Source organism: Telopea speciosissima, chromosome 1 (genome assembly GCF_018873765.1).
Source record: "Telopea speciosissima isolate NSW1024214 ecotype Mountain lineage chromosome 1, Tspe_v1, whole genome shotgun sequence".
Classification (NCBI taxonomy): domain Eukaryota; kingdom Viridiplantae; phylum Streptophyta; class Magnoliopsida; order Proteales; family Proteaceae; genus Telopea; species Telopea speciosissima.
Window position 1 is genome coordinate 62,501,815 of NC_057916.1, and position 72,089 is coordinate 62,573,903.

Sequence of the window (72,089 nt, forward strand, 5' to 3'; positions counted from 1 at the left end):
CCGTGGAATGTAACAAGAATCAGGTCCCCCAAGTGCTGATCGACAATGGGTCCGCTCTCAATGTAATGCCTCTCAAAGCTGCAAGATGCATGGGTTTACCTCTTGATAAAATGAGGCCATCCAGTCAAACCATCAGGGCATGTGATAATTCTAGGAGAGAAGTGATCGGGATTCTCACCACCGATGTCAAAATCGGGCCAGCCTACTTCACTATAGATTTCCAAGTCATTGACATTCAAGCATCTTTCAATATGTTACTTGGGAGGCCATGGTTGCATTCAACTAGAGCTTTAGCATCAAGTCTCCACCAGAAGCTGAAGTTCTTACACGACCAGAAAGTGATCACTATCTTCGGGGACCCAGAAATAGTGCATACTTTGGCTAACATAGAGGTGGGAAGTTTGCCTTTACACGAGGTGCAATTGGAGGATTTAAAATTGGCCACATCTGCATTACTTCTGCGAACGAAGAAGAGTTAATTTTAGGAAAATTCCCAATGATATGGAGCAAGGCCTCTGTGAAGATCATGAAGAAGATGAAATACTTTCCAGGGCTAGGGTTGGGAAAGAATCAACAAGGAATACCGGCATTCTCGAAAATACAAGCCAACACCAACCGTTATGGATTAGGATTCAATCCAAGGGATCTGAAGAAGAATGCCTCAGGACAGAGAAATAGTGCAGCAGGTAATACCCCATACTTCAAGACTCTGAACGGGTACTTTGTAAAGGAAGGAGAAAACTTTTCCTATTATGGAAATCAAGAACCATGGTTTGATCAAGAGCATGGCAAATGTCTACCAGGGTTTGAAATATTCTTCAAATAAAGTAGACTGGGTGACTATGGAACTGAAACAAGCAAGTAAGGAAAGAATTAAGGGAGATCAGGAGATTGACAAGCTATTCGAAGTAGCAGTAATCATCAAGGAAGAAGAAGAAGGCCCCGCACCACATCTCCTCATACAGCCTCTTCAGGGATCCATAGCAAATTAGGCAAGAATGATGGAAAATTTCCATGTCAATGAGTCTGAAGTTGTAGCCAGCTCTAGCTTAATCCTGTCTGAGTCTGTATCCGAGTTTGGAAATGTTTGGTCTGTTGAGTCTGTCTGTACTCTCCCTCTTATCATGAATAAAATTGCTGATTCCGAGTATGATTCTTCTTCTTCTCCTCATTCTTCTGATGACGACAATATTCTCGAACATCATGACTGGTTAGAACAATTAGAGCAAAGAAGAGCTCAATCCATCCGAGAGGACACCAATCTCATAAATATAGGGACTAACCAATGCCCTCGGATGATTAAGATTGGTTCTTCTCTCAACAATGACGAAATATCCTGAATGATCTCTCTTCTTAAGGAATTTGAGGAAGTCTTCGCTTGGTCGTATAAGGACATGCCTGGCATTGACCCAAAGATTGTGCAGCATGGGTTACCGATAGATCCGGACGCTCGCCCAGTTAAGCAGAAGTCGAGGAGGATACGGTCGGAATGGAGTGAGAAGATTAGGGAAGAGGTCATCAAGCAGTGGAATGCGGGATTTCTCCAAGTGACCCAATACCCTCAGTGGTTATCCAACATTGTCCCAGTTCCCAAGAAGGACGGGAAAGTCAAAATGTGTGTTGATTTTCGTGACCTAAACAAGGTCAGCCCTAAGGATTTTCCAGTGCCTCATGTAGACATCCTAGTTGACAATATTGTAGGACATGCCTTACTATATTTCATGGACGGTTTCTCAGGGTATAATCAAATCAGCATGTGTCCAAAGGACAGGGAGAAAACTATCTTCACCACACCGTGGGGAACATTTTTCTATAAGGTAATGCCTTTTGGGTTGAAGAATGCTAGGGCAACATACCAAAGATCGGCCACGGATACTTCATGACATGATACACAAAGAAGTAGAAGTGTATGTCGTTGACATGATAGTCAAATCCGTTGATCGACAAGGCCATTTTGCAGTCCTCAGAAAGTTCTTTGAAAGAATAAAAGAATACAAGCTAAGGTTGAATCCTTAAACGTGTGTGTTCAGAGCAAGAGCAGGAAAGCTGCTGGGTTTCCTCGTCAGCAAAAGAGGGATAGAGGTGGACCCTGACAAGATAAAGGCCATCACAGGGATGCCTCCACCAAGGATGGAGAAAGAAGTGCGAGGGTTCTTAGGCCGCATCCAATATATCAACAGGTTCATATCTCGCCTAACTGCGACGTGTGAACCCATCTTCAAACTTCTAAGGAAGAAGGAGCCAAAGGAATGGAATGACAAATGCTAGGACGCCTTCAAGAAAATCAAAGAGTACCTGCTTTGTCCTCCTATACTGGTCCCTCCTGTGTTGGGAGAACCTTTACTCATATACTTGTCAATGGGAGAAGCGTCCATTGGATCAATGATGGCACAAATTGATAAAAGAGATGGAGAAGAGCATGCGGTTTACTATTTAAGCAGGAAATTGCTAGAGTATGAAACCCACTACACTCCCATTGAGAAGACATGCACGTCCCTAGTTTGGGTGACTAAATGTCTGAGGCATTACATGATATCACATCCAGTCATATTGATCTCGCGAATGGACCCAATCAAGTACCTCTTTGAGAAACCAGCATTGACTGGAAGGATGGCCAGGTGGTTGCTGCTATTATCAGAATTCGATATAACTTATGTCAATCAAAAATCTGTGAAAGAGCAAGCAATCTCAGACCATTTGGCAGCATTTCCTGTAAAAGTTGCTTCGCAACCAACAGAAGATTCCTTCCCAGACAAAGATTTACACTCTATAGAAACAGAACCAAATGAAGAATGGCGGTTATATTTCGATGGGGCCACGAATTAAAAAGGATTTGGGGTCGGGATATTGCTGATAACTCCAGAGGATTTCTATTTGCCAATTGCATTCCGGTTGGAATTCAATTGCACCAATAACATAGCAGAGTGTGAAGCCTGTGTCATTGGGTTGGAAATGGCCTTGTCTGTGGGAGTGGAAAGGATCAGAATCTTCGGAGACTCTTCTATTGTGATTTGTCAAACACAAGAAAAGTGGAAGACTAAGGATGAAAAGTTGAAACCCTATCAAGTTTACTTGGAGCAATTGACCCGATGCTTCAAAGAAGTCTCCTTCGAATATCTTCCCAGAGATAGCATTCGGTTTGCCAATGCCTTGGCCACTCTGGCATCCATGGTGGAATGTGATACTTGGGATAGGATATGACCTTTTCTGATAGAAAGAAGGACTAGCCCGGTTTATGGAGAACCAGTTAATGCACTCATTGAAGACGGAAGACCTTGGTACACCCCGATGGTTGATTACATCAGGGAAAGGAGGTACCCTGAGCACTTTTCAGAAAGAGAAAAGAGGCACTTATGGAAATATGCTACTCAATTCATCCTTCAAGGAAACTTGCTATACAAGAGGTCTTATGATGGCATCCAATTGTTATGTGTAGATGAGGATCAGGCTCAAACCATTATGAAAGAAATCCATCAAGGAATATGTGGACCGCACATAAACGCAAAGATGCTGGCCAAAAAGATTCTCAGAATGGGATATTATTGGGCAACCATGGAAGCTGAGTGTGCCACCTTTGTGAGGCAATAAATGCCAGATATTTGCCAATATTATTCACATTCCTCCGACAGAGCTGCACTCGTTGAACGCCCCTTGGCCGTTTTCTACTTGGGAAATTGATGTAGTTGGCAAAATAACCCCAAAAGATTTTAATGGTCATCAATTTGTATTAGCCGCCATCGACTATTTTACAAAATGGGTAGAAGCTCAGTCCTATGTGGTCTTGACCTCCGCTAAGGTGGAAAAGTTCATAAAAGAGAACATCATTTGCAGATACGGTGTACCTCAGCAATTGATTTCGGATCAAGGTTTGCATTTTTGAGGAAAAGTGGAGGAACTTTGTAACCAATTTGGCATTAAGAGGCATAAGTCTACTACTTACCGTCCACAGACTAATGGGGCAGTAGAAGCAGCCAAAAAAAATATGAAGGTCATACTACAAAAGATGGCGGATACACACAATAACTGGGTGGAGAAACTCCCATTGGCCTTATGGGCATACCGGACATCCATCCGAACCTCTACTGGGGCAACCCCATACTCTCTTGTGTACGGAGTAGAGGCTGTGCTGCCCGTAGAAATTCAAGTCCCCTCTCTTCGAGTTTTACTTGATAGCCAATTACCAGAAGGAGAATGGGTAAGAGCTAGATACGAAGAGCTCAATCTCCTGAATGAGAAAAGGATGAAAGCCATGGACAATCTCAAGAAGTATCAACAAAGAATGGCTAGGGCATTCAATAAGAGCGTACGCACTCGAAGCATTGAAGAAGGAGATTTGGTCCTAAGAGAGCAGCAAGCTCCTATTCATGACCCAAGGGGGAAATTTTGGCCCAATTGGAGAGGACCTTACAAAGTCAAGACCATATTACCAGTCCAGGCGGTTCAACTCTCTGACCTTGATGGAGAAGATCTTCGGGGATTAGTCAACATGGACCAATTAAAGAAGTATTTCGTTTGAGTTGCTTAAAGTAACTTGAACTACGTTCGACCTGATTCCTCCCAAGGGATATGTAGGCAACTCGATACATTCGGGTGCGGTCTCAAAAATAAAAAGAATAAAAAATATTAAAAAAAGAGGGCATTGTGTTGATTTCCTTCCGCAATTCTGCCACCCGGCATCCCCTGCAAATATGGGCAAATCTTGCCATTTGGCCTTCAATCCATTTTTTTGGACTTAGTTTAGGTATAGGGTCATTTAGAGCTGGTTATTAACAAAGGGCTTGTTCATTCTATATTGCAAAGTACTAACATGATCCTTAATGCAGGTAGCATGCGGGGACCAAAGAAAGAAGGGTTAGACGAGCAGCTGCGCCAGTGGACTCTCCGGATGCATATGGATGGTCCTACACTTCTAGATGATCTCCATCTGACAATACTGGGCAGGATCAGATGCTTCAAGCTTCATCATGACTTACTTAGGGAAGCGTCGAAATGCTGGAATCCTCAGCTGCACGCCTTTCATTTTGGAAAAGTCAAGATAACTCCAACTATTGAAGAATTTCGGGCTTGTATATTAGCACCCCCTCGAGGAAAACTATTCCTCCCGATCATTCAGAAAGAGCAACTTCTCAAAACTCAGGAAGATTTCTTCATCATGAATAAGAAAGAGATAAAGCAGATTCTAAATTATGACAGGGTGGATGCGTTAAAAGTTGTGAAGATCTTTAACAATAATAGGTTTGAAGAAGAAGATTAGGTCCAATGCAGAAAGCGAGCATACCTGTTCTGTATGATCGGGAAGTACCTACTAACAGCTCTAGGGAGAGGCATGTCTCCAATGATTGCGGAAGGTGTTAAACAAATAGAAGAAGGATGTGACATTGTCCCCACCGTTTTGGCAGAAACTTTCAAAGGGTTCGATGTCATGTGTCAGTCCCAAAAATATGGAACAGATTTCTTTCATGGATCTCCGACAGTGTTTCAAATGTGGTTAATGGAAAATTTGAAGTTAGTAAAGCCGATTCCATGTCCTCACCTTCGACCCATGCACTATCAAATGAAAAGAGAAAAGTCAAAATTTCACAAGATCCAAGATTGGAAGGAATACTTGGATGGAAGAGGTGTTCAAGAAATCCAATGGAATTGCCCTTGGATGAAGGTTGAGATGAAGGAACCAGAAACACCCGAGTGCGATCACATGAGGTTCATGGGTTTGACTCACACTAGTTTTTATATTCCCTCCTTGGTGTCTCCAAAGCAGGAACAACTTAAGTTGAAGAATTTCAGAGCCCCAGAGATGTTAACTCAAGAAGTGGTGATTCTGTTATCCATGACGTGGAAAAAATGATTGTAAATAAGTGATATCAGACCAATGTTGCTTTTGTTCTTTCTCATGTAATTAAATCCTCTATCAATGGAACTTGTGCTTCTAAAAAGAGAGATTGGTTTGATACAATACACAAAGAAGGAAGGAAACATGCAAATAAGTATCTACAAAATATGTGTACAAATGACCCATTTTCCAAAAAAAATAAATAATATATATATATATATATATACAATAATGATAATGTCAATATTATCTGTACAAAAAAATAAAAAACAAAAGTAAAAAAAAGAAGGGTCACTGCTCCGAATAATCCTCTACAAAGATATCCAAACCTCTGTCATCACCACTCTGAGACGCTCTCAGAGCATCTGCCTCAACTCGAGTGTGGGCCAAATCAGCCTGAAGTCCCTCAATCATGAGCCTCTGCCTCTCCATCTCTCTCCGACAGAACTCGAGCTCGGTTCTCTGCGAAAAGGAACCGAAGAGTTAAATATTGAGAGATAGATGACTAAAGGAAGAAGGGACGAGAATAAAAATTTTACCGACTGATACGCCGCCTCTCCGCGAGTGATGATGACCTCATCCAAGCTCACCAACATACGCCTCATGTCGGCATATCGATCGGCACTCACCTAAGGAAGGAATACATCAACAAGGTTAACAATTCATCAAAATGTAAAAAAAAAAAGAAAGGAGATGATGATAAGGGAATCCACTCACCCCATCATACTGTAGAGGAAGGCCTACGTCTCTGTCCTCAGTGCGAGGAGGCTCCAAGATGATCTCAGCTCTCTCGGGCTCGAAATGATGAACGAACCACGAACGGTAGCCCGAGATGTGATCATCAAGACCTGTGACCCGTGGTGCTAGGACACCACCAGAAGTCCCAGCCGCAGATTTCGCTCCCACTGCCCGAGAGGCATGGGAAGAGCTCCCACCACCAAAGACCCCTGGGTACAAGGGGCGATTAGGATACTGCAAAAAAAAAAGGGTTGGTCCAATAATCCAAGAGGAAAGAAATAATATAAAAAAGAAAGAAAGGAGTAATGACCCGTACCTGAGGCCCCTCTAGAGTCAGGGGGACGCAGACTGTATCTCGGTAAAGGAAGGTGGTGTAGTCTGTATCGACCAACACTAGGCCAGGTCCTGGCTCACCAGCCCTCCAGTGGTCAATCTCCTCCCGCTCCATCAGGGATGGCTCATGGACCTGACCTGGAGGTGGGCAGGGGATCAGTCGATCGTCGGACCACTGTAGGGACACTCGCTCTCCTAGATAGAAGGAGAACCCCCACGGACCCTCAAAGAGAATCTGGTAGGAGGAGAGAGCCGAGGCCCTAGCAAATAGGTCTGGCTCCAGAATGATCTCTGCCAAATATGGATGGAGGGGAGAGAAGTCTATCAAATAAAAGGCAGGTAAGCACGTTTGAACAACAAAAAAAAACAACAAAAAGAAATAAGAAAGAAGAAAGATAAGTTTAAATATACCTCATCAAGCTGCAGCTCGTTCAGGAGGCCACGTATGGAATCAAGATCCCTGTGGCAGCCACTCCGGAGAAGATGGGTCTTACGCCATCGCGTAGACCTAGGGAATGTGGTCCTGGGGTCATCCCCAACTCTGAAAGTAGGGACCCGGAACCGAAGAACCTCATAGCTCCATGTCTGCAATAAACAGAAATAAGTCAAGGAAGCAAGATCAGATAAATATAAAATGAAAGAATAGTGAGAGGGCTTACCCAAAGGACATAGCAGCCGATCAGGTTCGGCGACACCACAACCAAGAAGTCCATCATGTAAAGGAAGTGGGCGTACGCCGAACCTCCCCAATCATAGCCAACGGCTAGATCAAGGTCCTCAAAGAAGCAGACGTAGGAGGCATTGGCGGTCACCCTCCCCGTCATGTCGCTAAACACGACCTCTGCTAGTAGAAAGAGAAGGAAGCACCTAGCCATCTGGTCAAGTAGCTGGGGGGCGATCGATCTGTCACGACTCTCTCATCCCAGGAACTCCTCAGGACCGATGTAGGAATCTCCTTGTCAGTGACCTGAATCCCCAAAAGTCGCCTGTAGTAATCAAGGCGCTCTGCGGGCTCTGTCGAAGCCACGACCCGCTCCTCCGGGGTCAGTGTCACGGGCAACCCTCCAAAGGAAAGCCCAGTAATCATATAGAAGTCTAGAGGGGTGACCGTCACCTCACCCAATGGAAGATGAAATGTATGGGTGCTTGGCCACCATCTCTCTATCAAAGCCCTCGCTGTCGGGCTATCCAACTCTCGGGCGGAGCACGCAACAATGTGCCCTAGCCCAGTCTTCCTCACTCTGGCCTGCACCTCTGGGCAGAGCGTCCTGTACCACTCTGACACCTTCTCCAACCCACAATACTTCTTGGGTGGAGGAAGGGGTTTGCCCTACAAAAAAATCAAGCAAAAAAGAAATGGTTAAGTAAGCAATAACCAATAACCAATAAAAATTAAAATAATACAAAATGAAAATAATAATGAAAAGAGGAAGGTTGGTGTCTAGGGGCATCGCCTCGATTTGCATGCCAAAAGACACTTAGGGTAGTTTCTAATGGCCTCGCCTCAGTTTGCATGTCAACGGGTGCCTAGGATGGTATCTAGGGGCATCGCCTCGATTTGCATGCCAAAAGACACTTAGGGTAGTATCCAATGGCCTTGCCTCAAATTGCGTGTCAACAGGTGCCTAGGGTAGTATCTAGGGGCATCGCCTCGATTTGCACTCCAAAAGATACTTAGGGTATTGTCTAATGGCCTCACCTCAGCTTATGTGTCAACAGGTGCCTAGGCTGATATCTAGGTACAATGCCTCGATTTGGGCACCAAAAGACACTTAGGGTAGTGTCTAATGGCCTCGCCTCAGTTTGCCTGTCAACAGATGCCTAGGTTGGTATCTAGGGACATTGCCTCGATTTGCATGCCAAAAGACACTTAGGGTAGTGTCCAATGGCCTCGCCCTAGTTTACGTGTCAACAAGTGCCTAGGTTGGTATCTAGGGGCATCACCTCGATTTGCATGCCAAAAGACACTTAGGGTAGTGTCTAATGGCCCCACCTCCATTTGCGTGTCAACAGGTGCCTAGGGTGGTATCTAGGGGCATCACCTCGATTTATGTGCCAAAAGACACTTAGGGTAGTGTCTAATGGCCTCACCTCAGTTTTTGTGTCAACAGGTGCCTAGGGTGGTATCTAGGGGCATCACCTCCATTTACGTGCCAAAAGAAACTTAGGGTAGTGTCTAATGGCTTTGCCTCAGTTTACGTGTCAACAGGTGCTTAGGGTGGTATGTAGGGGCATCACCTTGATTTACGTGTCAAAAGACACTTAGGGTAGTGTCTAATGGCCTCGCCTCAGTTTGCATGTCAAAAGGTGCCTAGAGTGGTATCTAGGGGCATCACCTCGATTTGCACTGCAAAAGACACTTAGGGTATTGTCTAATGGCCTCACATCAGTTTACGTGTCAACAGGTGCCTAGGTTGATATCTAGGTGCAACACTTCGATTTGCATGCCAAAAGACACTTAGGGTAGTGTTTAATGGCTTCGCCTCAGTTTGCATGTCAACAGGTGCCTAGGATGCTATCTAGGGGCATTGCCTCGATTTGCATGCCAAAAGACTCTTAGGGTACTATCTAATGGCCTCGCCTCAGTTTACATGTCAACAGATGCCTAGGTTGGTATCTAGCGGCATCGCCTCGATTTGCATGCCAAAAGACACTTAGGGTAGTGTCCAATGGCCTCGCCTTAAATTTCGTGTCAACAGGTGCCTGGGTTGGTATCTAGGGGCATCGCCTCTATTTGTGTGCCAAAAGATACTTAGGGTAGTGTCTAATGGCCTTGCCTCAGTTTTCGTGTCAACAGGTGCCTAGGGTGGTATCTAGGGGCATCGCCTTAATTTGCATGCCAAAAGACACTTAGGATAGTATCTAATGGCCTCGCCTCAGTTTGCGTGTCAACAGGTGCCTAGGGTGGTATCTAGGGGTATCACCTCGATTTACGTGATAAAAGATACTTTGGGTAGTGTCTAATGGCCTCGCCTCAGTTTGTATGTCAACAGGTGCCTAGGATGGTATCTAGGGGCATCACCTCGATTTACGTGACAAAAGACACTTAAGGTAGTGTCTAATGGCCTCGCTTCAGTTTACGTGTCAACAGGTGCCTAGGGTGGTATCTAGGGGCATCGCCTCGATTTACATGCCAAAAGACACTTAGGGTAGTGTCTAATGGCCTCGCCTCAATTTGCATGTCAACAAGTGCCTAGGGTGGTATCTAGGGGCATCACCTCGATTTACATGCCAAAATACACTTAGGGTAGTGTCTAATGGCCTCGCCTCAATTTGTATTTCAACAGGTGCCTAGGGTGGTATCTAGGGGCATCACCTTGATTTATGTGCCAAAAGACACTTAGGGTAGTGTCTAATGGCCTTGCCTCAGTTTACGTGTCAACAGGTGTCTAGGTTGATATCTAGGTGCAATGCCTCGATTTACGCACCAAAAGACACTTAGGGTAGTGTCTAATGGCCTCGCCTCAGTTTGTGTGTTAACATGTGCTTAGGGTGGTATCTAGGGGCATCACCTCGATTTGCACTCCAAAAGACACTTAGGGTATTGTCTAATGGCCTCACCTCAGTTTGCGTGTCAACAGGTGCCTAGGTTGATATCTAGGTGTAACACCTCGATTTGGGTGCCAAAAGACACTTAGGGTAGTGTCTAATGGCTTCGCCTCAGTTTGCATGTCAACAAGTGCCTAGGATGGTATCTAGGGGCATCGCCTCGATTTACATGCCAAAAGACTCTTAGGGTGCTGTCTGATGGTCTCGCCTCAGTTTACGTGTCAATAGATGCCTAGGTTGGTATCTAGGGGCATCACCTCGATTTGCATTCCAAAAGACACTTAGGGTAGTGTCCAATGGCCTCGCCTCAGTTTACGTGTCAACAGGTGCCTAGGTTGGTATCTAGGGGCATCACCTCTATTTACATGCCAAAAGATACTTAGGGTAGTGCCTAATGGCCTTGCCTCAGTTTGCGTGTCAACAGGTGCCTAGAGTGGTATTTGGGGGCATCGCCTCGATTTACGCACTAAAAGACACTTAGGGTAGTGTCTAATGGCCTTGCGTGTCAATAGGAGCCTAGGGTGGTATATAGGGGCATCACCTGGATTTACATGCCAAAAGACTTACGGTAGTGTCTAATGGCCTCGCCTCAGTTTGCGTGTCAACAGGTGCCTAGGGTGGTATTTGGGGGCATCGCCTCGATTTACACACTAAAAGACACTTAGGGTAGTGTTTAATGGCCTTGCCTCAATTTACGTGTCAACAGGAGCCTAGGGTGGTATATAGGGGCATCACCTGGATTTACGTGCCAAAAGACACTTAGGATAGTGTCTAATGGCCTCGCCTCAGTTTACGTGTCAACAGGTGTCTAGGTTGATATCTAGGTGTAATGCCTCGATTTACGCACTAAAAGACACTTAGGGTAGTATCTAATGGCCTCGCCTCAGTTAGCGTGTCAACAGGAACCTAGGGTGGTATATAGGGGCATTACTTGGATTTACGTGCCAAAAGACACTTAGGGTAGTGTCTAATGGCCTCGCCTCAGTTTGCATGTCAACAGATGCCTAAGTTGATATCTAGGTGTAATGCCTCGATTTACGTGCCAAAAGAAAGTTAGGGTAGTGTCCAATGGCCTCGCCTCAGTTTGTGTCAACAGGTGCCTAGGGTGGTATCTAGGGGCATCACCTCGATTTGCATGCTAAAAGACACTTAGGGTAGTGTCTAATGGCCTCACCTCAATTTACGTGTCAACAGGTGCGTAGGGTGGTATCTAGGGGCATTGACACGATTTGTACGCCGAAAGACAATTAGGGTAGTGTCTAAGGCCTCGCCTCAATTTACGTGTCAACAGGTGCCTAGGGTGTTATCTAGGGGCATTACCTTGATTTGGGTGCCAAAAGACACTTAGGATAGTGTCTAATGGCCTCGCCTTAGTTTGCGTGTCAACAGGTGCGTAGGGTGGTATCTAGGGCCATCGTCTCGATTTGCATGCCAAAAGACATTTAGGATAGTGTCTAATGGCTTTGCCTCAGTTTGCGTATCAACAGGTGTCTATGATGGTATCTAGGGACATCGCCTCGATTTGCATGCCAAAAGAAACTTAGGGTAGTATCTAATGGCTTCGCCTCAATTTGCATGTCAACAGGTGCCTAGGTTGGTATCTAGGGGCATCGCCTCGATTTGCATGCCAAAAGACACTTAGGGTAGTGTTTGATGGCCTCGCCTTAGTTTGCATGTCAACAGGTGCCTAGGGTGGTATCTAGGGGCATCGCCTTGATTTGCACGCCCAAAGACACTTAGGATAGTGTCTAATGGCCTTGCCTCAATTTACGTGTCAGCAGGTGCCTAGGGGTTTCACCTCGATTTACGTGCCAAAAGACACATAGGGTAGTGTCTGATGGCCTTGCCTCAGTTTGCGTTTTAACAGGTGCCTAGGGTGGTATCTAGGGGCATTGCCTTGATTTACATGCCAAAAGACACATAGGGTAGTGTCTAATGGCCTCGCCTTAGTTTGCGTGTCAATAGGTGCCTAGGGTGGTATCTAGGGCCATCGTCTCGATTTGCATGCCAAAAGACATTTAGGATAGTGTCTAATGGCTTCGCCTCAGTTTGCGTATCAACAGGTGTCTAGGATGGTATCTAGGGGCATCGCCTCGATTTGTGTGCCAAAAGACACTTAGGGTAGTGTCTAATGGCTTCGCCTCAATTTGCATGTCAACAGGTGCCTAGGTTGGTATCTAGGGGCATCGCCTCGATTTGCAAGCCAAAAGACACTTAGGGTAGTGTTTGATGGCCTCGCCTTAGTTTGCGTGTCAACAGGTGCCTAGGGTGGTATCTAGGGATGGCATCGCCTTGATTTGCACGCCCAAAGACACTTAGGGTAGTATCTAATGGCCTTGCCTCAATTTGCATGTCAGCAGGTGCCTAGGGGCATCGCCTTGATTTATGTGTCAAAAGACACATAGGGTAGTGTCTGATGGCCTTGCCTCGGTTTGCATGTCAACAGGTGCCTAGGGTGGTATCTAAGGGCATTGCCTTGATTTACGTGCCAAAAGACACATAGGGGTAGTGTCTAATGGCCTCGCCTCAGTTTGTGTGTCAACAGATGCCTAGGGTGGTATCTAGGGCCATCATCTCGATTTGAATGCCCAAAGACATTTAGGATAGTGTCTAATGGCTTCGCCTCAGTTTGCTTATCAACAGCTATCTAGGATGGTATCTAGGGGCATCACCTCGATTTGCATGCCAAAAGACACTTAGGGTAGTGTCTAATGGCTTCGCCTCAATTTGCATGTCAACAGGTGCCTAGGTTGGTATCTAGGGGCATCGCCTCGATTTGCATGCCAAAAGACACTTAGGGTAGTGTCTGATGGCCTCGCCTTAGTTTGCGTGTCAACAGGTGCCTAGGATGGTATCTAGGGGCATCACCTCGATTTGCGCACCCAAAGGCACTTAGGGCAGTATCTAATGGCCTTGCCTTAGTTTGCGTGTTAGCAGGTGCCTAGGGGCATCGCCTCGATTTATGTGCCAAAAGACACATTGTAGTGTCTAATGGCCTTGCCTCAGTTTGCGTGTCAACAGGTGCCTAGGGTAGTATCTAGGGGCATCGCCTCGATTTGCACACCAAAAGACACTTAGGGTAGTGTCTAATGGCCTCGTTTCAGCTTGCATGTCAATAGATGCCTAAGTATTTAGGGGTATCACCTAGATCTGCGAACCTAGAAATGCCTATTGTTGGTGATTTATGCAGGCATAAGTGGATGTCAAGTACATTTAAATGCAAGTACAAGGAATTAAAATAAAGGAAAGATCGCTAACCTAGCCCCATATGGCGCAACAGCCGTGGCGAGCAGTATCAGTCAGAGTAACCCTTGCAGGGTACCAAGCGGCCTGTGAATCCCTGGTGTCCGTACCAAGGAGCGCATTGTGCGAGGGCTGGCGAGCACGCTTGCGGAAGGCCATGAGGTGGTCAAAAGTTAGGAAATGGGGTCAAGGAGGAAATTTGGCAAAGTCTGGGAGCAAAAATAGGGGTGGAAAACAAATGAGGACCCCCCCTATTTATAAAGATAGCACTGCCGCGTCCACGACGCCGTGAAGATCTCCACAGCTCCATGGGCCGTTGCCCCACAGGGCCGTGTGGATCTTCACACGGAGCCGTGCATTTTGGCACTGTGTCGTGTATACGGAGCTGTGCCAAATCAGTGCCGCCCATACACGGTGCCGTACAGACCCCCGCATGGAGTCGTGGGCCAAAAAAAAAAAATAATAAAAAAAAAAATAAAATAACAACAAAACAAAAGAAATAAAAAAGAAAAAGAGAAAAAGAAAAGGGGAGTTCCTAAGAAAGAAAATTTTACACATAATGCGATCAAGTCATATTAGAGTCCTCTTGCTTTCAAGATCAAACAATCGAGTCCTCTTGCTTTCAAGATCAATTGAATTCTCTCAAATCGAGATTAAACGGTCCAATTCTTGGAATCGATCAAGTCATACTTTCTTTCAAGGTCAATTGAATTCTCTCAAATCGAGATTTAACGGTCCAATTCTTGGAATCGATCAAGTCATACTTTCTTTCAAGGTCAATTGAATTCTCTCAAATCGAGTTACGGTCTCTTTGCAAGTCATAAGAGTTCTCTGCTTTCAAGATCAAACAATCGAGTCCTCTTGCTTTCAAGGTCAATTGAATTCTCTCAAATCGAGATTAAACGGTCCAATTCTTGGAATCGATCAAGTCATATTAGAGTCCTCTTGCTTTCAAGATCAAACAATCGAGTCCTCTTGCTTTCAAGGTCAATTGAATTCTCTCAAATCGAGATTAAACGGTCCAATTCTTGGAATCGATCAAGTCACATTAGAGTCCTCTTGCTTTCAAGATCAACTGAATCGAGAATTGATCAAGCCTTCAATCAAGTCCTCTTGCTCTTAGTCAAGATTAGTCGAATCCTCTTGCTCTTAATCAAGATCAGTCAAATGTTTTTTGAGCTCTGGCTCGCCCTCTGGGTCCCTTTCAGTAGGGATGGACGGATATATATCGTTTTTATCATAAAAAAGATTTCATCTTGGTTTAATCGAGTGATTTTGCAACTCTGCCGCCTTTGAGCAAAGTGTCAGTAGTACATGCTCTTTGGTGACAAAATTAGTTGGACTTTTGTCTTTACCCTCCGGCCGTTGGCACAGGCCTCGGCCAAAGAGAGACAAACAATAGACACTGGATTTTGTCACCCCCTTGGCGATGATGACAAAGGGACATGGATGAATGAGACCGCACCACTATCTCTTGAAAAGCCCTGAAAAGAAAGCCCACATGCCCAGACAGAACCCCAATACTAGAGGAGCCCATTTAAACCCCAAAATCAAGGAAAATTGGCACTGCACCCCCACGGCGCTGTGGACATTCCCACCGCACCGTGGGGACCCACCACGACACCACTGTACTTTTTCCACGGCGCCGCAAAGGGGTGTGACATCAGCCTGCTGACATCATCCACGGCACCATGGAAAAGTCCCCCACGGTGCTGTGGACACCTCCACGGCGCCATGGAGGTGTTATCTGGCCAGGGGTGAGGGTCCCCCCTCCCCTATAAATAGGAGGGTCCCCTTCCCTTGTTTTTCATGGTTTTTTAGGTAGGGAGACCCTTCATAGGTGATTTCCACCCCTCTTTTCCCCTCTTTCTCTTGGGAGTGTGTGAGTGAGTGAAGCCCCTCCAGCATGGGTAGATCCTTCGATTACCCATCCAAATATAGAGCGATTCCGCTCTTAGAGTTAGTTATCCCGTCAGTGCACGGATAACAAGTGAAACCCCTCCCATTACAGACGTCACTCTGTCCGGTTGTTTACTACCAAACTACCTAAAAAAGCCATTATTCTGCCCAGAAGGAATCTGCGTTGGTCCATTCGTCCATCTCCCCTGAGCCAAGGGAATACATTCGCACAGGTATAATTACTGCATTTTCCATCAATTCAATGTATTTCATTTGTGTCTTATCATTTTAATGTACATTTTGTATATCTAATATAGTTCATAATGTCATAATGTAGTCCATAATATTTCCCCCCGTAATAAAAGAGAGAGAATATTCGTTATTCTATAGCATCTATTATAGAGAGACCGGTTTCGACCGGGCGAGGTGGGTGCCTAACACCTTCTCACACTCGTAACTTGACCCCTTACTTGAACCTCTGGTCAGACCATATGGAGTCACGTAGCTCGATACTGTTCACAACAAATAAGGCTACACTTAATGGGTCCTAGGCCCTAACCCTAGGTGGTGACTTCACATTATTTTAATATATTTTGATGCATGATTTCCAATCCCCTAACTTCACTTTTGTACATTGACAATACTACCCATATTATTCCACCTGTTGCCAATAAGGCTGCGGAAACCTTGTCCACTACGAGGACCACGGTACTTACAACAGCAACACTGGTCTGTGTGAGAGTTTAGCCACTAACACAGACCAGTGGCTTGCAGAATACGAATTTCATAAAAGAAATAGGGTTTTGGAGGCACTTTTGGGTTGCTTTTCACCATTTGATTCAAGAGATAATTCCTACATATAGAATTTAGTTATCAAGACTCAAATTGGGTTAGGGAAGATGAGTAATTGAAGAATCGGAATTGGAATTGGGTGTATGAAATGGGTTTGGGTTCCAAGTTCATGGATTTAACCATACAAGGCAAGAATTGGTTTCCAATTGCTGTAATTTGGTATTAAAGGAGAGAATTGATCATCAATTATGATCAAAACAGAGTTGGGTTTAGGTTAGAGTTCATGGATCATACAAGCATGGAACAATTTAGTTTTTAATTGAACCAAATTAACCATACATGGCTGGAAACTTAAATATAGATGCTTGATTAATACATGCAAGTTGAGGTTTGGCTAGAAGTTAGTCAAAACAGGTTTAGGTTTAGGTCACAGAGATCGAATTAAGCATGTATGGTACGAATTGGTTTTCAATCATCCAAATTGAACATGCAAAGAGATAGGTTGATAATTTTCCTATCATCAAACAAATTTATAGCATGAATTATAGGTTAAGAGAAGATAATTAGACAGGCTTTAGATTTGGGGTTGGATCATACATGCATGAAGGGGATTGGTTCCAACATCCCAATTTAGGATATAAACCTAACAGAGACATGGTAGAAGATTAATCCATGATTTAATTTCAGAAATATACAAACTCAAAGTCTGAAGATCAGATCAGAAGAAGAATTTACAATGATTTTGAGGTTGCTTTGCAAGTTTGGAAACAATTGGATGAATTCCAACTTGTAACGTACTAACCATAGAAGAATTGGGATTTTGAGAATGGAATCTACAAGGATTTGCTAAGGAATTCATGATCAAGGAAAAGAGAGTGAGAGATGAGATGAGGTTCTTACCTTAGAACGAATTTGGAATCCAACAACTCTTCCTTCTCTTATTCTCTTCTTCTACTTCTTCTTCTTTTCTTCTCTGCTTCCACTGTTTCGATCATTAGAGAAATAAATAGTTTTAGGATTAAGTTTTGTTTATATAGTTAGTGAAATAAGGGTCTAAGTGGCTTGAGTTAAATTAGTTCAAAACTGTTTTTAAAGCCGAAATGGTGTACGTGGGTCCCACATTCCAACATTGTTGGGGGAACATATCCAGAAAGTAATTAGGACCCGACGGCGAAATCCCCGACTCGAGACACCTGTTCCCACACTCTTGAGACAAAGAAATGCAGCGACAGCAGCATTGGTGTTTTCGCTCGCACACATATTCCTAACATTATTTAAATGCCTAAAATACCTAATACATAATTAAGGTGACTTACCATGAACAGTACATTTGATAGTGAACCTTGAAATTGCATGGGGGAGGTATACGTCATTTTATCGACAAGTGACGTGTTACCACTGGGATTCCTTCTTCATCTTCTATCTGTTCGAACACCCAACTAGCATTCCCTAATGTACACGAGGCCACAACTTCGGGTTCCGAACCTACAATTGGATTCGGATAAGGGTTCAGGTCGAAATAAACCAAGCTGTAACAGAGAAACATCAAGATTTGGGAAGAAAGATGGAAGAAGGGAGAATCTCTTCACCCACTCCTTATAATGAAAGGGTAAAAAACTATATTTTCATATTCACTCTCAACACCACGTCATCACTTAATGTTAGATGGCTAACGGTCAATTAATTTAGCATAATTTTGAAACTACAGGGGGTGTACTCATTCATTTTTTGAAACCTTGGGTTGATTTGTATTCAAGGCAAAATACAGGAGGTGTACACGTAATTTACCCAATTAAAAATATGACAAGGTAAATCTATTTGAAAAGTTTAATACCATATCTGTAAGATTTTAAACATTAATTACACAACCACAATAATACAACTTCTTCATTTTCTTTTTGAAGTTGGTTATTTATCTAGATGGAGCCTTTTGCACAAGTATTAATTATGCTTTTACTTAAAACTTAAAATCCATGAGTTAATTACTGTCTTCTGTATTAGAAGTAAAACCTCACCCACATCCCCACCCCCAAAAATCTCCCCAAAATAAAGTAATAATATATGATTGAAGAGTTAATTACTGTTAAAAAAACAAAACACAAGAGGTAAGCCATTTGCTCTACTTTTTATTTTTGAATTTCTTTCTCAAAACCATAAAAATTTCCATTTAGTGGGAGGGAGAAACAATTTGATGATAACCGGGAGGGAGATAGAAGAAACCATGATCACCCTACCAGCAGTCATAATCTAATCACTCCAATCAGGTGCTATAAGGTCTGTGTTTGATTAGCAATAAAAAGGCCATTCGCAAGCTATGCAAAACCAGCTTACAAAGTGAAACCCATTTTGCTTCCTCTAAATTTGATTTCTCTCTCACCAACAAAAAAGAGAGTTCATGAAATTTGGTAAAATACTCAATCCCTACACATATGTAGGATAGAGAGAGAGAGAACACAATAGATAACACCTGAATTAAACAAATAATTACAATTCAATGCTTGAATAGACAACATTTTATACATAATCAACATACTGTGTTATGTATTTCCCCGACCTACAACCAGTAGTACGGGTTCCTATTGATGGATGCAGTTTCTGAAAAACTGCTCCATATGCTGATGGAGGCACCAAGGTGTCGAACAATTCCATCAACATCGAAGATAAGTTAGTTAATTAGTAGACCCAAGGGCTATCATAATTTTGCATGTTTTCTCCAAGGGAAACCTCCCTCAAATGCTTGTTCCAACACGTCTTCCACCCGCTTCACCAACACAATCTGTTAAAACAAGCGGAAGTGATTAAATTTGGGTTCAATCTTGAGTGCTCAACCATTGTTAATCTATAAACATAGATCACCACCCCCCTCCCCCAAATGAAGGAGATGTGTCAAAACCAACATCTCAAGGTTGAATAATAGAACAGTTGAATAATTAAACTGAACCAAAGGAGGGCCCATAAACGGCCACCATGTTCATCAAAATGTTATCAAGTTGTTTTTCAAATTAAAAAAATTGTAAGGCTATAAGATGGAATCTCACCGAGAATAAAAGATTTACTATATATTTCAAATGAGGAAATCTAAAGGACCATATGCAGTTACATCTACGAGACCTAAAATTGCTAAAATCCACTGAATCTGACACTATTTCAGACAAATAACAAAATGAACAGTATAAAACAGTAAAGTGCAATTGGAATTTGGTTTTCGTCAACAGATTGTGGCATAAATATCATGATGAGAATTTCCATGTATGAGATTAAGATGGTACGACAAATTTAAAGCATTTTATTGCACAATTCAAAGAATAGATCTGAAATGGGAAAAGGAATGCAGCCAAATCTTGAATAAAATACAGGTGACATTTGCATGTAAGGGATGCCCTAACCATAGGAAGACAAAAGAATACCTCCAAGCTATTACGAACAGCTGATGGAACTTCAACCAAGTCCTTTAGGTTCCTCTCTGGGAGTATAACCCTTTTGATACCATAACGATGAGCAGCCAATACCTACACATGCAAATAAACAAAACTTGGAAACTTTATTTCCATCTTTGCAATAATGTGGATCAAATCCCACAAACAAAACAGCGTGATGTGATTACTTAGCGTGAAATCACAGATAATGGTATAGTTGAAACATAATGACATGGAACTATCATATTAATATATTTTTTAAACCCAGATAGTACACATGGTGCATATCATGACGATCATTAGTTCATTATCGTAATTAAATTTATAGAATTTCTTATATCCTAACTAATCAATCAACATTTACACATATGTACCATTGTAAAGAACTAATTTTGACCATTCACAAGTAGACGACCGATCAAATGGTTGTCTTAGTTACACTATAAATGAACTAAAAGATGTCCCATTTACTGAATTCATGAGAAAAATAAAATCACTTGCAATGGCATAAAGTCGAAGAACACATTATCATAGCCACTGCAATCATAGTGTCTTATTGATGGGCAAAAAAAAAAAAAAGGAAAACAAAACAAAACAAAAAATCCCAAAGAATTATGTAGGGTAATCACACCTTATCTTTGATACCTCCAACAGGTAACACCAGACCCCTCAAGGTCATCTCTCCTGTCATTGCTGTGTCTGTTCTTACTCTCTGCTGACTGAACAAGGAAACCAGAGATGATACCAGAGTCACACCAGCTGAAGGCCCATCTTTTGGTACAGCTCCAGCAGGAAAATGAATATGAATGTCCCGGCCCTCAAACAGATTAATTTCCCCAGCAGCTGCTAACTTAATGTCTGCTGCTTTTGCCCTTACCTACCAAATTAAGAACATCCAAGGTCATGATAATAATAGTGCAAGAATGTAATGCAAACTTTATATGAAGAAATAAATGAAAGAAAAGTGGTGCTTCATTCAGGGTTTTAGTTCATGGTATCAGGACGGGTGACCGATACCGATCTGTATCGGCCTGATACGGGATCAAAAAGTCAATTTTTCACCAAAAATCTAGGCTTCAAGCCAAATCACTGATACCGTCACGGTCAGGTATCGGTATTGGGCACGACCGATACCAATACGGATTGGTTGATATGCCCGATCCGATACCAATTCCTAAAACCCTGGCTTCAGGCACAACAGTTGTTCTTCTCCTACAAACATCAAGTGTGAGAAGTTGCAAAATCAAAGATAGAAATCACATGTCTTGGAAAGGGGTTAATGTGGTAGTTGTGAAAGGAATTGATTGGCTCTTGTACATGTAGGCAATGCATATGCATGTGATGACATCAGACACTCCGCACTTGGACATCAGCATAAGCCTGAGTATGCAAATGTACTTGGGAGTTTAACAATATAAAAAGTGTATTCACATTATAAGACCAGGGGTGGCTGCACACCTATGTGCGTAAGTGCATATCTGTCAATTGTCAATTACTGCATAATATGCATGGGAATATGAGAAACAGAAATGCATGCTGACAAATATAACTTTTTTTAAATCTATGTACCCACCCACACCCTGGCAAATATAGGTGCATTTGACTCTATGTACCATCTCTCCCCCCTCCCAAAGAAAAAAATAAATATGGACTAAGAATAATGTATACTGACGATTATATTATTGATTGGCCAAGGTGGATAGATATTTTGAGGCCATTTCACCAAGAAATAAATTAGTTAATTACACCTTATAGACAACAAAGTTACATAGGCATTCTCCAAAAATTAAAATGAGTTATAGAGGCACTAGAAAACTATTTGAGTGACAAAAAAGGTATCATATACAAATCTATAAACTGTAAGCATGCTTTATGAAATCAAATTGAGTAAACTATGAAGAAAGAAATAAAGCTTACCCAAGTAAGTGCTATTTGAGCTGATTCTTTAATAACATCACCAAGTTGCCCTGTGAGATGCAAATCCCCTTTTCCTACCATTGATGTGGCCTCAACATATTGTACTTCCCCACCAAAGGAGGTCCAAACAAGCCCAATTGATACTCCAGGAGTTGTAACACGTTCTGCAGCTTCTCTGTCATCAAACCTTGGTGGCTGCATCCAGTATCAGAGAAGTGCACTGTCAGATTTATTTAAGATAATCAAAACTAAATCTAAAATCAAGCACACAAGGAAACCTGGGTGTTTAGGCAGAACAAAGTCTGGCTTCATTCAAGAATCTACTGAATGATGACATGCCCTACTGAATCAACTAATACAAAGTTGGGCCACACATGGGAGAACATAAGCCCAACTGATAATAAAGGGATTGGACAATCCAAACTGACCTTGAGGAATTTTGTCCCAAACTGATCATATAGTTCATCTAACAATTTCAGTAATGACAATTGGATTGGTATGAGTCTAATACTTGGGTACATCCCACGAGTCACCTAACAATTGCAAGTTACCAATTGCAGATAGTATGGCATCGCACAGAGGCAGGAATAATTACAACTAGGTCACTGTCTACCAATTGACCCAAGTTTCATGTAGCTACAAGTAATAGTTTCTAAGATAACTAAATAAGTGCCTCTAGGTCAACAAAGAAGAATTGATTACCCCCAATACTTTTTCCAACATAGGCTCATCGACTATCAAAGGTGAGCTACTTTTAAGAGCATTAGATATCTCATGATTGTTAACACCCAATGGAATAACTTCCATTTCTACTTCAGCTCCATCTGCAAGTCTTGAATCGATCAGTGGTGCAGCCATTTGGTGAACATCTTTGTTGAGTGGGACTGCATGTTCTTGCTCAGCAACTCGAACTGCAGCTGCACGAGCTAATGCAGCCAAGTTCCTCTCGAGGTTCCGTACACCAGCTTCTCTAGTATATCTTTGAATTACATGTTTCACCATAGCCTACCACAATCACAACCATCATCATACAAAAATTTACTGTAAGTTCGAGTGATACAAACTCATAAATCATAATAGTAATATCAAATGTTAAGAAAAACAAAACCTCCAAAATGACATCATAAGGACAGGAAATCCCAAGCAAGTCTCCAATGATAAGAATTACAAGCTATCCAAGTCTGGTTGATGGTAGTAGAAGGGGTTTTGTATAATTCTTCTCAAAGGTCTTTATGTATTCTTTACATCTCTTGGGGTCTCTATGTAATTTTCTCCTATAATTATCTTAATACATAGCCATCAAAATTTGTAGGCTCAGTCTGGTGAAAGGTTCAGTTTAGACTATTATTTTAAAAGTCTTACTGTTATTTCTTGTTAGGAGTTTGAAGTCCATTAGAGAAACAAAAATTTGCTGCAAACTGGGCAGCAGAAAAATAACCACAGGCGCCGAAATAGAATAATCCACTTCCACTATTGGTTCACAAATACCCCCTTAAGTTTTAGTATTTTGGAGTGGGATTCCATTTCGGCACCTGTGATTACAGCCAGCAGGAAAATTCTTGCTGCATGGTTTGCAGGAAAATTTTTCCCCATTACGTCTAGTTTCTGTTTTAATATAAAAGATTGTAACCCCCCTCCAATCAAATGAATAAAAAATATTATATTTTATTGGAAAGCTGGGTGTGAGTGAGCTCCTCTTCCCGACCGTCTCGATCAATTTTCTCTCTCCTTTTTCCCTGGCAGACTGATCCCCTTTGCTTCTCCTCCATCAATTAGAAGCCCTCCCTTTGGTAGCAAGTCTCTTGTTTTCCCAGTCTTCCTCTTCTTTCTCCTGTCTCTCTCTGTCCCTGTAATACCTTGTTTATCTTTTGCTGCCCGATCAATTTTCCCTTCTGCAGGAAATGAAGGCCGCTCTCTGCTATCAGGTTCTCAGTAACAGGTCAGTCTATTAATTTCTATATTCTGTTAATAGGAAATCAAGATCAGATCTGTTTTCTGAACCTATAGTTACAGATTTGACAATATGCATTCATCTCATCCACTGTTTCCATATTATATTATCTGTTCTGGAGTAGCAGATCCAATTATAGATCTGCTTTTCTGATTTCTTCCCTCCGATATTCCTATTCTGAATGTTGGTATTGTGTGCTGCTGAAACAGTTTTCTGATTTATCCTATTAAGTTTCTGCATATCATTGTGTGTCTTGATCTATCTCTGCTAATCCTGAAATCTATTAGACAGCCCCAAGTTCCTTGATCATACACTGTTAAATGAGGGCCTGCCAGCAGCCTAGTTAACCCTGGATTCTGAACTGGGAAATTATGGTTCAAGGACTGCATTATCCAAGGCACAGGGGCGGTACTTAAATACAAAGAAATGAAGAATAACTAAATGACACATGATGCATGGTAGAACTGTAGAAGTTCTGAATACAACATGGTGATACAGGGATTGTCTTCACCTATACAACTCAATCAGTAAACAGGTAGGGTTCAGTTCAAGGATCCTACCCTTGTTCAACCCCACCAACCCAAACTGTTCGAACCTGGTATTTTACCAAAGAACCCAGCATTCTGTGATCATTGACTGAAACCTTTGACATGATTTATAAATATGCCAAGTTCAGATCTGTACTGAATACAACCACAACCCATCAGCATTTCATGAACATAGTCCATAACTTTGAAGATGGAATGGAGGGGATTAGCTAATGCAAACCCATAGTGTTATTTCATTATTTGTGCTTTTTTCTTAAGATTATTATTTTCTTAAGATTTATTATTATTATCTGGTTTTGAAGGGGTGATGTGCTGGTTTTACCAGCAGTCTGACCCCCCCCCCCCCAACAGGAGTGTTTGGGTGTTGGATCCTGTGGCTGTAATTCTTTCCTCTTTGTATCTTAATAAAATTCTCTTGGTTTCCAACCGAGAGAGAGAGAGAGAGAGAGAGAGAGAGATTGTAAACATGAAAGAACATGAGATTCAAAGTTGCGCCCTAAATCTTCAAATCATTAAAAACAAGTTTTCACATCAGAAAACCAGCCAAATCATAACCCTGGAAAATCTATGTATGGTGGTTTGATAATTAAAACTCCTGCACCAGAAAACCCTGAAGTCTATGTCAATTCAAGCACGTGACTGTTATTAGGAAAACAAAAACATTGATCTGGATAAGAGGATGTTATTTGGATGAGCCAAGCAGGTTTCTGAGCAATGCAAGATCCAGCATGGACTGGCCAGTTGCCCCGTTACCCACCCTCAAAAAGGTGGATCAACCCTTCAGCTCAATCTTGTCCAGAACTGTCAGACTAATTAAAGATTTTTCTGACCTTGGCAGTTGAACCAGTGAATCAGATAATTAAAATGCCAGAGGACTTGGACCACTTCCAACTAATGCTCGGACAACCATGCTTTACCCTTGTGCTGCAGCTAGATTCCTGGTAAGGTTATTTCATAATGGGAGTGTTTTCCATGTCCAGAAGGATATCTGTTTATTTCCCAAGCTTAGCTCAACTGGACTTCACCTTATGCTAGAACAAATATCTGGCGTTGGTTAAAATTTTATTTTCTGAAAAAAAAAAAAAAAAAAAAAACCACTGAACTAAAATACAAGGGGAAGAACACAATACATGGTGGGTCATAAGATTGGCATGTGACGCTAAAATTTAAATGTTGCCCAGCTAGAGGAACCCCATCAACCCAGCAGTCAAAATGACCATATCAAACTTCCTACAAAGTAGAAACAGCCATAAGACAAGGAAAACTTCTCACAAATCACACTGCTCTTCCTTTAATATAAGAACATATTATGAATAGACTCTGTTTCAAGACCCAAGTACAGCATGAAAATCTTGAGTATTTAGTAGAGACTCGCAACTATATTGAACAAACTGCAGAATGGAGAGACTAATTGAGATATATAACAAGAACAATGATGAATTCCAACTTATTGGAAACCCAAAAATGGAGCAGACTTTCAGCCTTTTACAAACGCTAGCCCCTAGTCCACTAGAAGAAAATATTTCAAACGTCTAAACTACCTGTTCACATGCAGTAATTACAAGTACAGAAATAATAAAAAGTACATGTCAAACACAAACTGGCATCGTATGGTTTCAGTCCACAAATGTTGACTTGAGTCAGCAAAGAAAAAAAGGAATTAAAAGTCGATGAAAGAGAAAACACACAATGAAAGATTCAATGCATTATCAATTTGAGTGCACTAAAAGTGTTATATAAATGATCAAGAGACTAAGACAATGGTAATATATCAATCACTGTGAGATCTTAAATTGCAATCTTGTATTTGGAAATATAACAGCATAAATCCATCATCAAAATCTTCCAAGGAAAGCTCATACCTCAGGAATTTGAAGGAACTCAGAGCTCAAGCCATGCTGATCCAGAACTCTTGGTATTAGATGCTGCATGGCTATATTCAACTTTTCCTCAAGTGTATATCCAGGAAGCTCAATGACTTCCATTCGATCCAAGAGTGCTGGAGGTATAGGCTGGACCCTGTTTGCAGTTGCAACAAAAATGACCTTTGACAGATCAAAGGGAACATTCAGATAGCTGTTTAATTCAATTAAGGAAACTAGTTCATTATTACAAGTCCATCATTGAGATTCTATCCTAGTTCCATGTATTCCATATATACACGTGTCATCAGCACAAAAATAACATGAATTATAGGACAACTACAAATCCGTGTCTCCCTCACACTGGAATCTTCATAGAAGTACAACATCTCATCCCAAGAAAATAATACTCAGCAAATGTCCCTTTTAAAGACACCAGATTTTGATCCCAGTGTTGATTGAGACACAAGTCCAAAAATTCAACCAAATGAAAACGATAATTAGCAGAGGTAACATTCCAGGAACCTCGGATTTTTATCACAAGGTTCAATTAAGTGAAAGTGACAGAAAATATTTTAACTAAAGATTAGTCTAACTTGTCCAAGAACTTTGTAGTATGAAGAAAAAGGATACTGATCATTGAATGTTTTGTTCTGCTCTGGATCAAGAACCTCCAGCAGTGCTGAGGCTGGATCCCCGCGGACATCAGAACCAGTCTTGTCAATCTCATCCAGCAACATAACTGGATTGCAAACAGCTACTCTCTACACTTCAAAATACACACTTTAGTCTTCCTCAACAGAAACTGCAATCAAGACAATTGCACATACACAACAGTCCACAATGCAGAAATCAGGGAACAGAAGGAAATCTGAAGTCAGTAGAACATCCAAAAGATACAACCAACCAAGCTAATGGCTTGGCAGACCTCAAAGAAGGTCTCCCAAGGCATGTATGTAGTGTAGAAACATGAAGGGGCAAAGTATGAGAATATTCACAAAGTATGTGCCCAATCTAGTAGATCTTCAAGCCCAAAGATGGGCCAGATCAGATGATCCAGGAATCTTTTATTTCTTCACATCTTTCCAAAGGTATTCCACAAGGACCCATTAAACAGTGGGTTCCCTAAACACAAATGGTGCATAAACAGCTGTGGTATAGGCAGATCACAAAGCATCACTAAATTGACAACATTTCTGGCTAATACAGTTGCACAACAAGAAGGGTCAACATAGTGATGAAATTGTTAGTTTTCAATCAATTGCTACTAGTATCTGTCAATAAATTGTAATTTTCCCCCACTCCAAAAAAATATGCTAGTCCATCACAATTTCTCTCTTGGTGATAATGTTAGTATGAAGTTACTCTAGGAGATATCTATCAATAAATTGTTGCTCTGGGAGGTGTTCAAAATATCCTCTAGGACCATAATTGTCAAGGTGTCGCTAAGCGTCCAGGCACCTTGTTGGTGTGACCTTGCATCTAGGTCCCCCCCCCCCAAATATATATATATATATATATATATGGTGACAACTATGTCAAGGACACCTATTGATGATAATTAAATATATATCTTGTACCTTGTGAATTATACATTCCACGTGTAAATATGCCTGCCAATAGTATCTCAACTACAACAACAACTCAGCCTTATCCCAATTGTGATGCAGGTCCAAGCACTAGGAAGAAGAAGCCTTGACCTAGGCTGCTGTTTTGTTTTTTCGTTGGAGCCTTCTATACTTAGTTTTTTTCAAGTACTTTAATTAAGGGCAAATTAGTCGTTTGGCCCTTAATTATTTCAGCTGTTTTATTTGACTTTTATGTCCCCCCACGATTTCTTTTAGGAGGATTGCTTTGTTTTTGAAATCAGATTAGGATTACAAGTCTGATTGTTATGTTTGTAATTAGGATTCAGATTAGGATTACAACTCCTAATCTGAGTAGGATTTTGGTTCAGTTGTTATGTTTGTAATTAGGATTCAGATTAGGATTACAACTCCTAATCTGAGTAGCATTTTGGTTCAGTTTTGATTATAAATAAAGTTTAAACATGGGAGGCTCCCCCACAGTTCAACTAATCAAATCTCGCTTTCAAGCTTGCTGCTATTGCTGCCATTGCTCTCTGAGTATTACATCCTTGTGGATCTCAAGGTGGATAGGGTGGGTGGACTCCTGCAACTCCTTGCATCGTGAAGATCGGGAGGTTTTCTCACAATTACTCAAGCTGCTGTTGTTGGGGATCTCTTCAAACCAGTAAGCTATTTTAATTTCAGTTTATTCCCTTCTACTTCTCATCCTCTAACCTAAACCTACCTTCCCCATCGATCCAATTCAGATCATCAAACCAGCATCCTTATTCCCTCCATCAATCATCATTAAACTTCATCCACAGCCTTCATACTTTACTCGACAACAACCCTAATTTCAATTCTCCATTGCAGCCTTATAATCCCATAAACCCTAATTAAGCCCTACAGCCCTAACTTCAACCTAGACCTAACCACCCATCAAAATCTGATCTTTTTATTTTCATCTCACTCCCCATACTGCCATTAACACTCGACCAGCTCACTTTCCCCAGATTCCATCTCTAAACCCTAGATTCTAAAAACACCCAATTTTTACAAGGCCTCTAACCCGAAACCCTAGATTTCCAACTTCATCCAAATCAAACCAAACTTACATTAATAGACTCCTAAAAAGCTGCACATCATTACCAAATAAAACCCTAGCTCAAAACCCTAACCCTAACCCTAATTCTGCCCTAGTTTATCTATTTTGTCCCATTCGGCCAGCATAGTTAAAAACTCTGATTTACCTGGCTCCTAGTAGGTCTCCTACCTATCTAGGACTACATTAAATTGCCAATAGTATCTCAACAATTCTTATAAAAGTGCAAGGAGAACTCCTTCAGTCCGGTTGCCCTAAGATCCTCCAAGCACAGATTTCGTTAGCAGTTCCTCCAAGGCCTCCCAAAACTAATCGCTCAGTTATTTCAGGATGCTTTCAAAGTCCATAAATAAATAAAACTAGGCCTGCTGGAGATGGACTGATAATATAAATTATCTGTAAAGTTAAACAGCAAAACTGCTTACATCATCCCTTTTCTCAAGTCTATATAGATATAAATATAAATACATAAATAGAAAATAGAAATAGATAAATAGATATTTCTAAATGATATTTTTATTTAATCACAACAGAGATAAGGAGTTACTCCTTTACCCATATGTCATGATCCTATGACAGAAGCAGGTTATAATTTCCTGCCTAAGGTCAAATCTCAGACTTTCATTTCCAGCTATTTGCTCCAATAGCAACAGCCCCCTGAGCTCCTCTTTATTGACACATCTTTGAGCACTCTTTCCATTTGGTTAAACCAACATTCTTGTCCATTTTCCTCCAGCCAGAAACAGAAGCCATGAGATTGGTTTTCCTGGTTTCCACCATGACAAAATCTTGCCAGTTCCACCATATTTTAATTTTCACATTTAGAGCCTTTAATTATTTAATCTGATGGATTTCCTTTGAAATAAAAAAGAATGGCATAGTATGGGACAACAGCTTAATTTGATCAGAATTTTGTAACATACAAGATGTTCCAAGGAGAATGGACCTAATGACAGGTCTAGGGATATAAATAGAATAAATTCTAGTTTATTACATATATTAATTGGCAAAAAATTTTCTACTCGGTGGAGCAGAGATGGTGGGGAGTAATCAAGGGTAATGAATCTCCCCCTATTGCCCGAAATGCCCCTTCCCAAGAATCCGATGGACTGACTTTTTACTCCACTGACCAGAGAACCTCCACCCATATTAATTTGTCCAATATGAATCAGCACAGTCGTTGGAATTTTGTTTCACCCACCTTTAAGGAGGAAAAGGTGGGATTCGAAGCCGGAAATCAGGGATGACATCCTGCAGGCTTTACCAGTGCAATGCACAGGCACCTGGCAGAATTCATTTATAATTAAGATTAATAAATAAAAATCCAGCAGGCAGGTTCAACATCTTTCTAAGTGTCCATACTAAGACAATCTAATGGACAATTGATTGATGTACATGCATATATAAAATACATATAATGAAATAAATATAGAGAAATCCTCGAGAAAAGTTTCCATGCAATCAGCTGTATAACAACAACAGTAGCAGTAGTGGGAGTAATAGTAGTAGAAAAAATAAAATAACTAAATAAATAATGTTAGTATTTTTACTAATTATAATGTTTCTATTGACATTATTATTCTTATTTTTACAGTCTGGAGAGGAGTAGACACAATTTTGATTTCAGATTCAATTTGAAATATGATCCAATCCTCTGAGAGAGTCCCGATGGGTTAGCATGTGACCATCTGAAGCCACTGCAGAGATACACCATAAGAACATAACGAAGATATCAAGCACTCTCTAGGTTACTCTAAGACAAGGTTCTATCAGAGTAACAAAGACGTATAGAAGATTCAGGTTTAACCTTTAATCCCTCAACAAGACGCCCTGGCATGCTACCTATGTATGTCCTCCGATGTCCTCTAATATCAGCTTCATCTTTGACACCACCAAGAGATATCCGTACAAATTTTCTTCCCAGAGCAGCAGCTATGGATGATGCTAAAGATGTCTTTCCCACACCTGGTGGACCCACAAAGCACAGTATGGGGCCTCTCACATCTGGTTTAAGCTGCAATACGGTTGATTTCAATCAGGCTACATTAACATCAGTAGGTCATATTGAAGAATTACAAGGTAGATTAGGCATCGAGAATTGGATAGGAAACAACCTTGCGGACAGCCAGATATTCAATAATCCTTTGTTTGACTTTGCTTAAACCATAATGGTCACTATCAAGATGCTCTTTCGCAGCTCTCAGGCTTAATTCCCGTTCTTCACTGGCCTTCTGCCAGGGCAGATCAGCAAGGAGCTCCAAGTAAACACATGAGCTACTATACCCAGGTTGCTGAGGTTGCATTTTTCTCAGTCGCCTGGAGAGAGGGGAAAAAAGGGCTTAAATACTCTATGAATCTTTCAACTAAAATTTTAAATAGTAAATCCAAGAAAGTGTAAGGTATATTTTAATAATAAACACCTTCATTTTTTCACATGTCTTAATATATTTGTGTGTGTCTCAGAGAGAGAGAGAGATTTAGCATAAGTCTTGATGAACTTTAGACTCAGGTGGCTGTATGTAATGCAACAAAGGCATAGCATGAAATATTTCTAATGATTCTTCTCCATAGAAGTATTCAGGGGGAATATAGAAGTTTTTACGGAAAATATCATCAATATTCCAAACATAGGAAACAAATACAAATAACATAACTAACTAGAAATCGAGAAAAAAAATGTTTCTATAAAAACCCAGAAGGCCTTAACAAAAACATTAATTGATGCTTCAAAATCCCTTATTTACCCTTCTTATTTAAAAAAAGTTCCATCCAACAAAAAATCATTACTCCATACCTGAGATCAAAAGAGAGGATAGCTGCAGAATTCTGTTATCACAGTCAATGCTTTAGACCATTTCTCAGGATGGTGAAATTTTCTCTGATTTGCAAACCTAAAACGGCCATTGGTGTGAACCTATTTCTCCAGCCAACACCCCCCCCCCACTTCACAGCAACTGTTTGAGCTTCCTACTACTTTGTCATTGACTGAAAGAAAATTTTATTTTATATTTTGGTTATTTTTTAAGGTTTGGCTTTGAGTTCTTGACCTTGAGTTCTTGACCCCTTATATCAAATGGTTGCGACTCGTCACCCTTTAAAGATGCAATAGTTTTGTTCGAGAAAACAAGCCTCACCTTCAGGTTACTATTTCAAGTAGGCAACAACTATTTACATGTGAGGCAACTGAGTCACTGACCCCCTCAACGACAAGGTGAGCACCTGTCTCTACAGACAAGCATCTTAAGTCTTAACAAGCTACATCAGCACAGGGAGAAAGAAAATAAGTTAGCAGCAGGAGCAACACTCTTCTCGCCTCACTGACCTCATCCATAGCTTCTTGGAAACCGATGCAGACATACCGGAGCAAGAGATCCATCCAATTCTGACAAGGGTTAGTCACTTTACTACTTCATGACCCAATCTGTGTCATCTTGCACATAATCAAACAAAACAGCTGGCTTTCCAGCAGAATATGATGAAGCGGCTTTGCAATTTCGGCTACAATGGCTACCATAAGTGATGTAGATAAGTCACTTAGAGGGCTTATTTTAGTGGAAATAACCGTTGGTTGGGTTATATATGTGTTGGGCTTTTGATCCCATGGGTTTCCTTGTAATTAGCCAACTTAATAAGCCTAAAATATGGGTAGAAAGTAACGGGATTTACTTCATTAGTTTAGCTAGAGTTCTATTTTGAGTCTATTTTCTTTATTATTTCACTTCTCTAGTCAATTTAGGATATCTTATTAAAGGATAGAGTTAGGCCTTTCCTTTTTAGAGTTGAAGTCTATTTTTGAGTCTTCTATATAAGTTTGTAAGGGAGGCCAGCATTGTAAACGAATTCATGTACGAATAGAAAAATTGCTTATACAGTGTTGAAATCCTGGGATAGGATAGGTGAGAGGCCTAAGGTGAGATGCCCATTCCATTCCCCCATCCCCTTCTATCGATTTTATCATCAAGCCCTAATTCTGCCCTAGCCGATCTCAAGAAACTGTTCAAGATTGCTGAAAAATCCTCTGCAAGCAGTTCATATCAATCTTTTGTGTTTTTTCTTGTTGCTGCCTAGTCCAAGATCCATCGCCACTGAAGGGTTCAAGCCCCCATCATCGATTCTTGGAAGGAATCTTGGGTTTCAAAACCCTGTAGTGCTGGTCGGTCTTCTTTTCTATCTACTGATTGTGATCTTCTAGTGGGAGTTTCTATACATCTACAATATCATTCAACTGCAGCTCCAATTGCTTCAACAGGTTATTACTTTGTGGGATTATTTCTTTTGGTTATCTTTTGAGATCTCATCATATTCTTCTTCAACCAATTTTGAGATCCCATTGTTCTCTTGGGAACCCCATTGCTCTCTTTCTTGTTCTTTGGAGATTTTTTATTTGATCCTGCCTGGGATTAGACCTATCCTGGTTCTAGTCTTACATTAGTAAGACAAGATGGGAGAGCTCCAGCAGACTCGTAGTTGAGTAATACAAGTTCATCAATGTCGTATTATCCAACAGCACTATACTGTGTAATCCTAGACATTGATTTCACTGGTGGTTGGGAAGAAATAGGAAGCCTTAATCATTGTGGAAACCTTTTTCCCTTACTACACGTTGAACTAAAAGGGTAGAATCAAGCTTCTGCTGGATTGGGCAACTTTTTACCATATAATAAGGGTAAATCAGGAATTTAAAAACTCCAGTCAGTGTCCTTTGCGGAGGCCATTTGGGATTTATGGAAATGATATTATTTTCTCACATTCAGGGCAAATTATGCCATTTATATGGAACAGTTTGGCGTTTTGATATTTGTTTCCGAGTTTAAAATATTCAGAGATATTTTCCCTTCTAAAGGATAATAAATTCACTGCATATTTATTTACGTGCATATTATATTTTTCTGTCTGCATTGTGAGGATAAATCAAGCATTGTACAATGAAAATAATAAAAGGGCCCATGATGCTAGCACACATACAAAAAGCTCCATAAGATCAAAACATGAGCCGCACAGGAAACAACCTCCACTACCTTCAGATGGAAAACACACCCATTTCCTCGAATTCCTTACACACAGAAGCCACCAAAATGTTTTCTCCAATTCTAAAGAAGACCATATAAAGTTCAGAATACACTTCAAAAGCCTACTCTTCTTCTATTTCCAAGAAGTCGACATTATTATTCCAGAAAGAAACTAACGTAGCTGCTGTTGTTCTGGTTTAAAATAATGCCCTTTCTGGGAACTCATAAGCCCAAGCATGAGTTGGAAATGGTGTAATATTAATCCAAGAGATAAGAGGAGCAGATAGGAAGTAAGAAGAGAAGGAGAGAAGAGAAGAAGAGAGAGAGAGATGACAACCGAATGGGAGGAGAGTTGTTTCCTCTCCCCTATTTGATTCACTAATATGAAAATAGTAATTACAACCATCTCCCTAGGGAGGTAAAAGGTAAAACAAGGAAATACAAGATAAGTAAATAAGACACTAGACTAATGCCCAAACTACCCTTATTACATAAACTCTAACACTCCCCCTCAAGCTGGAGAATAAATGTCATACATTCCCAGCTTGCATAACAGGGTACTGAACTGATGAGGGATGAGACCCTTGGTAAAGATGTCTGCTAACTGATCACCTGTCTTAACAAAAGGAATACAAAAGTATCTTGAGTCAATCTTCTCCTTGATGAAATGGCAGCTTTGTTATCACAATAGAGTCTCATAGGTGCTTCAGTATCAAATCCCAACTCTTGGACCAGCCGTCTCAACCATAGAAGTTCACATACTCCATGAGCCATTGCTCTAAATTCTGCCTCTGCACTTGACCGAGCCATAACTAGTTGCATTTTACTCCTCCATGTGACCATATTACCACCCACAAAAGTACAATAGCTAGATGTAGGTCGTCTGTCAGAAACTGAACCAGCCCAATCAACATCAGTGTAGCCTTCAATTCTCAAATGATTGTTCTTGGCATATAGGAGACCTTTTCCTAGAGAGGACCTCAAGTATCTGAGAATCCGGTAAATAGCATCCAGGTGCCTACTCTTGGGGGCATGCATAAACTGACTCATCACCCCCATCTACATAGGTGATATCTAGGCGAGTCAAAGAAAGATAGATCAATTTCCCTACAAGCCTCTGGTATTTCCCTGCATCAACAAGTGAAGGTCCACAGTCTTCTCCTAGCTTATGATTCTGATCAATAGGAGAGTTTGCTGGTTTGCAACCCAACATCCCTGTCTCTTTCAACAAGTCTAGGACAAACTTCCTTTGACATATATTTATTCCCTTCTTAGACCTTGACACTTCAATACCCAAGAAGTACTTTAAGGGACCCAAATCTTTAATCTCAAACTGTTAAGCCAAGTAGGTCTTCAGCCTAGCTATCTCAACCCTGTCATTTCCAGTCACTACAATATCATCAACATAGACAATAAGGGTTGTGATGGTACCATTACCTCGCCGGGTAAATAAAGTGTGGTCAGCTTGGCTCTGGGAATACCCATTTTTCAAAATGGCCTAACTAAACCTCTCAAACCAAGCCTTCAAGGACTGCTTGAGACCATATAGTGCCTTCTTAAGCAGACACACTTTCCCTTTAGCTGAGGGACACTTGAAGCCAGGTTGAGTCTACATGTACACTTCCTCTTCTAGATCACTATGGAGGAAAGCATTCTTCACATTCAACTGATACAATGGCCAATCTTGATTAGCCGCCAAAGATAAAAGAACTCTTATTGAGTTGTGCTTTGCCACAAGAACAAATGTCTCCTGGTAATCGATCCCATATACCTGACAGCCTTTAGCCACTAACCGGGCCTTGTATCTCTCAACCGTACCATCTGATCGGTACTTGACTGTGTAGACCCATCTGCATCCAACTGGAATTCTCCCCCTGGGAAGATCAACTAGTTTCCAAGTACCGTTCTTCTCAAGGGCCATCATTTCCTCAAACACGGCTTGCTTCCACTTTGGGTTAGACATGGCCTCAGTGACATTTTTGGGGATGGAAATAGAAGAGAGGGCAGCAGTAAGGCAAGACCTTTAGGAGAGAGAGCATCATAGGAAACAAACTGGGCTACAGGATTAAAGCAAGCTCTCTTTCCTTTTCTAGTAGCAATGGGAAGGTCTAAATCAGAAGGAAGAGAAGAGATGTTACCTGACTGAGGAGGATGTATCTCAGGAAGTGGATCCAAAGAGGGCTCTTGGTAGGTCTTCTGTCCTTTACTCCGCATGCCTTCACCTTTTTTGTACTGAATATGGTAATCTTTCTCATTACCAGAATCATTTTCTACAACAGTCCCTTCTTTTTCATTGCTAGCATCAACACTTTTATCATTGCTAGCATTAACACCGAAATGAGTATTAGTATCAACAACAGCCCCTTCTTTGTGTTTCCCAATATCAAACAGAAATGGAGAAGTAGGCAAAGGTGGGAGGAAAGGGATAGAGACAGCCTCTTCATTTCCATTATTCTCCCCCTAAAGAGGATTTTGAGAAGAAACAAAGAAAGGTATAAATTCAAAGAAGGTAACATCTTTTGAGAACAGCCGCCTTCGAGAAGAGGGGTTATAGCACTTATACCCCTTGGTAGAGAAGGAATATCAAAGGAAAATACATTTGAGTGCCTTGGGGTCAAGCTTAGACTAAGCATATTTGTTGACACGCACATAGTAGACACACCCAAACACCTTGGGAGGAAGAGAGCATAGTTGTCAAGGCGCCTAGGCGAACCAAGGCGAGTGAGGGGGTCAGAAACCAAGGCGACACCAGAATTTAAGGCGTGACAAAGGCGTCACCTAGCCTAGACAACTATGGAAGAGAGAAAGCAGAAGTCTGAGGAGACAACAAGTCTAAAGGGGATTTGGAGCCCAGAAGTTTAGTGGGCATGCGATTGATTAAAAAGGAAGCAGTAAGAAGAGCTTCAGACCAAAAGGTTTTTGGAACATGCATGCCAAATAGGAGATTTCCAGTAACTTCTAACAAATGGCGATTTTTCCTTTCAGCCACCCCATCTATTGAGGGGTGTCCATACAAGCAACAAGATGGATAATGCCATGATCAGTAAAAAACTGTTGAAGCCCCCTATACATATACTCCCCCCCCCCCTATCAAAACGAACAATTTGAATGCGAGTGCGAAACTGGGTATAAATGAGCTGATAAAAATTTTTAAAGGCATCATAGACCTCACTTTTTTGTTTCATCAGAAAGGTCCAAGTTGCCCTGGAATAGTCATCAATAAAGGAAACAAAATAGCGATAGCCAAACAAAGTAGTGGGGGAAGGCCCCCAAACATCAGAGTGCACAATATGGAAAGGAACAGTGGATAGATTACCCTTATAAGGATAAGGAGAATGACAATGTTTGGCAACTGGTTCACACTGAAACACATGGGAAGAAGGAATGGAAGAAAACAACTGGGGGAATTTTGTCCTCATAACCCCAAAAGAAGGGTGGCCCAAACGTTGATGCCACAACATCACAGAGTCAACAGTACTGTTGTTATTACACCTACATGCGTAGGACTGAGCAGTAGGTAAAGTCCCTTTTCCTCAAGTCCTTTGCAAATTACCTTCTTTGTCACCAAATCCTGAAAAACACAATGAGATGGAAAAAAAGTGACGTAACAATTCAAGGATTTGGTTGGATGGCTCACAGAAAAGAGATTAGTATGTAACTGAGGAACATGAAGGACAGAGTCAAGAGAGATACAAGAAGTGACACAAACACTACCTTTACCAGAAATAGAGGAAAGGGAACCATCAACAACTCTAACCTTGTCCTTACCATAACAGATAGAGTAGGAGTCATAACACTGAGAAGTGCCGGTCATATGGTCAGTGGCGGAAAGTCAATAATCCATGTAGAGGTAGTGGAAGGGCCAGATGTAGAGGCTTGTAAAGTAAAAGCTAAAGAATCTGGCACTGCAGGTGTAGAAGTAGGGCTATCTACATATAGCAAAACTCTATGAAATGCTGCAATATCATCCTGAGTGAGGGATGTGGTGTTTGTCTATAGTCCATATGGAGATCTCTTAGGTTCAACCTCAGTCATCAAGTAGCATGCTTTGGCTCCCCCTCTCCTGCTGCCATGCATACCAGGGGAACAACCATAAAGTATCCAGCATCTCTCTCTCTCGTGTGTCCAGACTTTCCACAATGGTCACAGTGGAACCTATCTCTGTCATTTCCTTGGGATGGACCTTGGCTTCTTCCTCCAAGAACTGACATAATGTAGGAATACACAAAAAGGAAATGATACTTAAATCCAATGGGGAGTATATTCTCAACCCCCAAAAAAAATAACATAATCCAACAGCCAAACAAGACAAACAACTCAAAGAAATTCGACACCACAACTGGAGAAGCTCAAACCACTTTCTTCATTAACACCAAGAAGCCCTTGGCCTCTTCTTTTGTCCTCTGACATGATAGGCAAACAAAGTGGGGAGAATCTCTACCCAAATCCTTCTTTCCAAGGAGTAAGAAAAATTCTGCAGGGTGATAAACTAGTGAAAAAAAAATGAAGGGAAGCCACTCGACCATGCTGTGTGCAATGGAACTTCATCTCAAACCAACAAACAAACTCCATATAACTTCATGAACCAACCACCAAGAACTAAGCACAACTACACCACCATTTCAGACCAAAAATATCAAAAAAGGCAAACCTGGCGGTACTGAGGGAAACCAATAGAAAGGAGTGATGCACCTTCAACTCCCAACCTCAAGAATCAAGACCACAAACCAAAGATTCCCACTCCTTGGGCGATTCAAATGAGCCTAGCCATGTTGCAAATGGTGGCCTGATGAGAGAGAAACCACAGATTGAAGAGAAAGTTGGTGGATTTACTGTAGTAGCAGCCAAAAAAGAGAAGTTGCAGAACTTGGGTTGTCTTCCTTTACAACCAAGCTTTGGGGGGGGGGGGGGGTTGAAAGGGAGCCCTAAGACGACTTCAATGAGCCAGGTACCAACTCCAACAAAGCTCTGATGAGGAAGAAGAAGAGCATTTTCAGTTCTCGAGTTACTCTTCACGGAACAGTAATCTGGGCTGTTTTTCTTCGATTTGAGCTGCAAACAGCCTAATGTCTTCTTTGAATGGTCTTCAAACTTCTCAAACTTCTTTTGTATGACCTTCTTGATGATGAGAGAACTTCATTAGATTACTTCTGTGTATTTCTTTACATGGTATAACCTCCTATAGGAACCCTCTACATTTTCTAGGGTTCCAAAGAAGGATACAAGGAAGCTAAGTGGAGAACGACTCTTAAACCAGAATCAGAGAGTGCTCTGATACCAAGTTGGAAATGGTGTAATATTAATCCAAGAGATAAGAGGAGAAGATAGGAAGTAAGAAGAGAAGAAGAGAGAAAGAGATGACAACCGAATGGGAGGAGAGTCCTCTCCTCTATTTGATTCACTAATATGAAAATAGTAAATTACAACCATCTCCCTAGGTAAGTAAAAGGTAAAACAAGGAAATACAACATATGTAAATAAGACACTAGACTAACGCCCAAACTACGCTTATTACATAAACTCTAACAGCATTGCCCAGTGCATTCACATGGTTCTAATGGCATGTTTAGTCTTCCCATTTTTGTTCATTATGCTAAATCTAATGCTATAAGCAAGACAAGAACAAAGTAACAAGATAGCCAATGATAAAAAATAGTCGACATCAAATGACATAAACATGGTTATAATTAAGTTATTAATGTGACATACCGAAGCTCTCTTTGTGCGTGCTTCCAGACATTTGGAGGCATTCCTGCACTCTGCATCTTTCTTTCCAGGGTAGCTACATCATCCTCATCATCATCATTGTCACCAAGCTCTTCTTTTATAGCCCTCATCTGGAAAATATAATCAGAAGAAGTTGGCAAAGAAGACAATCATTTCAGCTAAAGCAAAAGGTACAAAGTAGCACATGCTGAAACTTATCTCTAGGATTAGCAACAGAAATTTATTTAGGATCAGATTCAGGACCTCAGAGACAACAAGGCAGAGAAGGAAGACAAAAACAGCACCCCAATAAAGAAAGACAATTTTACATCAAATCCATGCACTACAAGCAGGAAACTAACCAAAGAAATATTACAACTCTCCATCAAACTACCACAACAACCTATTGATATCGACACACACCTGTTATCCTAAAACAATTATAACAGGAAGACAATCGGCTGCTCTTCATTAGAATATCCATATATAATTCTGGTAAGAGCCAATTCATTGGAATAGAATATTCAAATTCGGTTGGAAAAACTTTCCTATTATCTAGATCCCTTTTCCTTTTGAAATAGGAACACGAGAATTCTTGAAATAGTTGTTTGATTGAAAAGTTATTATTTGTAATAATACATTACTTACTTTTACTGGTACTGGATTCCAGTAGAATTTTGAAATGAAGATATTGTTATGGGATAGTGAAATTAACTGACATGAATTAACTAGGACACAAGATAAAATTAGTTACAAAGCACACTGCATTTTTTTCCTTAAAAAAAAAAAGAAAGAAGATAAAGTAGTAACAAGGTATGCCTTCTTGTTTTTATTAGCTCTTAATCTAGATCCTTGGTTTCTGTGGCCCAAAAAGAACAACTGAGTTCCATAACTACATGAAACCTCCCGACAGTAGCCACAGGAGTTAAGGAATTTAAGTCATTGCTGGGTGTTTGGTCATGAAGAGTTAACATATTTTGTAGAGCTGTGTAGCTGACTCAAGAAATAGATGTAGTGTTCCCTAGTAACAGGTCTCTCTATAAGTTCTTCACTTTACCTTCTGCCCATGTAAAATTTGGTGAGGCAGTCATTTCCTGGGGTGCCTTGCCCCCTCGTTCATAAAAAAATTTCCTAAAGAAGATAAAACCTAAATGAGACAGGGAAGGAAGAATAATGGTGAGCTTTATATAACAATCTATATAAAATATATAGCAATTACAAGTGTTAGAATAAAAGTAGAGAAAGGGGCTCTCGGGATTAGCGCTAGTGCTAATCCCGAGACTCCTAGTAGGAGATTTATTTTATTCTTTATGTTCTTTCTGTTTTGCCCTTTACCCTATTGGCTGTACTCCTTTTAATTATTCTATCATAATAGAATCGTGCTCCAGCTTGAGGGGGAGTGTTAGAATAAAAGTAGAGAAAGGGGCTCTCGGGATTAGCGCTAGCCCCGAGACTCCTAATAGGAGATTTATTTTATTCTTTATGTTCTTTCCTGTTTTGCCCTTTACCCTATTGGCTGTACCCCTTTTAATTATTCTATCATAATAGAATCGTGATTAGCCTTGTGTGGCTTACGTCTGCAACTCTCTTGTTTTTCTTCTTCTTTCATCTACTGAAACTAACAACAAGAAAGCAACTTTGTTGTTCTGTGGGTAATGAAGAATCAAGTTAAGGAACTTGAACTGTAAACTTCATTCTTCTAGGAACAAGTTTTAATTCCAAGGAAACTAAAATTGCTGTAACCTGACATCCCACTTTCACAGGGTCTCAGGAGAGTTGGATAGGAAACAATCTTAACCTTTGGCTTTTTCAGCACTGAGCGGCAACTCTCAAGACTTGAATCACATCTTCACGCTGACAGATGAATTCTTTTACCGTCGCACCAGGCGATGGCCCTAATAGAAACTGAAATAAATGCTAACAAAAAAACTACTGTTCAATGAAGCATGTGTGTATTAGCCACGATACACCATGCTTTTTCAAACATATTAAAAAGTGAATTTAAAAAAAGCAAACCTGCTGACGTAGAAGGAATTCTTTCTGTGATTTTGATAGCTGTCCTTCAACCTTTTGGGTTATCTTCTCTGCAACACGAATTGACTGTTACAAGAAAAAAAATCTTATAAAAACCATAGGAAGCATAGAGATGACCACATGTATACTTCTGAGGCAACTATTCCACCACTGCCGATCTAGTTTAATCCAATCACTAATTACCTGTAAATGTCTGTCAACTAACTCCATGGCTTTTGAAAGCCTTAATTTCAGATCAACTGAATCCAACATGGAAAGCTGCTCCTCAAAGCTTATTTCAAAACTTGCTACAAATATATCTGCAAGTCTGTGCACTGGAAGTGTCTCCAGAAGAGCTTTTGTCCTTCCAATATTTTTCTGTTTCTGTCACCAGAAAGATATGTCAATTTTACAAATAAGGTGTGACCTATATGCAGGTTCCCTATAAATTATGACTGAAAGAACAGCACAAGTTGTAAATTAATCAACACAATCAGTAACCAAATATAACATGGTTCCTAAGAACATGACATAATTTCCATGGACTTAAATTACTTCTTCCATCACATGCTCATAGCTATAAACAGTATGAATAACATGGAAATAGTTTAAGTCTAGTCATGGTTCACCGAGACATCAGATAAGGTTACTCTATTATGAATTTTGTGGGATTGAAGCACAGGAAGTCTACTTCTAGAATCTCAAGTTTGTTACAATTTTTGGGAGCCTTCTCTGAATTTTGGAATTCACAAGAAGACTGGGCTTAGAAACAACGAGTTGCAGGCCAAAGCATCATAATTTTGATATGTAGGACATCAGCAAGAATTATACTGTTGGATTTCTTGTTGAGTATGATATCTTCGTATTAAATTTCATAAGATTCCATAAAAAATAGAACTCACTCTAATACTGCCTGAGATACTGGGTCAAACATGATTCTTATTTAAGTGGGTTTTTTTCTCAATTTCTTAGTTGATTGGGCTTGTTATTTAAGCATTGTCGGTTGTTTAACTTTGTCGGATAAGGCTATTTGGGTAATTGAGCCCAACCTGCATCATTTGGACTGAGAAGGAAGGACTTCAGGAGGATGCCTACTCTCTAATTATATTATATGATGGTATATTTGTTTGACAAACCCAAGATCAATAACCAGTACCTGCAAGTAGTGGGAGAAAATAGAGAAGAGAAGAATGAGACCACAAGGAGAATAGCAGCCGATAAAAGTCACTGCCTCTCTCCATCATGTATGTATATATATATATATTCAACTAGTTACAAGAGAGGAAGGACTAGAAGCCTTGCGGAAAGAGGACAGAGAAAGACTCCTAGCTAAAATAGGAAAACAAAGATCTTATTTAACTAGGAAAGTAATAAAGTAAATCTAGCCTAAGAAATACCTAACCACCACAATAGGGACACTCCCCCTATCGTGGTACACATCTGAACAATTTGCAAAGAAAGAATAAGCAACCTTTGATAATGAGGAGGGAGAAGGTATTTAGATTAACTTGTTCGGTTTCCAAACAAAAGACCTTCCAAATGGGGATATCTGCATGTTATTGCATCTTGCACACTTGATTCCAAATAATGCCAGATCATTACCCAATTGGTTACTGTGGCTCTTAAAACCTCAAATTTCCAATTTCAGAATTATTTAGATTAAAACAATTATCTGGTAAAAAAACAACTTTATCAAGTAAAACTTCTGTAGACAGCGCAACAATTTAATGTAGCTGATGTTCTGGAGTGGAGCATAATCCCAACAGCAGAAGCAAATTTTCCTATTGAGTAAGCATTGACACAATACAAATGCATCCAAAGTGTAAAGAAGACATTTATATCCTCATAGGCATTCCATGATTCATTTAATTGTTAAGCTTTTGAACACCAACCAAAATAGCAAATGAAACATTTGAAATTTACCTGTTCTAGAACAGAGATCAGCTCCATTGCAGTTGCTTTGAATTGCCGAGATAGTGCTATAAGATCTGGATCTTGCTCAGCTTGCTCTAACTCTAGTTAAGATAAAAATGAGAAAGCACCTCAGCAATTTTACATGCAAAAACTTTAATCTAGCACTCCACGTCCACCATTCCATTAAAAATATTTTTTTTCAGAAGCTCAGAGCAAACGGAGAAGAATATTCATTACAGTATGCCATATGTATTTCTTCCAGTCTATCAAATTTTACGTAAAGCGAGCTATACAACTCAAGAGGAAATAATCCCTTGTTTGCAGCAAGATATGAAATGTAGACAATGTGAAGGAGTATGCAACTACATGCAGAGACCAGTTGAACATGATCTAGATGACCTCATTGAAGACCCACCTAAGAAGCGCTTTCTCCGTGACCCACCGCATTTGACATGTAGAAGGATGAAAACTAGACTAACAAACTTGCCTAAATAAAAATATATATTGCAGCAAAAAGTGTTAACATATTTTGACAAAGATATGAATTGTGGACTTGTGGGCTTTCTGATTGTCTAGTTTAACAATTGTTAACAATTTATTACATATTTAAGACATTGACCATATCTAATTTATTCAAGAATATCCCCCTGAACAAAAATTAATATGGTCTCATATGCACCATTTCTCAAATATGAAAAAAGAATGCTGTTTTGGATTTTTTAGGCAAATATGTCATAATAATTATGTATAATAAATTAGTGTTGAACTTTCTAAACAGTGGCTGCTCTCTCAATGAAAACTTCTAGTTTTGTTAGGGGCCCATATAATCCTGCTGAGAAATAAATTTAGACTGATTACTTACCAAATGGGAGGGGGGATCCGAGAAAATTACAAAAATAAACCATTAAATGCCTAGCGGTAGAATTCTTCAAGGACCAAGTTTCCATCACCCACGGTGAAGACAGAACATCTTAAGCCAATCACATCTTTGGATTGGACTCGGGAAGAGTGTTTGGGACTTTGCATAATAGGAGGCGGGAGTAAATGATAAACCTCACCTGCCCAAGAGTCCAATCACAAGGTCACATCATGGTGGATGAAGAGATTCTCTCTCCATGCTGGGGTATGGAAAACTATCTACATTCTTATAAATAGCAAGCATTCCAGGATGTCTAGGATTCAACAAATAAAAAATTCTATACAAGATATTAAGTATATGTCTTTAGTTAAAAAACGAAAAGAAATTATATGCGTGCCTATAATATATATATATATATATATATATATAGAGAGAGAGAGAGAGAGAGAAAGAGAGAGAGAACAAAGGAACAGAACAGACTACTCACCAGCCCTAGTCATATCTAAACGAGAGATCCGGGCAACGTAATAGGTTCCTCTTGCACTAAGTTCTTGTACACTGAACCTGCACAAACCCTCAAGTACGACAATGTATGTGACCCTGCCACTTGGTTTTTCCACTCCTCTTGACAGATGCAGAGCTCTAGCAGCAACTCCCCTGAAATTGAAAGTCAAACAACATCAGTTATTAATCAATCGACCCTATATAAAGATACATCAATGTATTGAATTAATTAGCATAAAGCACACAAGTTTAGTTGTAGAACTAGCTACAAGAGGTAAGTTTCATTGATTTTCTGCTATTTTACTAACTAAAAGAAGGAAAAATGGTTCAATAAGCAGATCTAAGTGCATTCATGGCCGATTCCAGAAATGGGCATAGGAATCAGCATTAGCTGAAAGCATACAAGTGTTTTTTTTTTTTTTTGGGTTAATAAAAATTCATTACCAAAGAATGGAACTATAAGGGCTCCCCAAAAAAGCACACCAGTTTAATTCCTTAGGTAAACAAATGGCTACTTCACCAAAGTTTCAAAACCCAGAATCGGCCTCCATAGATTCTGATTCAAATCGGATCGGAATTGGTTTGGGAATTGACTAGAATCATAGAAAATGGAATCAGAAAGAAGATGCAAACATCTCCACAGATCTTTGAATTTTTCAAAATTTTTATTCAAAAGTCTTCTATAACCAGCTACAAGAGGTAAGTTTCATTGATTCTCTACTAATTTACTCACTTAAAGAAGAAAAAAATGGTAAAAAAAAAAAAATCTAAGTGCATTCATGGCTGATTCCCATTTGGGAATCGGCATTAATCAGAAACAGGGTCGGAATATTCTGATTCGAATCGGCCAATTCTGCCCATTCCAATTTGATTTAAATCCATGTACTTCAATGAAAAGGCAAGGCTAAAATACAGTTAAGAGAGATAAAGAACAAATAAGCAGAAAAAACGCCATAAAAAAGGCAACCAATTAGCATATACCTTTTATGCCAGTGAATTAGCTCCTGTTGATTTATTCCATCCACCCTATGAGAATCAGACGAAACAAGAACTTTTGGACTTTGCTCCCCAGTTTCAGTACCCATACCTTCAAAATTTGGGAGTTTCCTTCCTCTCAGTCATAGATTCTAAAATTGGCAATCCTAAATCATTCATCAGAAACAACTGGAACAGGAGTACGGGGAAGAACAACGGTCAAGCTCACCTGGAGATAACGCAGAACCCACTGATGTTGACTCAGCAGCATCCCGAACAGGCAAGACACCAATTATTCCCTTTTCTTCCTTCTGCCATAGCTCCTGCTCCACCAATTTCACACTACAGAAGTTCAAAACTACGTCAGTAAGTATGATATTGATGATCAAAACAATATATTAAATAAAAAAAATCCCAAACAAACAATACGTGCTTAAAGTTTGACAAATTAGAATAATTGACGTCGTCCCATATTCATTTACAAGCAAATTAAGTTTCAGAAACAAACAAATCAAATTCCATTTCCAAATACACAAAGAAGTTAGAAACAACATAAAAATCTATAGCATTAATCTGCAAACTCTCCCATAAAAATCAAACTATTCCAAAACCGGAAAAATTGCCAAAGAGAAAGAAGAATAAGGGGATTTTTTTTTCTTCTGAATTTTTAATGAAGACTCAAAACACTCATCATCGAATTAACGAATGGATATAGTGGATTACCTGCTAGATGAAGTGCATCGAATTCGAATAATCGCGCCAGGTAACAACACTTTGTTCCTGAAGGGAAGAATCGCCAATCGACTCGGTAATTCGACCAATTCCGCCATCTCTTCAACTCGGAAGTTAGGAGAAAAAAAAAATTGAATTTTACAAATAGAACAAAAGCGAGAGAGTTTAAAGAGCAATGCGAGATTGCAGGGGAAAGAGAGAACGTTACCAAACGCGCTCTAAGAGACGAAGAAGAATAAGTTGAAGAGTTTATGACAGACTCAACTGAGATTTCGAAATCAATGGGGTCAGAAATAATCGAAACTGCTTGTCTTTCGTTTTCAAACTTATAATTAGAGATATCTAATTTCCCGTTGACTTGATAACCGTTGATTTTCAGATAAGGTGGTGGGACTACGCGTCGAAAGTTTGTAGTGGGGTAGTTACGTCAAACACCAATTGGGCCGCCCGAAATAGACGGGGTGGCTCCGCCATGTCGGGGCGGGAAGAGTGGCCCCACAGAAAGAGTTTTTTTTTTTTTAGCCACGTGGAGATTGGGATAGAAAATGGGTGGATGGATGCGGGTGCGGGTGCGGGTGCGGGTGCGGGTGCAGGTGAGAAAATATCGCTCGCTTCTTCTATTCCGGAAATCAGACAAAAAGATGCAACGCCAAACGATGATGATGGATGGAATAATGCCGACAGAGGGATGGGGCCAAATTAATTCCCGCTTTGTTGGCAAAAGGAAAATTTTAAGTCACGTGCTTATATGCAAGCAACCTTTCAACTGCAATTTAATCGTTTTTAATGGAAAATAATTTCCATGTTTTTTTTTCGTTTGCCTAAGAAATGAAATCGTGAATCTTGACCCCTGCCCACTAAAGCAAGTAGTTTGGAAAACACTAATTTAGGTCTTGTCAGGTATTCCCAACATCTACCTAACTATAAGTTCAAGAAATCTAATTTTAGGCTTTATTGGATCCGACAAAATTAAGTATTAATGGAATAAATAATTTTTTAATAAATAAAGCTTGATTGTAAATGAATATTTTGTGATAGAAACACATATAATGTGGTAACTTAGTTAGCACTCAAATTTTACGAACGTATACAAACCATTGTAAAAATATATAGAGCATAAAAACCAACTTTAGTAAGACTATTTGTGATAGAGTTCCATTTTATCATTTCGAAGTTTTTCACTCCATAAATCTGAGATAGGACCTTTTCTGGCTAATATCCATTACATAGAGGTAGAAAGTGTACCCAATACACGAGGCTGACCAACTTAGCTAACATTCATTACATTGAGTAAAGTTAGTGTACACAGCATTATCCTTGCTTTCACAAAAAGCTTGTTTCCAAACTCAAATTCAAGATCACTCTGTCACGATGGAGCAACCTTATTGTTACGCCAAGACCCGCCCTCTATCCATTACACTGAAACCACAACCACTTGATCACAATAGAGTAACTTGATCGTTGCACTAAAGCCCACCCTATATCCATTACATTGAGTCTTCTTTTTATATCATATTAGTATACAAAGCTTAGTTGTAATGTGGCTGTCCATATATATCCTGGCTAGAGGAGCAATTACTTTCTAATTGGGATGTTTTCCGCACACCAAAGACAAAAAGATTTAAAGGGATTCACAAAAAAATTCAGATCAAAACATGCTAGCATTGGGTTTTCTTTTCATTGTAAAAGTAGTCCTCATATGAGTGTGGTGGCCGGTGACTCTAACCCACATCTTCTCACCAACTTATTTTCCAAGATAAAAAGGTCAAAAAGAGAGACGGTGGGAAGATGACTGGAATTCTCCTTTTTTCTCACATTTTGTTTTCCATGTGCTTGTGGGAAGTTTTTTCTACACTCTTGTTGCCGTGTGAGTATGAATGAGAAAATAGAGAGAAGGTGGTGTTCATATTTGTCATACTTAGGTGTGGCCTGACAATGTTCTTTTTGTGGATTAAAAAATAAAAGGCAAACTCAGTGCACGAGGTTCCCGTCACTACAAGGTCTAGAGAGGATGATAGAAAGGAAGGAAGGTTTGTAATTCTTGATCCTCATAGGCATTATGGCATTCACACAAAAACCAAAATTACAGTTTTAGGGTTTACCTTTTTGTGCCCCAAGCACAATATCTCCAAAGAAATTTGGTGATCCTTTGCAAACAAGCAGGATCTCACATTCAATGATTGACAGAAAACTCGATCAGCAGAATTAACCCTTACTAGGGTTCAAAACCCCAATATCATAATGAAGACAAAGTGTAGGAAGAGGAGAGAGAGAGAAAGAGAGGACCTCCCCAAGCTCTCTCTCTCTCTCTCTCTCTCTCTCTCTCTCTCTCTCTCTCTCTCTCTCTCTCTCTCTCTATATATATATATATATATATATATATATATATATATATATATATATATAAATTTAGATAGAGAATGGGAATCCTAATTTTCTAAAGAGATTACATGCCCCAAGTAGGGGGTCAATTGGTCTGGTTCCTCAACGGTTCCAGCCCTAAAGGGTCAAGACCAGAACCGGATTAATATGCTAATTGATTCCAAACTTAAGATCCAGGACCATTAATTAATGGGTGGGCTGATTCCGGTTCCGGTTCCTAAATGGTTCCAAACAGTCCAAAATTTAAACAATCCCTAACACATGCCATATATATTTACCAATGTTATAATAGGATACTAATTTCAAACTCATGAGATATGCTTCAATTTTTTGTTTCAAGTCATAAAACTTGTCCATATTACCTCTTGTTTTGTATTAATTAATAAGTAGGAACACCGGCCACCACTCTAATAAGTTAAAATTATTTTAAGGTATGTTCTTAAGTTAGCATTTCCGAATGGACCTTGAAATTTACAGCCAAGTCTTTAGTAAAATAGTACATGAGACAATGGTACCAGCCAAAATTGAAATACCAAAAAACTAAAGGGTTTGACTTTAGCTTTCATGACAATGAGTCCTAAGAATTATAATATATATATATATATATATATATGATGTAAATTTGTTCTGGTTCTACCGGTTCCTAATTGGTAGATTTGGAACCACACCAATAACTTTTTGATAGATCCGGAATTGGACCAATAAGCTATTGGGTGGGTCGGTTCTGGTTCCTAACGGACCAGTTTCGATCTGGTTACCGATGTTAGTCCAAAATTGACACCCTTAACCCCAAGTGGCAGATGTGAGAATACTGAATTTTCAACTATGTACTCTCAAATGGAATATTATCATTTTCTTACGAAAAAAAGGAATTGGGAGTCACCATCTAGATGAGGGTTTAGGATCCACAAACAAAACATGTCTCCATGTATGACTCCAACAAAGATTGGTCAAGTTATGAGAATGCATTCGAGCCAATAGCGGACCAAGAAAGGTGTTAGGCACTTTGATCAACTTGTTTAACTTGGTCTTCTCATTTACTTAATACAAATATTTAAAATAAATCTTAAAATATTAAATATCCACAAGAAAAAGGAACGGATAGAATCAGAACCCATGCATTTGGTTAGACAGTAGAGGTTAGTATACATGAAATAAACTAAACATCCTAAGGTAGAACCATATATAATAAATATATAATATTTACAAAAACGCTATTAGAAAGATTAAGTATGTAAACTCTAGCTAAATGTAAGAAACCATAGGAAAATAATATGGATTAATATAAAAATATTTCAAGGCATCATAATAACGCATGAACAAAAGGTTAATTAATCATGGAAATAATATAAACAATTTGGAATTAATAAAATACCCTAAATGCCTAAAATGTTAAAAAAATATATACATAAAACCTAAAAATGCCCTAATGATAGTTTAAAAACACGAAGGAATAATAAAAATAAATTATAAACTATTCATAACATACTGAGTAGCAACAATATTATCAAAAAAAATCAATATAAAATTTGTTAATAATAAAATGTATTGAAAACGATAAAAACACCCCCTATAACCAAATAATGACTAAAAATTGCAAATACAATATAAAAAAGATCCCATGAAAGAAGATTGTTATGAGTACAAACTTATTGTTAGACATCTAATGTAAAACAAACCATGTATAAAAAAAACTACATTAAGAAATAAAAATGAAAAAATCTAATGCTATTTGGTTCTATGAAAGAAAAAAACTAGTTTTGAAATAACATAAATAAGAAGATTTTAGGAAAAAAAATATATTTTAAAAGGTCAGAAAACATGGAGGAGAAAAAAACAAGTCTAATAAAAAATTTCAACATGAGAACCAAAACAAACAAATAATACAAAAGAGTTAAAGAAAACCTACATGCAAAATGCATGGTAAAACCATGAAAATACTTAAATAAAAGAGGAAAAAGTCAAAAAAATATATTAAATGAACACTATAATAAAGAAAGAACATGTTAAAACAAACCTAAATGAAAATGTATGCTAAAATGGATTAGAAAAATCACTACGTTGTTGTTATACCCAATGGATCACTAAGAGGGGGCTGAATCAGTACTGATGCCCAAAAACAATGTCTCATGTGCACTCTCATACACACTTGTCAGTCAGTACCTGAAAGCTAATCGCAAACCACAACACAAGACAATACGTGGTTCGATAGTGTGCCTACATCCACGATGCAAATGACCGTTTCGTTACGACTCGAATCCGGCCTAGATATAATGTACAAGACAATCAATTGACCGCACCCACGGTTGGGAGCACCAACCCCCTTGCAAAATTCAACACAACACCCACTATTTTTGGAGGTATGACCCCATCTATGCTTATAACGTACCCACACAACAATGTTTACAAGCAATAAATATAAAATATAGGTTTACAGTGAAAACCTAGAAAATTTAGTCTATCCTTATCCCAGAGCAAATTTAATAAATAAACAACTTGTCCTTAACATGTAAACACTCTCTCAGACAAGGTGTAGTAACTGTGAATCAAATCACAAGGCAACTTCCTTCTTCCTCAGATTCATACAAATAGATGAAGATAATGGCAACAACTTAATATCACCAACATGTATCATCTCCACCAATCATAGTAGCAACAATAACAATATGCACATTAATCATGACAGTAGTAGAAATACATCATCAACAACAATAACAAACTCGGTCTTATCCCAACTTAATGGGGTCGGTTAAATAGATCCAAACAAAACAAAGTATGAAAAACAAAGATCTAAACAAAAAAGGGGAATGTAGAGATGGGAAAGAGGTAAATGAGATGAGAAATGAAAGATGGAAAATAAAAGAAAAAGGAAAGAGGAAAGTAAGAGGAAAGAGGCAAAACCCAATAGGTCAGGAGAATCTCAGCTAAATGGGGTCTACAACAATGGATCCTTGCCCTCCAACAGGCTCAATATGAGGTCATACTTGGTACAAGACCTAGGCTATGCATGTACTTTCTCACAACTTCTCTTATGGTCATTTCAGGCTTGCTCATAGCTCTTTTAGCTCATTATAAGTACCGTGGTCCTCGAGGTGACGAGGATTCCGCAGCCTTGTTAGCGACAGGCTATTGGTTTCAGTATGTGGTGGTATCATCCTGACACATCATTATGGGGTTGGGGTCTTACATCATAAAATATTGAAAATAATAAGGAATCGCCACCTAGGATTAGGGCCTAGGACCCAATAAGTGTAGCCCTATCCGTTATGAATGGAAACGGGCTACAAAGCTCCATATGGTCTGGTAAGAGATTCAAGTAAAGGGTCAGGTTACAAGCATGGGAAGGTGTTAGGCACCCACCTTGTCTGGCGGAAGCCGATCTTTCTGTTATAATTGCTACAAAAAATGATGAATATTCTTTGCTTTTGTGATGGTGGGACTACATAAGGTGGACTACACCTATATTTACAATAGGTACATTAAAGCGATAAAACACTAGGGACTACATTGTAATGGTAAAAAGGCAGTAATTATACCTCTATGTGAGTATATCACAAATCCAAGTGATCCCTTGGCTCAGGGGAGACGGACGAAAAGGGCCGACACCAGCTTCTTTGGACAGAACAACAGCTCTTTCGACGGCTTGGTTATAAGCAAACGGACAAAATAACAGCTGTGATGGGGATTTTTCTCGTCATCCGTGCACAGACGGGATAACAATCTCAAAGGGACGAGATTATTCTTTTATCGAAAGGGTAATTGAAGGATCTACCCACGCTCAAGAACCTCACTTTAATGGATCCTCTAAAGAGAGAGAATCAAGGAAAGGGGGTGCAAATCTCAAACTAGGAGGGTCTCCCTACCCCAAAACTCCATGAAATGAGGGGAGGGGGACCCTCCTATTTATAGGGGGATACCCCACAGCTCAGGCCCGAATAGGTCCTCCAAGGTGCCGTGGAGGATAACCACGGTGCTGTGGGGGACTTTTCCACGGTGCCCTGCTGACGTCGGAAGCCCCCGCGATGGCGTGGCTCCGTACACCATTGCCTTGGGGGATCTCCACAAGGCCGTGGAACACTATCCACGCCGCCGTAGACAATGTGGTCCCCCACATCTCATCTTTTGGGCCTAAATAGGTTATCTTTGGGTTTCAGGAGGTGTTTGGGCCCATGGACCAGGTTTTTTGGTTCTAGAAAGGGAAAGATGCATCGCCCATTGTCCGTGTCCCGTCGTCATCCTTGCCAAGGATGGTAACAAAATTTCAGTGTCTACACTCACTTAATCGGAATCATATCACTCCTTCTTACTGGGGCATCCCTAGGCCTCTGTTGAACATAACCATACCACCTCAAACGACTCTCTTGTAACTTGTCATTGATCGGGGCAACTCCCAAGTCAACTCTAATACATTCATTCCTTACTTTATCCTTCCTAGTTTTTTGTACGTCCATCTTAACATCCTCATCTCTTCTACACATAGCTTCTCAATAAAACTCTTCTTCATTGCCCAATATTCTGCCCCATACATCATAGTCGATCGTACAACAGTTCTATATAACTTTACTTTAAACTTTAAAGGAATATGTCGATCACACAACACTCCGGACACACCTCTCCACTTCATCCATCCCACTTTAATTCTCTGTGAAACATCATCCTCTATGTCACCTTCTTTAACATTGAGAACCCAAATAACTAAAATAGATACTTTGTGGTAACTCTCTTTTCTCAATTCGTATCATGTCAGTGTCCATCATAGTGTGACTAAAATTACACATCATATACTCCCTCTTCGTTCTACTAATCTTAAAGCCTCTTGTTTCCAAGGTTGATCTCCATATCTCTAACTTAGCATTAATCTTTGCCTTTATCTCATCCACCAAAATGATATCATCGATAAAGAGAATACATCATAGGACCTCATCTTGAATGCTCTTAGTTAGGTCATCCATGATAAGTGCAAATACATAAGGGTTTAAGGTTGATCCCTGATGTAACTCAATCGTAATTGAAAATCCCTTTCCCTGACCTCCCACAGATCTGATACTAGTCACCACCAAGGTTTTAAAACTCGTCTCGACTAGGTCGAGATGGCTAAGATCTCAACAAATTTGTGTTTTTTTCTCCGTAATGATGTTTTGGTGGCTAAATGACCATAGTTGGCTCCAAAACTTTAAGAGAAGCTTATTTTAAGCTTAATAAACATATTTATATCTTCAAATTAAAAAAAAAAAATACCATTTGGAGTTTTGGGTTTGCATATTTGGTTGGCATTAAACATCGAACACTTAATGCAATATTGCCTATTCTACACATTATTTGAATAATACGAGACATAATTGGCAAATAAAACAAGTACATTATGCAATAATGGATGAAAACACATATTATTGAATAACTATTTAAAAAATAGTTAAAGACCTAAAGTTTCTACTACAAACTACAGTGAACAATAATAATACATGTCATAGGCACCATTCTCCCAAGTACAGTAAACAATAATAAATAAGTTATAGACATCCTAGTCTTCCATGTCCCAAGTCTCCCAAGTCCTAGCTCCCAATAAGTGATTTTCTACTGATATGAACTATGACATACTGGATCGAGTCCACTCATAGTCCGATGGAGATGACATGCATTATCCTCTGTCTTCATGACATATGAATGTCATGTCATAGTGTTAGAGAAGAAATGACAGTAGTCCTCCACAGCAGCACTGTAAATGGTCTCATCGACATATTGCATGTAATCTATCCTAGGATATAGGTTACTGCATTGTGAAGAACAAGTCTTTGAGCTACTCTCATAAGATGAATACAAATACATGTATGGCTGGTGAGCTGGATAAGAGAAGAAAGTATAGACAAAGAACGATCTAGTATGTCCTTGTGGTTGTAAGAGGCGTCATAATCATAATTGGGAATGGATGAAGAAGATGCATGCTCCCCAAAGCCAATGAAATGTTCATATGAATTGTACCCTAAGATGGGGCATGCCAGTGCCCACTTCCTCTACTTTCCCCTATACTAATCCCTCCCATGGTGTTAGACAAGCTATCAATGTCCATACAGTCAGCCTGCCTATCTGCTTCAAATCGGTGATGATTCTCTCTCGTGTAAGTTGTGGTTGGATGTGTTTTGTAGTCAATATCCTGTGTAGCATTATCAAACTAGGTCTCCCCAATGAATCAAACCGGCTCCGACTATGCCTTCTGCATATCTTCTCCATGATTATACTACTCTCAAATTACTCTAAATCTATCATTGTCACCACCACCATCGTCGTCGTGGTCTCCATCACCTCCATGAGTAGATGATGATAGTATGCGAGGTTGACTACCTGAGGAAGTGGACCAATCAGGGTCATCATCATGTACACCAGGTGAGTTTGAACGGTCGAGATGTATGTGAGTGTATCCAACTCTTTGTAGCTGTGTATTCATCCACATCAACACCCATCTCATTGGTTATATTGAGACCAAGCTTAACCCCAGACTGATATAACATTGCTTCCATCACTAGCTCACCTTTATCCCTCATCCACTGCACCATGGGATTGTCATCACGTCGGCAAGCTCGATCTGGGAAGTGTTGTTCTCCATACTTAGGCGTATGTGTTGCATCCTCAACCTCATATTATAGTGCACAAACACCAAGTTAGCTAGGCATTGGGAACCTAATCGGTTGCACCTCTTTGAGTGGATGGGTGAAAACATACTTCAATTTTGCTCACAGCCAAAGGCAAAGCATGTCTAGGATAGGACCTTGATTGCTACCCTCCTCAAATTTTTTGTCGAACTCCTATACAACACCCACTATTCAACTGCATTACAACAAAACACAGTTATTTGCATTTCATAAGAGAATATACTACTTAATTTCTTACCAGCATTACCACCATTTCGAACAGCCTTTGTACGGGGGTTCCAAAACTCCCTGTCGCATCCTTGATAATTTTCATCTATACCCATTTGGAAAATTGTAAATGTTAAGAACTCATTCTGAGTATTTACTTATTATATTCATAAATAACTACACAACTTCAACTCAAGCACACTTAAAAATTAAAATTCAGCAACCTATTTGCATATATATATATATATATATATATAACCCATTCCAATCCATAACATTACACACCTTGACCCTTTCCTCTACTCTTCTTCTTTTCTTTTTTTTTTCTTTTTTTTTTTTTTTCTTTTGGTGGTCTTAGCCACAAGGGCCTCAACCCAACATTTATCCACTCTAATCAACAACCACACAAACACACACACATCCAACCACATGGTCAACAATATACATGCACAAGAACACACATACACACACACACATACACTTACACACACAGCCACATGGGCATAAACACACACACATAATTACAAGCACTTGGATAACAAATAAACACACCTCACAAACATACATGTTCTAATCTGTTTTGCTAAAACCTTCCCCACATCATCGTCACTCACTCATCTTTCTTTTCTTTTCATTTTATTTAACACAGTGGTTGAACTCACAAGGACCTCAACCAAACACGTACATTCACCATGGGAGGAGAGGTTGCTAGTCGAGCTCTCTTGCCTCACCTAATCTCTCCTTCTTCCATTAGTCTTCCTTCACCACTCATGTTATGATCGTCTACATCCTAGGTCTCCCCGTTCCGTCATTTGGCTTATGTTCTTCATGTAGCATTCAGACCTAATGACTCTATGAAATTACATCGATACTTCCACATATTACGGGTAACGTAGGAGACATTTCTATTTTTCCCCTGGGGGATCTTTAGAATTACCACTGCTTAGCTTTCAATTCGCCTCTAACCATTAAATGAAATGTGAATAACCCGTCCTCCTCTCTTTGAAACAAGGGGCGCTTCCGGTTCTGTCGGTTCTCGTTTCCATTATAGATATGAAAATTTCAGAAAATGAAGACCCAAAACACAAAATAGAGCATACCCATCTTAAAACAGAGGAATACACAACTTAGGGTTTATTTGAGATGAAATCCTTACCTCAATAGAGAACCAATTTCCTTTTTGTTTGATTTCCTCAACCCACAACCACACATTCTCCAGTCCTAGTTCATGATTTGAATTCAAGTTGTACTAAAGTCTCCTCCCTTTTAGCTTCCACGATTTTGCTCTTCTCTCCTTGTTCGATTTCTCTCACTTTCTCTCTTGTTCTCCTTGCTTCCATAACCCCAACTTCTCCTTCCTGTTGTTCGATCTCCCTTCCCCCTTCACTCTCTCGGATCAATCTTCCTCTCCCTCTTCTCTCTTTCTTTTTCTCCTCTCGGTTTCTCTCCTCTTTCCCTTTTTTACTCAGTTTTTGCTCTTTTATGCCCTTTTAACACTAATTTATTCTTAATATCCCATAATACCCTTCTTAAAATTCCTTATTAGCATTTTATATTTCAATATTTAAGCCTTATAACTAACTCGAGATCTCCTGGTGAGCAAGACATGTAGCATACCATAGCTTAGCAACTACGCTAGGCAGTTGTTGACAAAAAATCATTTCCCTAAAAAATAATTTGAAGTTAAAATTAAAAGCTATAAATTTAAAACTCTACTTTCAATAATATTTACAATGTTCATTTTCATCAATTCTGAAATAACTTCTAAATACACAGTTTGTAGCTACGCCTTTTAGCTTTGCCTATCTATTATTTCTCAATTCTTATCTTCTTCTTTTGTTGATTTTGATTGTCTTCTAAATCAATGATTATCTTCTTTTTCGCATTTCTATCCTTGAGTTTGTCTGCAACAATTCTTTTTGATGTTCTACTTGAACAGTTTCTATTATCAATTTTGAAGTAGAAACTATATATTTTAGATTTATCACACTTCAAAGAATCTTTGTGCTACAAAACTGAAAATAAACATTCATTAAATATTTAATTTTAGTTATTTTTTTATTTATTTTAGTAAATTTGTTTCAGAAAATTAATATAATTTCTTTACCTTCTCTGTTGATTTTGCATATTCAACTGCTGAAACTCCGGTAATTGTTTCAATATCATGAAATATTATCACAATTATTGTTTCTGTATCATATAAGACCCTGAATTTCACCAAGTACCTGTCAATGTAAAATAATTGGTTATTTAAAATACTCTTAAAATAAAAATATTTTGTATTAATTTATTGGTAAAATCAAATCTTACTTTTGTGTATACTTTGTATCATCATTTACACATTTTTTGCATTTTGCTTTTGCTCCTTGGAGGTGTACTTTTTTGCTATATTTTGTGCATGTGTTGTACCATGGTTCTTCAGTATCAAGTTTTGAGATTATTCCTATAATATAATAATATTTTTTCTGCAAATTTGATTATGTTAGAATTCTCAAAGTAAAATAAAAATAATAGTTATATTTAATATTTTACTATCTAAAATTATAATATATTAACTTATCGAATTTGCAGAAAATGGATAAATCCTTAATTTTAAGAAGCTCTGCTTCTTTGTATTTTTGTTCTTCTGATTTGGCTTGATTTATTTTCGTGATTTCACTATTTTCTTGGCACCTGTAACATCATTTTAAAAAACTGAGATATTTATGTATTTATATATAATTTGTGAGACATACGATTTTCTTAATTCTTCATTTTCTGGATATTGAGACATACCATCTTCTTAATTCTTCAATCTCTGAAATTTTCGGATTTATTTTCATTGATGTTGTTCCAGTAGTATTTAGTGAGAACCCTGTAATTTGAAAAGCAATATTATTATTATACTTTATGAATAATAATTAAAATTTATAATTTGTACATTACCTTGGTAAGTTGATGTTGCAATTGATGAGAAGGCCACAATTGAATTTTTTGATGCCAAATTCATTATTTCACTTGCTTCATTTGTAGCATATTCTCCCCATAATGTTAAACTTATTGGGTCCGAACTATTAATCAATATGAATAATAGTTAAAATTAATATTAGTTATTATATAAAAATATATTATAAAATTATTTAAAAATAACAAATCTTACTCCATGTTGATGATCTCAATTTCTCTTTCATCTTTTTTTTCATTATTTTTTGTTGTTATTGTGATCACATTTTTTCACTTTGGTAACTATTCCAATAACATCTGCCAAAAGATAAAAATAATAAATAAACAAATAAAGTTAGTATACTGATTTCATCAACAATTAAATTTAAGCTAATTTATATATAATATTTAATTTTTTAAACATTATAATTACTTACCAAATACTGCCTCCTTTTTCTCAACTTGATTTTTCAAATCTGTAAGGTTGCTGAAGTTGTATTTCATGTTGACTATTGATATCTCATCCCCAACTTCTTCTATTACTGACGTGTTGGTCAAAGTAAATTCATGTTTCTTATGAACATTTGGGTAATTTGAATTTATCCTTTTTACCAACCCATCCGTAATAAAATATATTTTCTCAACATTTAGTTTATCATGAAATTTATCTACAATCTTATTATACATCACTGCTAATACTATGGTCTCATCCAACGTGATAGCTAAGCAAAAAAGAAGCTTAAAAAGACTAACCGTCTAACTTAATTCTACAGTGCCAGAATCAAACTGCTTCAGTAACATGAATGGTGCCGCCCCCTTTATATCAAAATGGCATAACAACCCTCAATTACGTAAGAGTGAGTAAAAACTAAGAACTGCACCCCACTATTTAAACTGTTGCAGAATTCTGAAAGTAAAACTACAACGGAACTCAGAAAGAATAGAATGCACATAACTAATGGTCACCTACAAATCACAATAGAATGGATGTCCAATTTAGACAAACATGCTCCTGCATGATAACCCCAATGCCATCATCCATCAAAAAGTGGTTGGATTCAGAGATGTATCTAACGCAAAATTTATTCACTGCTGAATTTAATCTTCACTATTTGAAGTCAAATGCCAGTCTTAGCTAGACCTAATGTTTCAACGGCCTTACGTAATTCAACCCTAAATCCCCTTACAAAGGTTCTGCAATAAAAAAACAACTGGTTTATCGTCTTTTGGAGTCATAAATTTGAAAGAAGTGTTTGAGACAGAAGTTCCAATTATTACTCCAAGGATGCACAATAAACAATTGTTTTTTCCAAAAGCATCGCGTTGGGTATGTGTATGACTTTAAGTCCTGAACATGCTTATGCCCAAATACCTAATGAACAGGTACAAAGCTACACATTATCTGTGACATAATAAATGTTCACTACTTTGACTTTGATGCTTCACTTTTAGAAACATATTTTAGCATGAGATTTCAGGTTACGGATGAGGCAAATCCAAGACAGGTCTAAGACTCATCCATGTCAAATAAGTGCACTCAGAGGATCACTGGTAAATATGTGGTAATAAATATTTCTTATTCAAGTCATCCAAGTCTCATTAACTCTTCTCTCTTTTCTGCAGTAACTTATACAAAAATAGGCAAGAGAATTTCTAGTTTAACATATGCATCAAGATATAACAACTAATAATTAAATATGCAAATAAACATTTGATATTACAGCACTCCACATATGATCACTAAGTTAGAAAAAGTGTTCCACAAGGACTAAGAGAAACATATATTTCTGACAAAGAATTCCAAGAGGGATCTTATTCTACCATTACAATGACATTTCCAGTTTTTTTTGCCCTATCCAATTACCTAATAACTATCAGCGGAAAGCAATTTTCCAGTATGCATTTCAGAATGTAACACCTAAAAAGAAGCTCTGCGAATCGGCGGTGAACTTTCATTCATTTTAGAAGCGGGACTGCGGGAAGGCCGAGAGGCCAATGAACGAACAGTCGAACACGAACAATTTATTCTCTCTCTTTCTCTTTCTCTCTTTCTTCTCTCTCTCTCTCTCTCTCTCTCTCTCTCTCTCTCTCTCTCTCTCTCTCTCTCTCTCTCTCTCTCTCCCTCCCTCCCTGTATTCTCTCTCCCTCCCTATATTCTCTCCTATATTCTAAAATCCTCTAGTCTTTAATTATAATAAGTATTTGTTCTTCTGAGCATTCAAGTGCGTAATTAACTACGGCATTCAATGGATATGTGAATCAGAATTGAAGACTACAATGCCAAATGGTCGTAACATTGGAAATTTCATCTCTTCGAAAATCTAAACAGATCTCAAAAAACCAGGAAATAAAGAACAGATGAAAGTAGTCCAATATTGTTAAACCAAAGAATCCCCAGAATTAAAAAAAAATCTATTTTAGATGATAAACACAGAACAAAGTGGATGAAATGTGACAGAAAATTAAAAACTAGAATTGGGTGAAATGACCGTTACCTAGGGAGAACAAGGAAGTAGCAGAAGCTATTTCCAAAGAAAGTAACCATGTACATACCAAACTTGATGTTGAATCAAATACAGGAAGAAACCAATTTGTTAAAAAAATTGTACGTACCAAACTTGAACTTGAATCACTTTTGCAATCTTCCCTTGTTTCTAGAGCCTCTTGAAGAAATCACAATATGCTGGGTGAGAGGCTAGGAAAGGGATTTTATACAGACATAGTTTCTTGAGTATGAGCGGGTGTGTCTGTTAGCGTGGAAAACACAGATTCAAAGAAGACTCAGGGATCTTTTGGGAATTCTAGGGGTGTCCTACATTCTGGTATTTTGTGCGTTGGAAGGGATTCCTAGATTCTCTCACGGAAGTTGTGTATGAGAGGGATAGTGAGAAGAGTTGTGGGGACACGTCTGTTCAAGTGGGAATGAGAGTTTGTAAGAACACCGTAACAAGTCCTAATACCATTACAATAAACCAAAATCCCAAAACTCATATAATACCCAAAAACCCTCAACTCTTGTTGTTTATGGGTTTAAAACACTATACAATAATAGAATAATAAATACATGTTTTGGGGGGGCATGAGATTAGGGAAATGGTTTCTGGATACAAAACCACAAATTTCTTGACTTTGTTATTATAGTCATGCAAGTACTTTATCGAAGCAATTTGAATAATTATCATTACCTTTCTTCATGGAGGTAGTGATTTAATGTTCCAAAAACTTCTCCGGGTAGTTATGTAATCAATTGGAACATGTTTTGAAATAGAGAGGTACACCTTTTTCTTTTTTGTTTTTGTTTGAAAAGGGACGGAGGGGTATTTTGGACTTTGAATGGGTGGATATCAGGGACATTTTGGGTGTCAGAAAAATATGACAAGTGAGATTGAAAAGGGACGGAGGGGTATTTTGAACTTTGAAAGGATGGATATCAAGGACATTTTGGGTATCTGAAAAATTTGACAAAAAAGGTGGAGTACATACTTTTATAGGATACATAGATATGATGTAGTAAAAAGGTATTTACACCCTAAAGATTTTCCTATTTGAAGCATCTTCCCGTAATATAATGGTAAGAGCCTCAAGAAGGGTATCTATACAGAGATTAACTTTTTGGGGAGATGGTACAAACCTAGCAAGAAAATCGGCTTAATGATTGATCTCACGTACATGATGAATAAAAGCACAATTGCGAAAGCAAAGATACAAGTCCAATATATCCCCAATAATACCAATCGTATACCAAGGACCTTGGATGTGGCCAACAAGCATATGAACAACATTAGAGGAATCAAATCTAATCTCTACCGGTGCTAAGCCCAAGGATTTAGCATGTTGAAGCCCAGCCAAGATAGCAAGAAGCTCCATCCATAGGATGTTATCATCCTCCATAGCACTAGTGATCGTAAATAGCGGCTTCCTAGTCAAGTCTCTAGCCATTGCACCATAGCCGCACAATGCCCCCTATACATATTCATCGCAATTGAGAGCAACCCAATCTGGTTGTGGTTTAGGCTGTCCCCACCACTGCAAAAAGTCCCTATTGGAACTAGAATCTGATACACGGATTTTCTCAGCTGTGAATCAAGCTTTTGTATTGCCTATAACCCGACGAAGAAGGCTCATTGGGGTGCCTTCTTATTGCCGAAAGGCCCTGGATTTACGCTCCTCCCATACAATACACTATGGAAATCATACTGAATTTTTGGATTTGTCCACGATAAGAGTTATCATTAAAATGTTGTAACATCTATAAAATCTCAACCTATCATAAGTCTAAAAGGTTTCTTAAGAACCCATTTAGATGAAGAACACACTTCCATATTGAAGCCAAGAAAGGGCATTGAAAGAATAAGTGGTCAATTGTTTCTGGTGAGCACTTGCATAAGTAGCAGATTGTGTCGGTAGTAATACCCCATTCTGCCATCTTGCATCTGGTTGTGAGTCTACCCTTCACAGCTAGCCATGCAATGAATGAAAAATATGGTTGAGAAGAGGGGAACCATATCAGATTATGTCAAGGTACTTGAACACCATGCGCATATAAAGCCTCCCATGTCAACTTGAGTGTGAACTTTCCATTCAAAGAAGAGGTCCAAACTACTAAATCTAACTTCAATTTCTTGTGAATTCTAGTGTAGAAAATCTCATCCCACTGAGCAAGAATGATTGGGTCAGTGATCAAATCATCCCACACATCTTCCTCTGTCCGCAAATGGATTGCGACCCAAAGCTTCCACGATAAGTGTACCTGGTTTGTATAGCGGACTACTTGGCAGCCATGGGTCGTACCAAAGTAAGATATTGGCGCCCGACTTGATGAGATATCGTATATAATCAGCTGCTAAATCTCTGGTTCTTAAAATCACCTTGAAAGTTAATGTGGATTGGGATGGTAACGGCATGGACTAGATAGAGTTCTTACGGAGCCATCTGCACTTAACAAACAACACCCAACAAGTAGGATCATTTAAGGAGATATGCCAAATCTATCGCATTAATGCCATCTTATTCCAGTCATCTAGGCATCCCAAGCCACCTTCACACCTAGGCTTGCATATAAAATCCCACGCAACCTTGTAGGGCCCTTGTCGGCATTTCCCCACCATAGCAACTTGGCCATAGTGCGCTCTAATGCATGTAAAATTGTTTGAGGCAATCTAAAGAAATTCAGCCAATATTGATACTCCACCCATAAAGACCAAATTAATCAACACCAGGCGACTAGCCTATGAGAGAGCCTTAGACTTCCATTATGTTAGCCGTTTCTCCACTTTGGTGAGGAGATCTAAAAATCATGTGGACATAAGGTCTTAGAAGATAATGGTACCCCTACCAACAGTGATGCCAAGAGTGCAATTAAAGTGTGCTTCAACCTGAGAAGGGCAGTTTGAGAAGAAAATGTTGGACTTCCTTGCGTTGATGGTTAAGCCTAACTGAGAGGAGAACTCATGGAAGATATTCATCAGCTTATTTGCATTGTTGATGAAAGCATTGCCAAACACAAAAGGTCGCTAGCAAAACATATTGTGGTAATTTCAGGCTTACTTCAAAATTGATGATAGTCGAAGGACCCTTCTCTTGTCGTTGATGTCAACGTATCCACAAACACTTGCAGGAAAATGTTAAACAAAAAGGGGGATACTGGACATCCCTGTCTAAGAGCCCTGTTTGCGGAAAACCTAGGTGATTGAATGCCATTGCGGAAAATAACATAACCGAGATTCACAATGGCATTGAGAAACCTAACCAATAAACGGGGATGGAAAATTCAACCTTAGCAATAAGGTGAATAAAAAGCTCCATTGCACAAAATCATATGTCTTCCTCAAGTCCAGCTTGGCGGTAAATCTAGGCATGCCACTAGGAAGATGGCAGTTATGTAATAGCTCTTGGCAAAGAAGGATGTTGTTTTGTGAAGCCCCCCTTAGGAATAAGGGTCAATTTAGATAATTTGAGTTGCTCTGGTAATTGCTAGTGTCTAAAAAAGTCCAGAATAGCCGCACAAACATCCCCACCAATTACAACCCAAGTCACCTTGAAAATACAGCCCTAAACCCATCTGTTCCAGGTGCACTATCTTCGTCCGCATAAAAAATCACCTTCTTGATGTCATCAATAGTGAACTCCTGCGCAAGGTATGTGCCTTTAGATGTGGAGAGACCTCTATCAATTGGGAGCTCAAAAGGTGAACAGATGATCTGTGGTGACCCCATATAAGCATCAGTGAAAAAATCGAGTAGCATCAAGACGAATTTCCTCTTCATAGTGAATCCAAGACTCATCTGAATTTTGAATTGCATGAATTCTATTCCAAGCCCAAGGAGTTTTTAAGGATTGATGAAAAAACTCAGAGTTGCTATCACCAAGCTATAACCATCGCACATGAGCTTGCTACTACAGTTCTGATTCCCTGGTTGATAGAAGGCGTTGCAGGAGACCCACCGTAGCTCTCTCATTGGTTACGAGACCATCCAACACAAAACCAGATTGCATTTATAATTGAAGACAATTCACTTCAAGTGTAGTAGCAAAGACTTAGTCAACCAGATTGTGAAAGAGCCTTTAACTCCAACCCGTTAAAATAGTTTTAAGGGTCTTTAACTTTGTTAGGAAAATGTGCATTGGAGAACCAAAAATCAATTGATGCCAAACTTCACGAACTAGCGACTGAAATTTCTCATGAGTGGCCCAATGGTTATAAAAGTAAAATTGGCTACCGGGAGCTAGATCAGGTGTGCCAAGAGAAATAACCATTGGGCTATGATCTAAAACTCTAGGATGTTGAAAGTGAGCTTGAGATCTGGGAAAACTATTCAACCAATGAAAATTGGATAGCACCCGATCAATCTTTGAAGAGATTCAATCCACCTCCAGGCCTTGATTAATCCATGTATAAAAACACCCGACCATATGAGGTCCGATAACCTAGAATCTCAAGTACACTCAGCCAGTGGTTGTGTCATACGCAACGTTACCGGCCTGCCACTAAGTTTCTCATCCGGAGAGCGAATGAAGTTAAATTCCCCTAATAGGATCCATGGGGAGGTGCATTGGTTACTAATTTGACGAATGGATGACCATAATGATTCTCTCTCCGAATAAAAATTATCCCATAGACAAAAGTAATAAGAACAACTTATCAGTTGTATTTGAGAGTGACCTGTGAGTGGATCATTTGTGAAGAGGATTGGACAATATAAACCATCCACAAGTTCCTCGTCCCATAAATCCCAAATACGTTCTGTGTCGGATGCCTTATTGTTATTAAGACACGTCCAACGAGCTCCCATCATATGCATAGAAGAATCAAAATTCCTTGGCTTCACCCGAGTTTCAACAAGGCCAAAGAATGCAGGCTTGTTTGCAAACGTCCACTCCATCATGACCCTGCACTTATCTGGATCATTGAGTCCCTTGGTGTTAAATGCCCCAATCCTGATCATTAAAATGATTTGGGGTTGGGGTTGGGCACATGGGAATCCCTCCCCAAACTCCGGTCACGTTCACGAGTAGCCAGTGTGATGTTTCCCTCTACATGGACGTCTACAAGAGACGTACTACTATCCTATAGGAGAGCAAAACGATTGTCATCAACCACCAGGTTGTTAGCACCATCACTTGACGATTTCGCTACGGCTCGAACAGATTTTCTACCCATCGTCAGCTTGTCACAACTCGAGGCCCCACTTTTCCCGACCCGCCCCGACTCCACTACTTGTTAAAATATTTCCCTTATAAAACTTTACCTTGGCTCAATCACTAAATTCCACAATAATAATACTTTATTAACTAAATTAAACTTAAATTAAGTTCATCAAAATTTTAAATTAAATTAATTTAATCACAAATCCTCAAAATATGTTATCAATAAAATTACATTATGTTCTTGTATATTTCAGCATTTCATATGTCATTAGATAATATGTTTTACCAAACCTCACAAACCATCATATCAGTCATTTAAATCAGTAGATACTTGAATATCATTGATGAACATATTTATGTGTGAAATCTTAGGGCATAAAGCATACATTTTACCACATTGGACAGAGTTACTCGGTGCTTTCTTGTGCTTTTCAGATTTTAGGTGAATTCTTGTGAAAATGGAGGAGATGATTTTAAGAAAATGTTTTTAAGCTATTTAGAGGTGTTAATGGCATGGCTACGTAACCCATCGAGTCAGCTTCGCAACGGTTCAAACGGCACTTGATTCCGAGTTGAAACGAAGAAGTTATGGCCGTTTCCGTAACGACACGCGAAAATGGTCTATAGAAGTTTATTTATAATTATTAATAGTCGGACGGAGACAAAGTGAAGCGGAAGTTTGGATTTCAGGGGCCTTAATGCAATTATTAGAAGTTACTTTACTGTACCCGAAAGATTCCATTTGGAAGGCTCTGGACAGTCCAACTTCAACTTGAGATATCTTGGGCTCCCCAACTCCGATTTGGACGAAATTTGGATCGATTTTGGGTGATTTTTCGCAAGGAACACAATGATGAGGCCTATATAAGCACCTCATGCTCCACGTCTTCTGAAGGACAGAATGAGTATTTTATTTATTCTTAAAGGAATCCTAGTCATCACCCTTACTCTCTCTCTCCTCCAACTTCTCAATGGCACTTCTGGAATTCTACTTGGGATAGATTTATATTTTATCATCTATGGAAGGTTGAAAAATCAAAGATGCTTTGATTTTATTGCTTGAAGAAGTTTTCTACAAAGAAAAGGAAGCACTTGTTAGAATTGGAAGTTTGTTTTTCTAGAAATAGAAGGTCTATGTAAACAATCTTCTCTTCTTCTTTTTTCTATTTTTTTTTCTTTTTTCTTAGGATTCAAGGCATTGTAAAAGAGGAAAGAGAAGAGAATATTCTCTTTTCTTAGGGAATATTTCTCCTACACTTCCATCTTCTCTCTTCTCCTCTCTTCCACCTATAAATACCCCCTACCTCTCTTGTAAAAATTGCTCATTCACTTAGTGAAATTTCTTCTCTTCTTCTCCTTCTAATTTGTGATTTTTAGCTTTTCTAAGTTCTAGTTTGCTTTTATGATTTTTAGTTAATGGTTATAATAGGTTTAGTTTATGCTCTAATTTCAATTTAAGTCTTCAATTGGGTTGTAATTTCTTAATTCTAGTTTAGGTTTTAAGCCTTTTAGTCTAAGTTCTTAAGTTGATGACAAGACTTGAAGATTTAGAAGAGGAGGCCATGGTAAGTTTATGCAAGTATTCAAGCTTTTCAATTACATTCATGCAAGCACATCCAGGTTTTACTATCTAAACTCTCAATCTCATTCTCCATCTCCTCTATCTCTCTCTATTTTCTTCTTCTTCCCCCTCTATTTCTTTTATTTTAATTTTATATGATTGTGGTTTATGGATGCATTTTTATTCCCTTATTTCTTTTCATGTGGTTAGTATGTGTGGCTGCATTTTTATTTCTTTCAATTCGCTTTAGTTTGATAGGTTAGATACTCATGTGTTAGGACATCGATTTAATCCCTTAATTTTATTAGATGCTTATGAGTTAGGATGCATTAATTTTCGTTTGTTTAATTAGTTTAATTTAACACTTTAATTTGGTTCATTTTGCATTACTTTTAAGTTAGTTAAATAGAGTGGCGTATATCTCCTCGTGTTCGACCCGTAGCTACGATTGACCCGTACGCTTGCGGTTTTATTTTAACTTAAACAAGTTTTTGGCGCCATTGCCGGGGAGATTATTGTCTATTTTATTTATCTGATTTTTAAGTAATTCGAAGTGTTTTAGTTTATTATTTTCTCTTTTTTTTTTTGAAAAAAAAAAAAAAAATCATTTTTTGAAAACCTCTTCTTATTTCTCTTCTGTTTCAAATAGTGTGCGCCCAATCTAAAGTTCTTCATATGCTTCAACCCTCCATCTTTTGGTGTCCCTCATAGGATTAAGTTACCTATGACGCTACATCTTGACTTGGTTGGGTGGATTGACATGTGACTAATCTTTGGAGATGACCACTCTTGATAACAGGAAAGCGATATAGTGAGAGTGTTGGAAACATAAACGTATATAGACCTCCATTCTACTTCAGAATCCATATTGGAGTAGCACGTAGGTGGCTATAGAAGACTATACGGGTTCCCTTGCTGTCAACCTATATGGCATCCTTATAGCTTTTGAACCATTGTTTCGTTTTTTGAGGGATAGAGATGCACTATCTACCTTGGGCTCCCTCCTGTTTCTAGTTTTTTTTTAAGTGTTTTATTTTTCTTTAATTTTTCTAAAGGAGACCTCATATCTGTTTAGGTGGCTAAGGTGTGGACTCGTGATTCAAGTAATCGTCTTATTAGAAGACCACATTCTCTACCACCTTTGACCATGGGTGACCAACAACCCAAGACTCTTAAGGATAGGTTTTACCCTACCAGGACTGCACAACCCTCATGCATTAGTCTGCCTGTTGTTACAGGGAATAACTATGAACTCAAGACCAACTTCATCAGCATGCTACCCCATTTCAATGGGATGGCTAATGAGGATGCATATCTCTTCCTTAGGGAATTTGAGGAGGTCTGTGTTCTAATTAAGGTCCAGAATTTGACTGATGATGCAGTTAGGCTTAGGTTTATACCTTTGCCCTAAAAGACCAGGCCAAGAAGTGGCTCTATGGACTGCCAACAAACTCCATTAATACATGGGATGAGTTCACCATTGTCTTTTTGAGAAAATTCTTCCCTTTTCACAAGACCAATAAGCTTAAAAGTGACATCCTCCAGTTCAGGCACAAACCACATTAGTCCTTTTCTAAATTCATGGAAAGATTCAAGGACCTCCTCTTAGAATGCCCTTATCATGGTTTTGACTTATGGCAGCTATGCCAAATTATTTATGAGGGTATTGATTATCAGACCAAGCAACTTATAGAGTCTATGTGTCCAGCAGGCTTTACTTCTTTTTCTGAGGAGAATGATGCATGGACATTCTCAACCAACTTGGCTGATAAGACTAGGGAATGGGAATCTTCCCAAGAGGCTGAAAGGACCACTAAGGGGTATCTCATTGAGGGTATGCCAGTCAAGGAGGCCAAACTTGACAGCCTCATAAAACGGTTGGAGTCCATAGTTCTTAAAGAGTCTATACCAGTTAATCCGGTCAATCAGGTCAACCATGTGTCGGTATGCAGTTGGTGCCAAACCCCTGGACACCTTTCTGAGGAATGCCCCAACACCTTGGTGGGCAATTCCAGCACTTAGAATGTAAGTACTCTCTACCAAAATAACCCATATAGCAATACTTACAATCCAGGATGGAGAAATCACCCCAATTTCTCATGGAATCAAGGGAACCAAGCAAGTCCATCCAACTTTAACCATCAAGGCCAGGTTGGTGCCCAAAGGACCAACTATGCACCACAAAGCCAAGGAATGTCTCCTAACCCCTTTCCCCCTCGTCTTCATCCAGGACCTTCTATTAATTCTGTTAGGCCTCCTCTCCTTGCACCTTATCAGCAACCCCCAGGGTTTACCAATACAGGAGAGGCAACAAGACTGAATGAGATGGACAACAAGATAGCTCTTCTCATGACAAGCCACAATAACATGAAAAAACAACTCACCCAGCTTGTCACAATCCTACATGAGAGGGAAACAGGGAAGTTACCTAGCCAGCTTGAGCCAAATCCTAAGCATTAGATTCATATTCAACAAGGTACCCAAGCTCCTCCAACCAATGTTGCATAAGGCCAACAGCACTAAGGGCCCTCTAGACAGGTAAATGTTGTTTATGCTTTAAGGAGTGGTCCTGAGTATCAACAGGTTAATGCACCTCAGTCTTTACCATCTCATACTCCTGTTGACTCTCCTCCTTCTAAAGAGGCCATTGAAGTGTCTACTGTTCCAGGTTCTTCTGATGAACCTAAAGATATACTAGATGATTTGGTTGAGGAAATCAAAGAGGATTCTGTTGAGGAAGATAAAAAGACCAACCCTGAAAGAATTTATACCCCACCTACCCCTTTCCCAAATAGGTTGGTTAGCAAGAAGTCTCCTTCTGTGGAGAAGATATTGGATGTGTTCAAATAGGTTCAGGTGAATATCCCCTTGTTGGATGCTATTGCCCAGATCCCCGCTTATGCTAAAGTCCTCAAAGACTTATGCACTCAAAAGTGGACCACCAATGTGCCCAAAAAGGTATTCTTGGCTGCTAACATTAGTTCTCTAATCTCACAGCCAGTAGCAGCCAAGCATAAGGATCCTGGAAGCCCCACCATCTCTTGCACTATAGGCCATGCCACTATTGATCATGCTTTATTGGACCTTGGTGCAAGTGTGAACCTCTTACCCTTTCATGTCTACCAACAACTGGGATTGGGAGAACTGAAACCGACCAAAATTACTCTTCAACTTGTAGATCGGTCGGTTAAAATTCCTAAGGGAATGATTGAGGATGTCCTGTTGAAGGTTGGGAAATTTATTTTTTCTATGGATTTTATTGTTTTAGATACCCAACCCACTGTCAACTTCAAGGACCAAATCCCAATTATATTGGGTAGACCATTCCTAGCTACCAGTAATGCTTTAATCAATTGTAAAAATGGTCTCATAAAATTATCTTTTGACAATACTTCTATTGACTTCAATGTGTTTAGGTTGGGCAAGCAGCTTGACATGGATGAAGAGGTGCATATGCTTCAAGGATTTCCCGATGATATTGATACGTTCTTTGAGATTGATTTTGATTCGGGATTTCAAGAATGTATGCAAGAATTGGAGGGTGTTGATGATACTTCCTTATCTGAGGTCTGGAGCATCCAACCACCTTTGGAGCCCCTTGGACCCCTATCCACTTTCATTCCTAAATTCTCTATTATTGAGCCCCCCCCCCCCACATTAGAGTTGAAGGCATTGTCCTCCAACCTCAAGTATGCCTTCTTAGGACATGATCATACTCTTCCTGTTATTATTGCTTCTGATTTGACTTCTATTCAGGAAGAAGAGTTGATTAAGCTTCTAAAGGACCATAAAGAAGCCATAGGTTGGACCATGTCTGACATCAAAGGTATTAGCCCCTCCATTGTCCAACATTATATACATCTGATGGAGAGTTCCAAACCTTCTAGGGAACCCCAAAGGAGGGCTAATCCTGTGATGAAAGAGGCAATCAAGAAAGAGACCTTAAAATGCTTGGATCATGGCATCATTTATCCTATTTCTGATAGCCAATGGGTGAGTCCTGTGCAGGTTGTGCCTAAGAAAGGAGGAGTCACTGTAGTTGAGAATGCCAATAATGAGTTGATTCCAACCCGTATCCAAACGGGATGGAGAGTGTGCATTGACTATAGAAAATTGAATGCGGCAACTTGGAAGGACCACTTCCCCTTGCCTTTTATTGATCAGATGTTAGAGAGACTAGCTGGCCATGAATATTATTGTTTTCTGGATGGTTATGCAGGCTATAACCAAATCCCTATTGCTCTAGAGGACCAACACAAAACC

The 72,089-nt window shown here is 39.4% G+C and overlaps 1 protein-coding gene across 1 annotated transcript; it reads right to left on the minus strand.

Annotated features, from left to right (window-relative positions):
* Positions 1-18,830: 18,830 nt before the first annotated feature.
* Positions 18,831-46,597, minus strand: LOC122639078 (lon protease homolog 2, peroxisomal). Its single transcript, XM_043831917.1, has 17 exons — positions 46,452-46,597; positions 45,958-46,070; positions 45,735-45,840; positions 44,737-44,906; positions 43,400-43,491; positions 41,681-41,860; positions 41,480-41,563; positions 39,467-39,594; positions 30,863-31,064; positions 30,556-30,762; positions 26,712-26,842; positions 26,079-26,292; positions 22,420-22,722; positions 21,718-21,912; positions 20,432-20,677; positions 19,792-19,893; positions 18,831-19,160 (listed from the first exon to the last, which is right to left on the minus strand). Exons 1-17 carry the CDS (start codon positions 46,556-46,558, stop codon positions 19,077-19,079), a joined length of 2,664 nt encoding a protein of 887 aa, XP_043687852.1. The 5' UTR covers positions 46,559-46,597; the 3' UTR covers positions 18,831-19,076.
* Between the last annotated feature and the right edge of the window lie 25,492 nt (positions 46,598-72,089).

Excerpts from the sequence above, each read along its gene's own strand:
- LOC122639078 (XM_043831917.1), bottom strand. The coding sequence starts at position 46,558 with ATGGCGGAATTGGTCGAATTACCGAGTCGATTGGCGATTCTTCCCTTC. Across the intron at positions 20,678-21,717 it reads CTCAAATAGCACTTACTTGG|GTAAGGGCAAAAGCAGCAGA; the intron begins GTAAGCTTTATT and ends TTAATTTGGTAG. Across the intron at positions 19,161-19,791 it reads CTGTTCGTAATAGCTTGGAG|ATTGTGTTGGTGAAGCGGGT; the intron begins GTATTCTTTTGT and ends TTGTTTTAACAG.